The sequence below is a fragment of the Spinacia oleracea genome, chromosome 4 (genome assembly GCF_020520425.1).
Source record: "Spinacia oleracea cultivar Varoflay chromosome 4, BTI_SOV_V1, whole genome shotgun sequence".
NCBI classification, from domain to species: domain Eukaryota; kingdom Viridiplantae; phylum Streptophyta; class Magnoliopsida; order Caryophyllales; family Amaranthaceae; genus Spinacia; species Spinacia oleracea.
Window position 1 is genome coordinate 187,580,955 of NC_079490.1, and position 72,089 is coordinate 187,653,043.

At 34.6% G+C, this 72,089-nt stretch overlaps 4 protein-coding genes across 7 annotated transcripts; all 4 read right to left on the minus strand.

Annotated features, from left to right (window-relative positions):
* Positions 1 to 14,019: 14,019 nt before the first annotated feature.
* On the minus strand, positions 14,020 to 21,582 carry LOC110782612 (protein trichome birefringence-like 41). Its single transcript, XM_021986778.2, has 5 exons — positions 21,112 to 21,582; positions 18,350 to 18,521; positions 15,874 to 16,049; positions 15,205 to 15,363; positions 14,020 to 14,479 (listed from the first exon to the last, which is right to left on the minus strand). The coding sequence occupies exons 1-5, from the start codon at positions 21,366 to 21,368 to the stop codon at positions 14,188 to 14,190; spliced, it is 1,056 nt and encodes a 351-aa protein (XP_021842470.1). The 5' UTR covers positions 21,369 to 21,582; the 3' UTR covers positions 14,020 to 14,187.
* A 9,605-nt stretch (positions 21,583 to 31,187) lies between these two features.
* LOC110782700 (uncharacterized) lies at positions 31,188 to 38,209 on the minus strand. 4 transcript variants are annotated; one of them, XM_021986919.2, is made up of 9 exons: positions 38,029 to 38,209; positions 36,565 to 36,642; positions 33,819 to 34,034; positions 33,590 to 33,727; positions 33,328 to 33,406; positions 32,325 to 32,396; positions 32,151 to 32,226; positions 31,790 to 31,852; positions 31,188 to 31,460 (listed from the first exon to the last, which is right to left on the minus strand). In XM_021986919.2, the coding sequence occupies exons 3-9, from the start codon at positions 34,020 to 34,022 to the stop codon at positions 31,391 to 31,393; spliced, it is 702 nt and encodes a 233-aa protein (XP_021842611.2). In that variant the 5' UTR covers positions 34,023 to 34,034; positions 36,565 to 36,642; positions 38,029 to 38,209; the 3' UTR covers positions 31,188 to 31,390. The 4 variants fall into 4 exon arrangements, with proteins under 4 accessions (XP_021842611.2, XP_021842608.2, XP_021842610.2 ...); XM_021986916.2 differs by having other exon boundaries at positions 33,819 to 34,052; positions 38,029 to 38,208; XM_021986918.2 differs by lacking the exon at positions 36,565 to 36,642.
* Positions 38,210 to 41,658: 3,449 nt separating this feature from the next.
* Positions 41,659 to 56,838, minus strand: LOC110782701 (protein trichome birefringence-like 37). The gene is made up of 5 exons (XM_056843367.1): positions 56,467 to 56,838; positions 54,838 to 55,009; positions 53,073 to 53,251; positions 48,223 to 48,375; positions 41,659 to 42,265 (listed from the first exon to the last, which is right to left on the minus strand). The coding sequence occupies exons 1-5, from the start codon at positions 56,751 to 56,753 to the stop codon at positions 41,938 to 41,940; spliced, it is 1,119 nt and encodes a 372-aa protein (XP_056699345.1). The 5' UTR covers positions 56,754 to 56,838; the 3' UTR covers positions 41,659 to 41,937.
* Positions 56,839 to 61,138: 4,300 nt separating this feature from the next.
* LOC110782702 (protein trichome birefringence-like 41) lies at positions 61,139 to 71,757 on the minus strand. The gene is made up of 5 exons (XM_021986921.2): positions 71,260 to 71,757; positions 63,477 to 63,648; positions 62,943 to 63,118; positions 62,280 to 62,438; positions 61,139 to 61,628 (listed from the first exon to the last, which is right to left on the minus strand). Exons 1-5 carry the CDS (start codon positions 71,601 to 71,603, stop codon positions 61,343 to 61,345), a joined length of 1,137 nt encoding a protein of 378 aa, XP_021842613.1. The 5' UTR covers positions 71,604 to 71,757; the 3' UTR covers positions 61,139 to 61,342.
* Positions 71,758 to 72,089: the final 332 nt, after the last annotated feature.

Below are 72,089 nucleotides of genomic sequence, written 5' to 3' on the forward strand. Positions count from 1 at the left end.
CGTAGGGTCACACAAATAGTACGTAAACGGATCAAGTATTTAATGGCATTAAATACTCCATCTATGGATATTCGGAATCGACGGATCTTGGTTTCAGTGGGAGCTAGATCGTCACAGGCAAGAAATGAATACTCCGGAAACGATGATATTGCCGGAAACGGAAATATGGATCGTATCGGAAATATAAATATTATCCAAGTCGTAGATGTTGCGGGAAACGGAAACATGGTACGTATCGGAAAATATTATCGGAAATAGAAATATTGCCGGAATCGGAAATATTGCCGGAAACGGAAATATTGTCAGAATCGGAAATATTATCGGAATCGGAAAATAATTCCGGAAACGGAAATATTAAATATTTGTTCGAAACGGAAATTAATTCCGGAATCGGAAATATTAAATATTGTTCGTATCGGAAATGAATTCCGGAATCGAGAATTTAATCGGAAGCGTATCGTACGAATTAGCATCGGACGAGGCCTGCCAGACGAAGGCCCAGCACGAAGCCGGGCCATCGCCCAGCAAGCCAAGCGCAACAACCACACGCCAAGCATGCGACCAGGCCCAGCGCAAAAGCCAGGCCCAGCCGAAGCTTGGGCACGCGCGCGGGGCTGCGACGAGTGGGCTGGCGCTGTGCGTGGGCCGCAAGGCCTGCGTGCGGTGCTAGCGTATTACTCGAAGTGTGTTACTCGAATCCTAAAGCGTATAGAATTCGTTTAATGATTAAATTCCTAATCCTAAAAGATAAATTAATTAAATAAGAGTTCCACTAGGATTCTAATTTAATTAATTCGTATCCTAGTAGGATTCCAATTCTCTTTCCATACCCCTATAAATATGTGGCCTGGGTTCACAATTTATAACGAGATTATTCAAGTATTCAAAGTGAGTTTTTGAGAGAAAATTCAGACACATTTCTTACCTAAGAGTGCCGAAAATCTTTAGTACCTTAAGGGCGATTCTAGTTGGTCAATCTTAAGGCGGATCCGGACGTGCTGTGGACTATCTACGGAGGGACGACACTTGGAGTCCTAAAGACTTGTTCTTGTTCGGTTCGGGCGCAGCTAGGGAAGGCACGCAACAAAGAGTATGCATCTAAATTATGCTATATGATTATGTGTAAATAATATGTATTCCTGGCTTAATGGTTGTTTCCGCATGATTTATGAATTGTCATATGTATCATAACCTAACAGTTGTATCACGAGCCCCTTATTATTTTCATAATCTAAATTGCATGAACATGGTTAAATATTACAAATTTGCATGAATTAAAAGGGGTGATTAATTTTCGTAATTGTTAATTAATTGCAAATTGCGTTTATTTAATTATACGTACGCAGTTTTTCGGCAGTTTCTTCGTTACTCATCCAAATCGAGTGATTTTTGTGTCAATTCCGCATGTAAAAGGCATTCTAAAATTTTGAAAAAATTTTTTTTTTTTTCGCCGAACCCAGAATTCTCAAATTCGAAGCCTAACTATGACTTTTCGAAGGTTTTAGTTTTTCGAATGCAAAATTTCGTAAATTTAAGATGTTAAATTAAATATTTGCGATTCTTGTTGATAAATCTTGAATTTTTGATTGACCTACTGTATATGTTTAACAAGTTTGAATGCCTAGCCTTGTTAATTATGCAATCTAATTTGTAATTATGATTAATTTGTTGAAAATTAGAATAATTTAGAATTAATTTGATTTTCATAATTAATTATAATTTAATTAGAAACCTATGATTAAAAACCACCATAAAAATTGTAAATTTATGATAAATTTTAAATTTTTATGACCTAGACTTGAATCCATGATAATCGGAAATCAATTGAATAATAAATTTTCGATTTTTCGCCCTAAAATTATGAAATTAATATTATTTATTAATTTGTCATTAATTTTAAATATAAATTTTTTAAATTTTATGCGATTCGTTCATATAACTTGCACGCACAAAGCAATGGACGCTACGTGTTACCCTTAAAGGGTGTTGTATAGTGCGGGCATGTGACGACGAGCAAGGGAGCTCGTCGCCCATGCGGCACGAATGCAATGAGCAAGGGCATGGTGCACGAGCACAAGGCAGCAGCCCTGCCTTGTGTCGTGGGCTATGAGCAATGGACGAATGGGCATGGGCGAAGGCAAGGCACGGCAGTCGCGTGTGGGCAGCAAACGAGCTGCGCCACAACGCGCACTGCCTCGCGCAAGCGCGCGCAGCCTCGCGCGCAGCGAGCGCAAGCTCGCGTGCCACGAGTGTTGCGCCCAGCGTCGATGCCGCGCGCAGCGAGCGCTGGCTCGCACCAAGCGAGCGCTAGCAAGCGCGCACAGCATGCGCTGGCGAGCGCACGAAGCGAGCGCTGGCCCGCGTGCAGCGAGCGCTAGCGAGCGAACGCAGCGAGCGATGGCTCGCGTGCATCGAGCGCTGGCGCGCGCGCAGCGAGCACATGCTCGCGTGCATCGAGCGCTGGCGCGCGCGCAGCGAGCACCAGCTCGCGCGATGGCTTGCGAAGGGTAGAAGCAGCAGCTATGCGACGCAGCGCATGGGCTGCGCGCACATGGCCAGCGATGGCTGTGTGCGTGTGGCCCATGGGCGTGTGATGCGTGAGGTGTTTGCGTAGCGATTAGATCGTTTTGAAATTTTAATTTGAAATTTTCAGTTTACGTAATTTTAATTAATTTTAAAATTAATAATTTAAATTATTTTCTTGGATTTTAATTTTGAATATTGTAATTATAATAAATTTTATTTATTCTAATTATTTTACTAAAATTAAAATCATGAATTAATTTAAATACGACTGAAATTAAATTAAACTTTTTGGATTCAATTATAAATTTATATGAGCTTTAAATTTTAATTAAATTTGTATGTTTCCGGTTAGACTAGAAATACATTTTTATGTTTAAAATTAGTAAAGCATATGAATTTATTGGTTTAAGTGGGAGCGCTTTTAGTCATAAACTCTTGATTAGGTCTACAAATCCTTAAGGTTAAAACAACTTGATTAGAATTAATAAGGACTGAATAATTGGTAGATTATTGGTGCCCTTGATTAATTGCTGCAAATATTTACGTGATGCATAATGTGTTCTACTAACCAGCTATGTGGGCCATTCATGATAATGAATGGGTGAATGGTATATATTGTATATGTACTGTTTTGCAGGTTATGAAGTGACTAGTATGGCCCAAATAGGATAGAAAATATGGTCTGTGTACCATTAATTTGAATGTAATTGGTCTAAAGTACCAAAGTTGTTTTTCAATTCAAATATGGTCTGCGTACCATCAAATAATTGTAATTAGTTTTAATTATAGCTTATCCTATTTGAAGAAAATGGTGCCTCCCACAGAGATTTTCGAGACGGACTTTGAAGTTGAAGCTTCAAGATGAAGTCGGGCCATACTAGATCACATTTATCTTATGCATGCTTTAAGTTATTTATTGCTTTAAATATGTCTTAATTATGCATGAGATTGTGGCTTGATTATGTTGCATGATTAAGGATTTTAGTTCACTTAAAATCTAACCAACATAGTAAAAGCCTTAAAGTTCCAAACTTAAAAATTGAGTTATAAGGTGCCATGCCAAAATATACACTTGCTTGGATATCCTTTACATCAATCTAGTAATAGTTTTCGCTCAGCGAGGTGTTACTTATTGGTCCTAAAGGGGCAAGGTACACAAATAATTGTGAGTACATGTTAGTTTTGGTGAAACTCAACGATATAAGTAAGGAGTCCTTTTATGTCGTGGAAAAATCGATAGGTTTACCTAATAAGTTCTTAGACGTACCTATCAACCAAGAATAGTTTCTAGACTATTAGCAAAAGGCTTTTGCTTACCTAAGATGTTTTAGGATTAAGTCGACAAACTGTGCTTAGTTCTTCAATGATTTTAGGATCTTGGAATCATTTTATTCACACCTGCCGGAACACATAATTCGAATAAAATGTTAATGACTTGTTTAAATTGCATGATTGCTTTCATTTTCAAGTTATTATTCATGATAAATGTTTAGACTTTGCATGCTTCAGTGTATGTTTTAATTATTGTTTATAATTAAATATCTTGCACTGCAATAAATCCTTTTAGAACGGTAACAGTAAATTTCCTCGATTGGTAGTGAATCCAAGAACGATTCACGGAAATGAGAGAAAGTGAGCAATTTAAAATGTACGTTTCTTATATCGACTTTTATGGTTGTTTTCGAACATCAAAGTTGAATGGCAAACCAATTGGTGCTTGTGAATTCAAAATACACTGTAGTTTTGAGATCATAAAGCATTGAGTTTAAACGCTCAGCTTTACCAATGGTTAACAACCTAAAATCCTTTTTCCATTTAATTCTCGAATGAGTCTAGTTCCTAGACATTCGAATAGATCGATGCTTAGAGAACTTTAGAAGCTTCTGGTAAGATCATCTAGTTGAAACAGAATATTCAACATAAATGGTAAGAACTTTGATAAAATGACATTGGACATGTCTAACAAAGTATAAAAGTCAACACTAGAGAATTCAATTCTTAAGACTATAAGAAAGGGTACAAGAAATAGGAAAACAAAGGAACAAATGAAAGGAATTTATAATTCCGTTTCTACCTATAAGTTTATGTTTAAAGAGAAGTGACCTAGGAATCAAACTTCCTTGGTATCATATACCGCTTGAGGTTCTTACTTCGGTAATAACTCAAATAATGGAAGCTAGGCTACACTAATGGCCTACAAGTGGGAAATGAAGCATGGCAATGCTACATTAGCTGTAGGGTCATCTAGTTTGTTTTAAGTCCTTTCAAGGCTGGAACTAAATGGCTATTTTGTTCCATAATCAGCATACCTAAATTTCTGCTTCAAACACAGAAAGACTCACATTCAGAAGAACAAAAACAATGCTTGTTTGTTTGTTTATTTGAATGAAATGGTCATTTACGGGATGAGTCAATATGCTTGATTAAAACAAACAACTCTTTAAAACTTTACTAGGTTCAAATAAACCCCTTGATTTGAGTTCCACTAATCTTTGGCATTGTTGCTTAGACCATATCAATAAGTTAACATTCAAAAGCTCTATTTTGATGGACTTTTGAAAGTTGATTGATTTCTAGATCATTTTAAGACAGATAGTCTTACTTGTTGAAAGTAACAAAAGATATGAACTATTGTTAGAACGCCTAGACAATAGAGTTCAAAGCTAAAGAAAGATTTTATGACTTTATTATTTCACATGGATTTGAGTGAATATAGGTTTATTTACTCAAATGTGATATAAGTTGAATCTGTTTGGCTAGTTCAAAGATTCAGAAGTATAAAATCCACTTGGCAAGAAATCATAAGAGGTTAGATCATGTTGATGATTACTTGAGACCAAATATGATCATCAATGATTGTGTGTTGTAATTTCACAATCTAGGTCCATAAGATATGGCATATCTTAGTTGGAATAATTGAAGTCAATTGGTACTTGATTCGATTAATGATGAATCATAAAAACTTTTCCTATAATTTCTAAAACAAAATGCTCAACTACCACTAAACTAAACCAAATTCGTCAAAGCTATTGAAAAGTAATTTCAGAATAACTTTTCATAAAATATATCTAGAGAGTTCCTAAACTCAGTGGGAGCTTAGTGTTTGTCATTCGACAAACTAAGGCCCAAGTATAGATATATGTTTCATTGTGATTTATTCAAATGAGACACAAGGGTATTGTTTCTACCACGAATTTTTGAGAACATAATGTTTGTTTGCTCGAAATAATGTCCTTTTGGAGATTCGTTTCCAAAATGACAAGTGGGAGAAAATAGACCTCGAAAGTCTCCGAGGCGAACAACAAACATAAATGGACATTCCGGAGGCTTTTCGAAGTGCTTCAGAAAATCCGAACTTATTCTTTAAGGACTTTAGAAGTGGCTTTAAAGAATAGACATCTCTTAGAAGACTTTACAAGTGCTTCAAGGAGAACAGAATATTCAAAGGACTTTCAAGTGGCTATTGATATTCTATTGTTTGATGTTCTATACCCTAGTAGGCATAGAGTTCAAGTCACTGGAACTATGAGATTCTTCTATTAGATAGTGAAGAAACATGGAGTTCAGGTCATTGAAGCTATGCGATTCTTCCATTAGATAGTGAAGAAACCTACAACTTGCAGTCAAACTATTATCATGTAGATTAATGAGTTTGTGACTTGTAAGAAAGCTATGACGAAACCCAGATTCCCTAAAATGGTTAGAGGCCATATATAGACTCAAATGTTTTAAATGGTTAGAGGCCATAAAACATACTCAATGTTTTGATGACAAATTTGAAATTTTGTTGATTTGCAAGAATAGTTTCACACCTATTGGTTGCAAAGTTTGTTTTAAGGATAAAAACCATCAAACATGAAATTGTGTTCACACACAAAGCTAGATTAGTTGCTAAAGGTTACAAGCAAATTCACGATGTGGATTGTGTTGAAACCTCATGCAAAATCGTAATGCTTAAGTCTATAATTCAAGCAATGATTGCATATTGGTACATATGACAATTGGATGACAAAACGTATTCCTCAATCAAATGTTGGAAGAAAACTATGTACATGGCATGTCATAGGATTTGTGGATCCAAATAAATGCTTGAAAAGAAAAGCTAGTTTATAAAATCTAAGTACAGATTTAAGCAAGCAATTGGGAATTAGAACTATATTTTAGTGAAGCTAATAAGTATTTTAGTTTCATAAAATGTACATGATTCTTATAGATATATAAGAAGTTTAGTGGGAGTACATAAAACTTAATTGGTCCTATGTGTATCACACACATATCTCTCTATTGTGAAATAACATTCAAATGCTAATGACTTAGATTTGAAATTATTCATCAATGATGGACCAAGGCGAAACTTAGTACATACTGGGTATTAAGATCTATTTACAAAGATCTTATATTAATGTTTTAGATTAAGTAATGGCATTTACTAAATCAAACACGAAAGACTCCATTGGAGATATTCGACCCATGTGAATAAATCTAAGTAAAGAATGTTTGAACTATGTATTAGCATTTACTAAGTTAAACATCAAAGGATCTAAGTAAGATTCTTAACCTATATTATATGTCAAATAATTTAGCTGGATTTAGTATCTACTGAAACTAGATGAGCTAAACTTACATGAATAGAATTCAATTGGGAATTATTCTGCAAAAGAATTTATCATGTATGATATAATATGAGGATCTCCAAAAACGTATCGTATGACTTTAGGCATGACGAACATATACCAATCTCTATTGATCTAAGTGAAGATCAACTAGATTGAGATCAAGAATACTTATGGTACTTGAAAAGGTACATAGGAATAGTTCTTGATTCAAGGAAATAAAGATATGCTAAATATTGATGCTACACGCATAAACACTGGCAAAGGATCAAGCAAGACCCTTTGGAGTTAACCATTGATAAGGACGAGCTATAGAGCATCGTGTTTTGAAATGGCAACATGGATTGGAGACCATGAGTTGTTGCGTGGGAAATTAAAATAATAATTTCTATGTTCTAAGATATAGTTGGAGAGTCTTCCACATATCTATGAACTGCTTGGATAGGTAAATCCAAACAAAGCATCACTAGCAACCTATACAGTTGAAGTAAAAGTAATTATTGCCTAAGAAGCAATAAAACAGGGTTGTTTAAAGTTCTTCACTGAACTTGGGTAGATCACCTATCTGCTGGCTTGATGGTTCTTCATTGAAAAATGCGTAGAACCACTCTTGAAGCAAGAAAAACGTCTGCTAACTTGATGGTTCTTCATTGCAAAATGAGTAAAACCACCATCAAAGTAAGAAAGACTAGATCACATAATAAACAAACTCGAAAAGATCTTATCATCATATCTCGAAGAACATTCGATGAAAAGGATATTAAGATTGGCAAAGCATGATAACTAAACCTATGCAACAAGTGAGAAAGCAACACTCACATTGTAGCACTGGAAATCAAGCATAGCTTTGAATTCCATGAAATGTTTTAAAGATGGGTTCGAGGCCCATGGTTGTAAAACATTGGGGTTGAACATTTATCATATATGAAATGAATTTTCATATTCCATTTAATCTTGGTTTAGTATTAAATGATGAGTCCCTTCAATTTGACGATATATTCAAGATAGACTGTCAGGACCAGTCCTGTGACTAAGAAATGTCTATCAAGTGAACTTGAATGTCAAAGGTTGAAAATGGTCCCTAGTCGGAGTTTTCTATAAAATTGGACGCATAGAAAATGTTAGACGACTAGAATGCAAGATGACTAGTAGTTCTGTTTCTTGAACTATGTGGACATGGCAATGTCATAATCATTTGCATAGATACTTACTTTGGGAAGACTAGTATCGGACAAGACCTATGAAACTTTACTGTAAGAGATGAAAATCTGTCATAAGTAAATTTCATTAAAATTATTAGACACTAAATCCTCAATACCTGAGTGATTTGAGATTACTTGTTTGAGAACTGGTTGCTTTGACGTTGACCAACCGTCGCACCGTAAAAGGAGGCTATAAAGGCAACGCTCAGGTAATCACCTATCAAACGAAGTCTAATCTCAAGATCGCAAGATTGGGATTGTCCTCCCATAAATCGGGATGAGATGCTTAAAAGTTGTACAAGGCCACTCGGAGAGCTAGAAACTGTGAAATGCATGGCCGTGCTCGGATGAATCATAGGCTATGATTATCTGTTTATTTGATCAGTTGAACTCTGAAACCGAGGAACACCTCTGGACATAATAAGGGTGACAACTCTTACCTTATGTTCAAGAGCAAGCATCGAGCGACAAAGGAATTAGGAAATGCACACTTGTCCCTAAGGACAAGTGGGAGACTGAAGGAAATAATGCCCTTGGTCCAACATGCATTCAATGTTAAGTCTAATAAATGCGGTTCAGTATTAATTAACAAGTTAATAATTCAGTGAGATCAAGTGAGCTGAATGCCTGGCTAGAGGCCGCTTCAGTTCAAGTGGAATTAATGATATTAATCCACAGCTTACTATTGACTGAACCCGTAGGGTCACACAAATAGTACGTAAACGGATCAAGTATTTAATGGCATTAAATACTCCATCTATGGATATTCGGAATCGACGGATCTTGGTTTCAGTGGGAGCTAGATCGTCACAGGCAAGAAATGAATACTCCGGAAACGATGATATTGCCGGAAACGGAAATATGGATCGTATCGGAAATATAAATATTATCCAAGTCGTAGATGTTGCGGGAAACGGAAACATGGTACGTATCGGAAAATATTATCGGAAATAGAAATATTGCCGGAATCGGAAATATTGCCGGAAACGGAAATATTGTCAGAATCGGAAATATTATCGGAATCGGAAAATAATTCCGGAAACGGAAATATTAAATATTTGTTCGAAACGGAAATTAATTCCGGAATCGGAAATATTAAATATTGTTCGTATCGGAAATGAATTCCGGAATCGAGAATTTAATCGGAAGCGTATCGTACGAATTAGCATCGGACGAGGCCTGCCAGACGAAGGCCCAGCACGAAGCCGGGCCATCGCCCAGCAAGCCAAGCGCAACAACCACACGCCAAGCATGCGACCAGGCCCAGCGCAAAAGCCAGGCCCAGCCGAAGCTTGGGCACGCGCGCGGGGCTGCGACGAGTGGGCTGGCGCTGTGCGTGGGCCGCAAGGCCTGCGTGCGGTGCTAGCGTATTACTCGAAGTGTGTTACTCGAATCCTAAAGCGTATAGAATTCGTTTAATGATTAAATTCCTAATCCTAAAAGATAAATTAATTAAATAAGAGTTCCACTAGGATTCTAATTTAATTAATTCGTATCCTAGTAGGATTCCAATTCTCTTTCCATACCCCTATAAATATGTGGCCTGGGTTCACAATTTATAACGAGATTATTCAAGTATTCAAAGTGAGTTTTTGAGAGAAAATTCAGACACATTTCTTACCTAAGAGTGCCGAAAATCTTTAGTACCTTAAGGGCGATTCTAGTTGGTCAATCTTAAGGCGGATCCGGACGTGCTGTGGACTATCTACGGAGGGACGACACTTGGAGTCCTAAAGACTTGTTCTTGTTCGGTTCGGGCGCAGCTAGGGAAGGCACGCAACAAAGAGTATGCATCTAAATTATGCTATATGATTATGTGTAAATAATATGTATTCCTGGCTTAATGGTTGTTTCCGCATGATTTATGAATTGTCATATGTATCATAACCTAACAGTATATGAATGCAAGACTCAGATGCAAAACACTGTACAGTGTGGAAATTAAAATCCATAATTTGTTGGACTTCAGGTCCATGAGCTCATTTGATCATCATAGTTATGTTTACGTCGAAACATACATAGATTTACGATCCCCTATTCAAAATCCATTATTTCTCGCATATGCATTATATTTCGGTTCCATCATATATATATATATATATACCGGTATCATCAAAATTCTTCAACATATACTTTGCATTCTATTCATCAATGATATCTGAATACTTATTCAATAGGTACCATTCATCTTTTTCATGGGCCATCTATTATAGTTCAGATATCTACCACTTCAAGGGTATTTCATACACTATATATTAGTGTTTTCTTTCTTTTTCAATAATATCATCAACTGCATTGTCTTGCCCTTTCATATAAATAATTCTGTATCTCATCACTATTCTGGAACCGTATATATAATCTACACTTCAGGTGCAGAGATTTAAATAAATATTGGCAAGATCATTATAGTAACATCGAGCACTATGACCATTATACACATTTATGCATCTGAACATGTAACAATTTAACATAATCAAGTCATAGATATTTATGTCCAAACATACTTCGAGGACATACAATTGGCATTTACACTTACTCATATGGGGATCAATATATTATCTTTCAATTTTACCAACTTATTCTAGCTCGTCTCCCTCTAAGTTGGGAAAATATTTTCAATATATTATGGGGCATAAAATCTTTCACCAACTAATAATACACTTTTCAGCGTGTATTTTAATAAATGTTTCATACTTTCGTTCTCTTCTGGAGATTAACATTGATCATGGGGAGTAGATACACTGTGCAGTTGTATTTTTTTTCATATTTTCTCATTTCGTGCTGACATATGATTGCCCCAATCAAGAGATTTACGATATTTAAATCAATCACAAAACACTTGTAAACTTCTTGGTGATCTACAAGTCACTTACTATCATTTTTGGTGAACTTTGGGTCACTTACTATCATGGTGAACTTCATATCACCTATCATTATAAAAGTTTTCAAAGCTATTAATATCTCTTGTATTTATTTTCTCAATCGATTCATTATAACTATTCGATTGAAATACAACTCAACCTCATCATTATGTCTTGCCTTTGAATATATACAACATATGAGGGAATATCAGCACATAAATATTATTTGAGAAAAAATTTCAACTTCTCATGAAGGGTGTTCTTAAACCCGGATGGCCTAAATTATCACATCGTATGTATATAATATCATATAAAAGTTTCATTCAATAACTGCTGGTTATCTTCCCAAAGTGATCACGGTAATTATAAAATACTATAATTTGGACATATTGTGATGTGATATAAGGACACAAACTGGTGTCTCATTTGTAATAGCAAGACAATTTAACAAAATTTATGGAGAGATAGCTTGTACTCTTCTGGAGTATGCGTTATAATTGTGGTACATATCCGTTTCAATAAACATATATTTCTTTTTTCATCTTCAGGATGATATCAATTTCATAAAATATATTAATTCAATTTTTGACCGATTTTCTTTTATTAATCCCACCTACGACAAATTTTTTAATAATCCCACCTTTACTACCCAACGACTTTTATTGGGCTTAAGTGACCGATAACCCGTGAAAAATTCACCGAGATGATGATGAATTGATGATGATGACTGAATATATCTAGAGAGAGTACTGCTACGTAGGGACATATTACCGGCAATAACAGGTTTATGACATGTTAGGCCCAATAAAATTTGTTGGTAATAAAGGTGGGATTATTAAAAAATATGTCGTAGGTGGGCGTAATAAAAGAAAATCTGCCAAAGGTTGGATTAATATTACCAAATTTTCCTTTTAAATAATAAAAAACATATCATATGTTCTTGGTCGCACTCTTTAATTAAACTTAAAAAGTTAATAGTCACCTTGGACTCACTGTGTAACGTATTGTAAGAGTGTAAGGTAGGTGTACCAGGAGTAGTCAAGTCATGTAATCGGGTTCGGTAATTTTTTGTGAGGACCATGTTTGGGTCAGATCCATTCTAGTCAATCTACCCTCTAGATATGATTTATCGAAAATGATAAAGGTCGCATTCAGGTCAAGTTATGTTTGGTTTTGAACCAAGTCGGATTGTTGTGGTTGTCCTTTGGGCTCGTATTGGAAGTAAGTCGACTTAGGTTATGTTCAACTTATCTTGACTTATTTCATACAAAATAAGTTCAGATACGATAAGATCAATCCAAATAAATACGGATCAGTCCAGATACATTCTGAAAATCTGCTAGTTACTCCATCAGTATTTTTTTAGGAGTCATAATTACTACTTCCAACCGCATTATTTTAGGTTTCATAATTAATATTTCTGGCCGTATTTTTTAGGAGTCACAATTTCAATTTTTGTAACTTTTACACCCACCCCCAATTGTTTGTTGTTTTTTACTTTCTTATGAATTCACTTAAATCATAAATAATTCACTTTTTTGTTATCTTTTACACCCCATTTGTTTTTAAAAATATTTCTTTATTGTCAACTACCCACTTGCATCATTATTATATCAAATATAATAATGTTTCCTTAATACTTGTGCCGGTCAACATGTAACTGCTAAAAAAATACGAAGGTATTCCTTAATAAGCCAGTATTGACATTTCACAATTTGTAAATACTAATTTTCCAAAATGTCAATTATAAAATTTATCTATGATGTACCATTCTCTTCACTGTTCTGTTCGCCTTATTTTGTCTGAAACTATTATGATTTGTTTTAGACAAAATAAGTTCATTTAACTTCAGTTAAGTTTAGATAAATGCGGTTAAGATACGTTCATAAAAGATACGTAGTAAGTTGTTTTTCATATATTTTCACACATAAATAAGTTCATTTCAGATCAAATAAGTTTAGATAAGTTTACACCAAATAAGCCGAATAACATATAGCCTTACTTTAAATCACTGTATTTGACATTTTGGAAAAAGAGTACTAACAAATTGACAATGAAGACCATAGTCGATCCACACTCCACCGCAAGTCAAAATTAACGTAATGATTGTATCAACTAAAAAACATTGGTCAGATAAAAATAAGAGGTGATTATTTATGAGCCTGAGTTAGATATATATCAAGCCAATCAATACACAATACTACAATAGTATTTGATGTTGATGTTGATGTTGATGTTGATGTTGATGAAACTTATTGTTTAAATTAAGAACGACATAATAATTTTTCGATGAGAGGAATACAACAAGATTATAAACGGAGTATGATCATAAAACATGGAGACAATATGCTAAATTTAATTTATTCTTTGAACAAGATAATACAATAGTTGTGTAATTCGACGGATAAAATCCATGTAGAATGATAATTTTCAATATTTGTTTACCTAAAAAATCATAAAAAAATACTCCCTCCGAAACTAAATGTTATTCCCATTTGTCATTTTACGCGGTTATTAAGGAAAAAGAAACATTATAAGATTAACTATTATTAATGTAGTTTTATGGGAAATTGTTGCTTTTTTATTCCATTTTCATAAGAAAACAAAATAGTTTTTTTTTTGGTGCGAATGAGCCACAAGGGCAATATAAATTACAAATGGGGGTGGGGGATTCGAACCTGAGACCTATTGTACACAGACCCTCAGTCTTAACCACTAGGCCAAGACATCATTGGTAGAAAACAAAATAGTTGAACCAATAGAATTTAAGGAATAAAAATGTCAACTCATTAATCCATCCAAACTTAAACCAACCAATGAGACTACAAGGTTTTTTATTGATAAACCAATAGAATTACAAAGTTAAAATTACAAAGAAGAGATTAAAAAGGAAATAAAAGAAATGGGAAAATTATTTTGGGACACTAAAAAAGAAAACGGGAATAACATTTAGATTCGGAGGGAGTAGAAACGGCGGACAAAAGACTAGAAAGAAGCATAAAGGAGCAAATTCCAAGTATCAGGGACACCACCAAGGCACCAATGGGTACAATCTCCACCAGTATGCTGTGGATTACTATAATACTGAGGATGTGCATCGGGTCTTAATTGGGACGCTAATGAGATATCCAAAAAGAATGCCGGGTTATTCATTTGGCCCAATATTTTCTTCACTATATTCACTCCTGGGCTTGCTGGTGCTGGGCTTTTTGGCCCAATTATAGGTTGTGTCTCCTTTTTGCAATCTTGTGCTGTTGGTTTCCCAAAATCAACTCCACTGCCATTTCCATGGGAAACAATTATATTTAGGACGTAATTTATGGATTTTAAGAAGAAAATATGTCCTAGTAACTTCTTACTGTATTACATTGGTAATTAACTGACAAATGAAATTTGTAATTTACTCTCTCCGTCCCGGAATATTTGACATGTTTTCCTTATCGGGTCGTCCCTTAATATTTGATCTGTTTCTAAATATGGAAATATTCTAACAATATTATATTATTTCTCACTCCACCCCTATTAACCCACGTACCCCTTACTCCATACAAAAAATAATTAAAAATTCAACCCCTACTCTCCCCCAACCCCACCTCCCACTAATTACATTAAAATAATACCCCACTATCAACTACTACCTATTAAATTAAATAAGTCAATTCAAGTCCCTTAAATTCTGTGCCGGTCAAACCGGATCGAGTATTCCGGGACGAAGGGAGTATACTGGTAAGTAGTGTTACATAACTTGCTTTACTAATATATTTTAGAATGATTGGAAAAATATGAAATCAACGAGTTTGGGGTCCAATTTTTCTCTTATATTGGAGACTTGGAGTATTAAGAAGCAGATGAAAGTATGAAACCATATATTATAAATGCGTTCTATTTACCTCATTCTCACTTGTTTAAGCTTATTTAAACTTGTCTAAAGTTATTAGAACTCATCAAATACTAAATACGAAATAACTTTCAAGGTGATAAATAAGAAAGAGTTCATCTTACTGATAGTGAGACGGTGAGATGCCTTGATAAAAAACTTTGGTTCTGTTATGATCAACCTCAGAGTCGACCCATTTAGCCCAAGTTCCAAGTGCAATCTTGGCTGCCTCAATCCGATTCATATCTTTCATTGTTTCATTTCCCAATTGTATGAAATCCCACCTAAAAAATTCATTCAAATTATTACCAAATTTTAGGTACATAATTAACATAAATAAGGCCATGTTTGGCAAAATTAGCAGTAGCGGGTAGCGGTTAGCGGTTAAGTAGCGGGTATCGGTTAAAGTAGCGAGTAGCGGTGAATAGTAGCGGGTAACCGTTAGCTGTCGAAGTAGCGGTAACTAATATGAGTGTTCGGTAAAAGTAGCGGTTGATATTATAAAAATAAAAGTAAAAGCAAGAATATTATTTAAAACTTTATTATAAATTTGTCAAACGCTACCCGCTACCTTAACCGCTACTAATTTTAACGTTTGACAAAAGCTACCCAACCGCTACCTCAACCGTTAACCGCTACCTAAATCGCTACTTTACCAAACACTTACAAATTTTACAAGTAGCGTCTTGACTAGGTCAAAGCGCTACCCGCTACCTCAAACGCTACCGCCGAATACGCCCTAAGTATTTCGTATCACTTTTGTAAAATAAATAAATAAATAGAGTAGGACATACGGTTGCTGGGGAGGCTTATAAAACCACCAATGCCAACTATCAAAGACAAGTAAGTCGAAATCCTTCCATACATCACCACCTTTAATAGAATCGAGCTTCAAAACTCTGCCTATCTTTTCCACATCTATGTCGACTAGGAATTGATGCCATTGCATATTAATTGTCAGATCATACTCCTATGATTACAACAAAATTAAATATTTAGTAAACTACTCGTCTACATATAAAAATGTTTACTAAATAATGATCAGCGAGTAGCGGTGAATAGTAGCGGGTAACGGTTAGCTGTCAAAGTAGCGGTAACTAATATGAGTGTTCGGTAAAAGTAGTGGTTAATATTATAAAAATAAAACTAAAAGCAAGAATATTATTTAAAACTTTATTATAAATTTGTCAAACGCTACCCGCTACCTTAAACGCTACTAATTTTAACGTTTGACAAAAGCTACCCAACCGCTACCTCAATCGCTAACCGCTACCTAAATCGCTACTTTACCAAACACTTACAAATTTTACAAGTAACGTCTTGACTAGGTCAAAACGCTACCCGCTACCTCAAACGCTACCGCCGAACACGCCCTAAAAACGTTATTAATTAAATTCATGTGTTAACATGCATGTTGCGTTATCAGTTATTCATTGATATTTGAGATTACAAATATAACAGTACGTTACCACTGTATTACGTCTCAATTAATCGAGGAAAAGGATTCCCTCAAGGGCCTCAACATCCTTATTACTCCCTCCGTTTCAAAATGTTTGTTACATACGAAGTATTCTTTTAATAGTGTTTTAAAATGTTTGTTACATAAAGAATCTTTCTATTTATAAACTTGTTACTATTATTATTTTTTGAACCAACTTTTATTTCTAATTGGTCCAACTTTTCAACTCAATAAATCTCATGCAACCAAAAGTCACATTATGACAAGTTAGCAATCCATCCGATTTTTAATTATTGGTACATTTTGATAATAAAACAATCTTATTGGTTGTTTAAATGATTAGTGGATTGAGGTATATTTTTTTAATAAAAGATGAAAGCAAATTTGCACTATATTAAAAGAGAGTAATAAATGTCAGAATTTGGAAAGATGGAATCAGATTTATGATGGTATCTAGAACATTTAAAATTAAAAAAAAAGAATCTTAATTATACGTTAATAAACGTGCCAAAATCCAAACGTAACAAACATTTTGAAACGGAGGAAGTACCACCCATGATTGCATGACCACCACTATGTTCACATCTTGCCTCAACAACCCACCATTACACATGATATCTTTGGCAGCTATACCTCCCTTGTCTCACCTCACCCAACATAAGATAGCATGTAACAACCGACTAGTGTGACTACGTGAACTGGGGACTAATTGCAATCCGTGGACTATGGACCGTGGTGCACGTAGAGCATGGTACACCAAAAGAATATATGTGAATAACAGAATAAGTAAAAGAACATGAGACTACGGTAAAAGAACATGCGATATAATATTTCACTTTGTTGTTATAAAAATAATATATTATTTTACTATTTATTAAAAATCTAAATAAAAAAATTACTCATGTTCTTTTCTCGTAACCAGATGTTCTTTGAATTATATACTAGTATTCTTAAGGTGCACCATGCTCTATGTGCACCATAGTCCACCTTTTAAATTGCGGACTAATTGTCCATAATTAAAAAAAAAAAGACGAAAATATAAGATTGAGTGAACTACTTCTCTGCTGACAAAAGTCTACCGTTGTAGGCCCATATTTTGACATGGGCTCCTATTTTATCCAATAAAGATTTATTTGTATGTGGATTTAACGCTAGTAGTCATCCAAAAATCATCCTTTTAATTAATAACTAGTGTGTAGCCCGGACGATGCCCCGGTTGCTACTTTGAATAATTAAAATTCGAAATTCTTTTTCAACTCAATACTTGACTAAAATACATGTAGATCATAAAAGTGAAAAGATTCATTAAGTTCATCAATTACCCATGTACATTACCTTTATAATGCCAAGTAATTTTCTTAATGTTTTAATTGTTTAATTCATGGTTTTTCTAAAATTTTAATTATTATTTTTATTCCAATATAGTCCATAAGAAATACGAAGTAAGAGGTAACATAGAAATTTAGTTGTTTTAGACTTCATGTTAACATGTATTTATAAATTAACGTGCATTGATAAACAACAATTAGAGGTTGGTTAAGATGGTAATGAGAGTTATTTTCCAAACTTAAGGTCTTGTGTTCGAACCTTATTGTATTGATTTTTAATTAGCAACAACATCCCATAACCTTGGTGAGTGAATGACGTGGCGTAAACAGGAGAGTTCTACGTGTCACATAAACATTTTTCGCAACGCCTTTTAATATATTAGTATAGATATAGATATAGTACCAAACAATTTACTATTTCAAAACAAATAAATGTGCCATAAATGAAATGCTACAAAATAGAGAATGGGGAGGGTAACTTACTGGAAATCGGAAAGAATAGATGGGTTGTTCTTGCGTTAAGGTGTATTTAGCCATTGGGTTGCCCGCGTGAAGCATGCAAGTTAGAGATTGCCATTGATTTAAGCTTAGCGAATCTCCCACAAACAATATTTTCTTTCCTCTAAACCTTCTCAAAAATTCATTTACATCCAATCTGCAACATATAGCACGTGAGATCTTGTTATTATATCTCGATTTCAACTTTTTATATATTTAATTCTACTACCTTTTCAAAGACATAATCCTTAATTAAATGTGCCATCGCAAAAGGCTAATGAGACAAACAGAAAGAAACCGACACACCACAACTATTATTATTATTATTATTATTCTTCTTCTTCTTCTTCTTCTTCTTCTTATTATTATTATTATTATTATTATTATTATTATTATTACTCCGTATTTGTTATTATTATTATTACTATTAATAATAATATATTATTAGTATTATTATAATAAACTGTTTACACAAAGTTGGATGGGAGCCTATCAACTAACTGATCGAGCCCCGAAACCCTTATTCAAGGCAAAGCACAACCGATGAAAAAGAAAAGATTGAATGCATGTTAGCATTGGCCGTGTTGCTCTGAGCAGTCGCGTGACGCTAGACAAAAGCTCCCGGGCATCACTCCCCAGTTCACCAAGGAAAAATCAATAAATTTGTACCCATTATCGTTGCACATACTTCTTCTTCTTCCTGGCAACAACAATAGATACAACAGCCCCACGAACAAAAGCATCAACATCTGCCCCCGTGAAGGGAGAGATACTTGTGACATCCAAGCATACATTTTATCCTTTGTCCCAAGAATAGACAAGAAGGTCTGCAGGTAGGAGATCTTTCCCTTCCCCGGACAGAAATCCTAAAGGCACCTCCTTTTGCACAAAAACACCGATGTACAAATATCACCCAGCACATCCCGGACTAAGTTATGGTAGAAGTTAAGGCAAATATCATTGCCACAGTGCACATTATGATCCCCAAAGCAATCTATGATTTTGGATGAGCAACAACGACAAGTAAAGTCAGCAGGATACATAGGAATCGCAAGGCAATAGCACATAACACACCTGAATTGTCGTGGGTGCATCGTCTGCCCTAACCCCACAATTGGAAGAGTCCTCAAGAAGTCCAAAGAGTGTGTCACTCGGTCGCTAATGAGTATAGAATTTTCTCTAGCACTTGGGTTGTAGTGGCTCAAATCTTCTTCTCTACCATATCCAAGTACATTGTAGCCAACTTTTTCATAAACGGGTTGAGGGGGGGGGGGGGGGGGTGTGCTGGTACAACACGACGGAGATCAAGAAGATCGAAGTGGCGCAAATCCCGAAAGTTGTTCAAAGCTAAATCACATGCAAGACCCAAATCAAAGGCACCACAATGGAGAAGCAATCTATTCTGGAGACCAAGAGACTGCAGACGCGAGACAACAAACGCATATTCGAAAGCATCTTGCGCGGTATAGACCCCGATGTCACCAAATCGAAAAGGCAGAGCGACACAATGACACTGCCAATCACCAAAGGCAGCAACCCCATCCACAATAAACTCCTGAAGAACCTTTCTTAAGACATTTCCAAATGTAAGAGGAGCAAAATCGAGCATATGCGAGGGGACAAGTCCAAAGAGAGAAGTACAATCGACTGACATCCACACAACTTCAAAGAAGGAGGAGCCCCGATTGAGGATCATTAAGGCCAACAACGGCCTCCATCAAACCCACGATTTGGGAGACCTTGTCCTCTATCAAGCGACTGAAGAAGTCAGCATTCAAGCTGACCGGGCTACCAAGAAGCTTGACTCCATCCAAGGGGCGGGCAAATATTAGGTGGGAAAAAAAGCAGGATCATAGCTCCTAGATCTGGAGTCGGCCAAAAAGAGCAAAAGGATCCAAGAGGCAAGGTCTTGAGGGGAAGCAACGGCCTTTATTATTATTATTATTATTATTATATTATTATTATTATTATTATTTTTTTTTTTTATTTATTTTTTTTATTAATATTATTAATATTATTATTATTGTTATTATTATTACTATTACTATTATTACTATTATTGTTATTATTATAATAATTATTTGTTTCCTTTAAAAACTTATACGTTGCCTATATTGCCTTTTTGGGAAGATTCATAATTATTGCACAACTCTTAACTTATGCATGCACCTCAGAGAAACAATAAAAAAAAGTATGATGTTTATTTGTCATTAATTATTTAAGAAAATAAAGTAAGGAATAAAAAGAAAGCATATGAAGCTTTTGTTATGTGTTGTGTATAGTTTACCTACCAACGAATGTGCACCAAACAATAACCTTAACCTCTAACTTTTATTAGATACCAACATTTCAAACAAACCAATTGCTTGTTGGTTCAGTGGTGATTGAGGCTGAACTTGGTAGGAAGAACCCGTGTTCGATCCCCCGCAACAACAATTGGGAGGGGACTGGAACCTAACCACCCAAAACTCGCCCCGAATCCGGATTATCCCTAAGGGAGAACCGGGTGTTAACACAAAAAAAAACATTTCAAACAAGGTTTTAACGAACATAAGTTGATTTGCATATAAAAAAGTTAATATTGCACACTCACTGTGAGAGCACGGTTTATAATACTCCACTCATATATTAATGTGCCAAAATCAATTTCCGGTAATGCATCTTTAACATAATTATTCTAATTATGTGAATTAAAATCTCAATTAACCCCATGAAAAAATAACAAAAATTAAAATTGAGTTACTTACCTGTCAAGATTGCACCCTTTAGGTTGCCATCGATAGCCAAGATAGAATTTATCAGGCCTACCATTCTTCTGGCAATCAAACTGTGTCCTCAAGAATGGACATACAGATGAATCATACAAGGGGTAAGTAGGATCTAATACCCAACTCCCTTCAAATATGTCACAACTGTTATTATTATCTGCCCTCAAGCCTGATAACATTGCAATAAGTAACACAACAACCATGGAAACAAGCCAAAACCCCCTCAAAAACACCATTTTTATTGTTTAAATGATTGATGTCACAACTCGCAAATCGTAACAATAATTTTAATTTGATAGAGTAATAATATAGTTTGCAAAATCTGATATATACCATATATATATATATAGAACAAGTTATGTTAGTTAGGAACTTAAAGATAAGAATCGAAAGGAGTATTATTATTTGATTCGATCTAATACTCTTCCTGTTTGCTTTGATTGTATGGATTTTTTTTGTTGTTTAACATTATGATATCGTTTGATTTGCTTCCTTTCTTGGATGTTAACGTTTGAAAGCAAAGATAATTGATTGAGATATTTTAATTAACGATTGATTGATATCAACATACAATATAAAGTATTAATGCATGGTTGATTAAACGTCCGTTTTTGTATTGCAATCAATATACTCTTATTACTATTGTTAATTTTGAAAATAAAAATAAAAGGGAAATTCTCGATGGTACCATTGAGAATTTCTGTCTATGGTCTTGTTTGGTTAGGAGCTATTAGTTAAGTTGTTAGCTGCTTTGAATAGCAGTTATCTGTTGGCTGTTTTTATTAGTTGGTTTGACTAACTGGTTGAATTAGATGTTTGTGTAAAAGTGTTTGGTAAATTAGTTGTTAGTTGTTAACGGTTTAATATGTGAAATGACCATTAAGGATATTTTGTTGTTGGATACCTTGTTTCATATTAGTTTATTGTGTTAATTATATATATTCTCTTTGTATTCTAAATAAGTAGAATAAAAAATAAAAAAATAAAATTATTTTCCCTTTTAAAAAATCAAAAAATAAAACAATTTTTAAAAATCATTATTCTTAGTTTAAAATTTTAAATACATAAATTATTGATGTGCAAATAGAGAAATGTTAGCAATGATATTACATGTATGATTGCAATATGATTGCAATAGTTTTAAGTACTTCAACATACTAATATAAATTTTATTACAACAAGTAACGAGTAGTAAATGGGGTAAATGAAATATGTAATTCTAAGGTTGTTAGGTGTTGTAATTTTAGGCACTGGCCCTGTTTGACAATTGGCTGTTGGTTGTTGGCTGTAGGCTGTTTTACTTGGCTGGTTTGACTGGCTGTTCAAGTTGGCAGCTTTTGTTGGTTGTTTGACTATGGATTGGTTACAAATATGTTTGGTAAAATCAGTTGTTGGCTGTTGCCTGTAGCTATGTAAAATAACATTTAAGGATATTTAATGTCTTTTATTCATTTTTTATTACATACTTTGTATTATGTACGGAGTAAAATGTAATAACAAATAAATAAAATATAAATTAAAAATAAATTACTTTATGCAATAGTATTAATAGAATATTATTTTAATTAATAATTATAGTAATAATTAATTATTTAATTAATAATTAATCATTATTAATTATTAATTGTTAATTATTAATTGGAGTATTAAATGGTTAATTAGTAAAAAAACAAGGATAAAAGAGTAATTTAGATAGTGAAAAGCCAAAAGCCAACTCCATAAAGCTAGTAACACTAGCTTTAAATTTTTGGGGGAAAAGCTGGCTTTTCAGCAAGCTAAAAAGCCAGTTACCAAACATATTTTTTTGGCTGTTTGATCAAATTAAAAAGCCAACAGCCAAAAGCCAACCAAAAAGCCAGCAAAAAGCCATTGCCAAACAGGGCCAATATTAGGACAAATAGTAATTTTACATTCACTTTCTCAAACCTCTAATTTCAAAAATCTCCTATATTGAGCTTTTTGAGAATTAGCTTTTCCACCCCAAAACTCTCTTCTAAACCTCTGCTAACTAAACACTACCAATTAGTTTTTTGAAAAAAACAAACCTCTAATTCAACTCAAAGCTTTTTCCCCTCAAATCTCTCATAATTAACCAAACACCCTCTATCTATTCTCTGAGTTAATTTCAGTCTATGTGTTGTCGTTGAGTTAATTTCAATGTAAACATTTTACAACAATTGTTTCCAATATAGTACACGAAGTACTCCCTCCCTCTCTGATTGTTTGTCCCGTTTGGAATTTACAAAGATTTACAACCCAAATAGAATCTAAAACTATACCATAAATAAAAGTCTTGTTCTCTTCAACTTATAAAACCTTATTTTCATGTCTTATAAGTTTAGATAAGTTCCTATAAGTTATTACGGAGTATAAGTTAAATAAGGTCCTATAAGCTCTAATAAGGGCCTATAAGTTCCTATAAGGTCTTATAAGTTCCAATAAGGACCTATAAGTTCTAATAAGGTCGTATAAAATCTCTTAAGGTCTTAAATAAAATATGTAATATTATCATTATTTGTTTTGTTATATTAAATAAAACATATTTATGGTATTATATTAAACTAATTTATGATTATTAATTGAAGTTAATAATTATCAGTGATATGTAAGTATTAATTAATATGTTATTATTACTTATTAATATAATTATAAGGAAAAAGGTTAATGAACACTTAAAATGACGTGTACATGCAAATCAATGGACGGTCCATAACAGTATGTATGATCGAAGTCCTTCCCCCAAAGTATTCAAACTTTGGTGGAGCTTGATTTAATTTACTTCCTTGAACGCCCGATCTTTCCTTCAAAAAAATATTACTTTATTTTCCTACACTTGTGAGTTATGAAATACTAGTAGGGAGTATCAAATAGTTGTTTTTCGTCCGTGTTAAAGTTCTATTGTGGAGTATAAAGAGGTTTATTAAATAATTAATCACAAATAATTTTTTACAAACCGGTCAAATTCGTACTTGAATTTTATACATTTTGGATAATTATTATCAATATTCTAAATGGTCAAAAGTTTAGTAATAATATAATAAACTTTAAATAAAGTTTAATAAGGTTTAATGAGGTCCTATAAGGTCTTATAAGATCCTATAAGTTAAATAAAGTCATATAAGGTCCTATAAGTTCTTATAAGTTAAAAATAGGTCCTATAAGTTCAGATAAGTTAAGTTTAGATAAGTTCAGGCCTTATAAGTTGAAGATAACACACCCTAAATATATACTTCCTTCGTTTTTCTAATTAAGTTCTACTCAATTTTCATTTTGAGGTGTTTTCATAAGGTTCACTCTTTTTTACTTTATTTTATTTATGACAATATTTTATTACTCCCTCTGTCCCGTAATACTTGTACCGTTTTCCTTATAAAACCGTCCTGGATTACTTGCACCGTTTCTATAAATGGTAAACTTTTATTAATATTATATCAACTACTCTCTTCATATGTTGTTTTGTGGTCTCATGCACGGATGCACCCCACCCCTTACCCCCTTTAAAAGTTGACACATACAGTATCTATATTAAAAAAATACCCCACTATCAACTATCATCTATTTAATAATAAGTCAATTACTTTGTATTAAAATCTGTGCCAGTCAAACCGGTTCAAATATTTCGAAACAGAGGGAGTAATAGGCATGTAAGTTAAAATGACGCAAGTATTAAGAATGAGTATGAAAGGAAGAATATTTTATTTTGTTTATTACACAAGGAAAATGATTTTGGCACACAAAAAATTGATTTCGGCACACATACTTTAGGAACATAATTCTCAAGCACGTATTTTATTCATGCATAAATAGTTGTGTCTAAACTAAGTGATGTGTCAAAGTCCATTTAGTTGTTTTAATTTCAAGATAAGTTTTGGAGCTGTACATTCATAGATTCATAGATTGATTCTTTATTTCTTTTCCTTTGGAATTGTATCGAGATTCTTATTATCGATCAGTCGCATCACACAATTTTAATTGGTGGCTTGTGCTTGAAGTCACACAGAGGTGGATCATGGATGTTGTGTTCAAGCTAGGTTTACTATATATACATGTTAACTTAGCTTCAAAGGGAAGGAAATATAATAACGCTAACAAAGATGTACAATTTTTTAACATAATAATTTAGCTAGTGACTAATTTTAATCACATTGATGTAATTAGTTTAGGGCCCGTGTAACACATGGTTACTATTAAAATAATTTATTATTTCAATAGTAACTAAATAAAAAAACTTGTGATATTAGAAAATCTGAAAATAAAAAGGATATATGGAAAATATAAATTCAAAGTTGTTTAGAAAAATATTCAAATGAAATAAATTTGCATATTACAATACAAAGTTAATGATTTTTTTTTTGACGGCTATAGCAAACAAAACTAGGAACTAAGGCCCCTTCTCTCTTGCTGAGCAAGATTATGGGCCTTACTTACAACCTCTCTACTAACTTTTATGCATATGAAATAATCTAGCTTGTTTGCTTCTCTTCTTATGTCTGTAATAATCGGGATGATCGTTGTATTTGCACGTTGAGATTGTTGTATAGCTTCCACTGCAGTCTTACAGTCTGTCATTACAATTTCATTCCTTGAAATGCTACCTGCCATTTTTATGTCTTCCAAGATTGCATAACATTTAGCTTGGTGTGCATCTTGTGCGAAGATCCTCTTAGCCCCATTACATATATCAGGTTGTTTTATGTCCTCTGCCCATGCTATTGCTGCTTCCCACTCCCTCTGCTTAGTTTTCTTCTTCCTTTTCCAGGCTGCATCAACAACTATTGAGAAGAAATTTCCAGAACTCCAGTGCCCTCTTTTCCAAAGGGTGATGTACAACGTCAATGATTATAGTTGTGTACTTGTATGTAGATCGATCTACCAAAGTTAACCAAACCTGAATGACTGACCCAAGACTAATTTTAGTAAAAACCCGAGCATAACTGAGTCAGTCAAATGCAACACAGTTCGAATTGAGTACAATTATGATAAATGAACTTCTAATGTAAGTCTATTTACCATTTATTATTTTTTTAATTAACATTCGTACCTACGATGTATTATATCATTAACAATACACAGAAATAAAATCATATTGTAAAGGAAAAATAATATTGATTCAGATTTCCTCAAATAATATATGTACTAACATTTGTGGTAACTAAATTATATTTTTACCTCATTTTTATCTTAGTTTCCTAAAGAAGGTAATGCAATTTTTTTTAAAGTAAAATAAACAAAAAATATTTTGGCAGGAAAAAGCTACACCATAAAGTAACACGTGTCATTCGTGGTGTCTGTTTCAGTATAATGTATAATAGATTGTCATGGTCCGTATGACGTGTGAGCTAGTGACGGAACCAAAAATTTTACTTAGGGGGGCCGATCGTGTAAGAGTAGATATGCTATGTTTACCTCAAAAGTACTTATACATTTCAAAAACTAAAGTACTACGGAGTATTCCTTATCTCAAAACTAATTATACATTTCATCGCACATAATATTTCAAAAACTAGATTCCTTTTCACTTTTTTCTTGAGTTTTACTCTGTACGTACTACATAGACCAAAATTGTAAATACTTTACAGAGTAGCTTTTACTCTTTAGGAGTAGAGATAAAACTTATGAGAATTGATATTACCAAAATAATAATAATTAGGTAAACGTTATATACTTATATAGATAGTTTGATAACAATCCTAGTATTAGCGTTATTGACCACATTTAAAACGAATAATAAAAAGGATAAATGATCAAAAAATGACAGTGCTAGGATTCCTGGGTCTCCTCAAGACAAAGACTATAACCTGCTTTGTAAACAAACTGAGCCACACACACTCATAGTCCCTTTTAGTGCAAAACTACTGAACATGGGCAGACAGGGGTCATGCTCCGAGGAAGTACAAATACATATCAGATATGTATGGGGAAATACATATCAGAACAAAAGACAAAATAGGGAAAAAGACAAAAAAATAATTAAATGGTACTTTTTTAAACACAAATTGTACTTTTTTTACATGAATGGTACTTCCTTTTTTGTCTTTTAGCTATTTGTCTTTTAGTTGATATGTGTGTTCAGATATGCGAAAAAACGAACCCCATACCCCCCTTCTATTTGACAAATGATCGATAGTATATACGGAGTATCATATATGGAGTTCCTATTGATGATAGAATTTACGCGCATCTTTCATTTCCAATGGATTGGTATAACGTTAAAATCAGTAATTAAGTTGATGTTGATCAATGATCCAATTAAAATGGATTAATTTTAGAAAGTAGCTAACTCCGTTCTATATATATCGCGTATGGTTTACTTTTACTCTTTCAATATATTACGTCGACTCTAAATATCTCAAATTGTGTGTAAGTAAAAATTATAAAAAATTGATTTTAGAAAATATACGTCGATATAAATCTAACATAATACCACATGATTACAGTATTTTTTTTACGTATGAATCAAAAAAATGGCAAAAATCTTAGTATAAATAATGTAAAAACCAAATGATGCGACATTTACTGGCGTAAAAAGTAGCTAGGTTGTCCAAATCTTAGTTAGTTGGTGCAATGGAATTAGTCCCTATTAGTTAGTTCTCATCTCAATTCATCAAGATAAAAAGAAAGTAGTTTTCATTAGCAAGTTGTGGATTTAATGATTGACGACGAATTAAAGTTGAGTACGTAGAGTGGTTCTTGCATGAAGTTTTAGCTATCATATATACCACGTATATACTACATAGTACTCTACCACGTTGTTTGGATTATAATTGTAGGATCATATGCTATAGCAGAATTGCAGAAAATATTTTTCTCACATCTAATAGGACCGCATAATATATTATTATAAATCATAATATATAGGAGTTTCTTATGACAAGAGTAAGTCGTAAGAGCATAAGTGAGAGTATTATTAGAAAGAGGGGTTTCTTATGTACAAACGGAACTATCTAAGCCATTTTATAGGCATTACATAACAAGTGTAACGTCTGAATAATAAATATAATTAGACTTAAAGTAGGAAATTAGGGTCGTACTTAAATGGGATGTGTAACCGTTGCTGCCTTCTCAACCGTTGGGAGCAGGTTAGTAAATGTATCGTCTTGCCTTGCTGGTAGCCACGTGTGCTCCATGGTGGCACATTTGGACATTTCACCAAGAGGGTATTTTCCCCCCTAACAGTGAACTTGAATATTGAAGTCACAAAGGATACCTAATCCAGGTCATTGAAAGGTGGACGACCAATGAAGATTAGATTGCAAGTAGATTTGTAGTTCGGTTTCTTGAACTAGGTTGACTTGATGTCAAAATGTTTTGCATAGATACTTATTGGATCTTGTATCATATTGACTATGAGGACACTTTAAGAGATTAAAATCATGTCATAAGCAGTTCTCATTAACGGTGGTTAGAACCATTCCTCGGAACATGAGTAATTATGATTGCTCGTTTGAAGATTAGTTCGCTCTAATGCTCGCAAAACGTCGCACTGTAAAAGGAGGCTATAAAAGCAGTTATTGGGCGTACTATGAATCAAAGTGAGTATTCATAGATTGCAAGAATGGATTGTCCTCCTATCTTTGATAGGATTTGGTGTTGTTGTGTAACAAGTCCTCTTGGAAGTTAGATACTGTGAAAATGCATGGCCGTGCTCAGAATGTTTAAGGCTTAACCTTCTGTAAAAGTTTAACAATTGAACTTAGTAATCCGAGAAACACTTCTGGGCCTAATAAGGATGACTTGGATCTTACCTTATGTTTAGCAAGTAACACTAAGTGACAAAGGAATGTGAATGCACACTTGTGTGAATGATAAGTGGGAGACTGAAGGAAATGTGTCCTTCACCCAAGGTGCATTAGTCTAATACCAAGGTTCAGATTAATTACGAACAATTAATTCAGTGAGATCAAGTGATCGGAACAGCTAGCTGGAGCAATGCTTTCGATCAGTGAGTTCTAATCCATATTAGGCTCACAGCTTACTCTTGACTGAACCTATAAGGTCACACCGATGTCATGTAACAGATCACCGGATTAAATGAATAAGAAATTCATTTAATAGCTTTTCGGGAATTAGTTCGGAAAAACATAAATATACGATATGACGTTAGATCGGAATCGTATATCGTATTGCGAATATTCGTAAGCTAGACGAAACGAATAATCGTATCGTACGACTGTAATTCGTCAAGTACTATACGATAAACTATAGCTATAAGGCGTTGGTCGCGAATACGAGCCGAGACGAGGTTGCCGGCTCGTCGAGCCAAGCGCGCATGCGCGCAAGGCCCAATGAGCCAGCAGCGAAAAGCCAGCCTGCAAGGCATGGCTGAGCGCGTGTGGAGAGCAGCGAAGGCAGCAAGCAAAGCAGCAAGGCCCAAGGCCCATGGCTGTGATGCCCTTGTGCGCGCTGCTCGTGGGCTTGGTGCGTTTGTGGCCGGTAAAGGCCTTGTGCCTTGGCCGGCCATGTTATAACCTTAGGGTTATAACACACCACCATTCACTTATTTTTTTTCCAACCAACTACATTCTAATTCTAAGTACCTTCAGTAAAACCTAATCAAAGAAACCCTAATTCTCTCTTTGCCTCTGTTCATACTGTTCTTCCCTAAAAGCTAAAAACTCTTGAGTGACGTCTAAGCTACGAATCTCAAGACGGATCTGAGCGTGTCGGTGAACCAAGTAGAGGAACGAAAATTGGAGTTCTTTGTGATTTAGTCAAATGAGACAAAAGAGTATTATTTCTACCACGAATTTTGAGAACATAATGTTTGTTTGCTCTAAATGGAGTCCTTTTGGAGATTCATTTCCAAGATGACAAATGGGAAAAAATAGACCTCAAAAGTCTTCGAGTCGAACAACAAACATAAACGGGCATTCAGAGGCTTTTATAAGTTCAATAGAAAATCCGAACACTTATTCTCTAAAGGATTTTAGAAATGGCTTTAAAGAATATATCTGTTAGAAGACTTTACATCAATTTTTTCATCAATTTTTACGAAAGCATTGATGAAAAAATTAGTAATAGGCGGCAAACAAATTGGAAAGTCAAACTGTGCTAGATGATGGAGGTGGCTCGGAGGAGAGAGGGCGGGGTGGTGGTGGAGCTGGCGGCTGGGAGGAGAGAGGGTGGGTGGTGGTGGAGATGGTCGAACTGTGCTAGAGCAATGTTGGAGTCGCTAGGAGGAGAGATGGCGGGTGGTGGTGGAGATGCCTTTGAGGAGGGAGAATGGGAATTTCCCAATTGATTTGTTTGACATGCCATTGTTGGAGGTTGGGTTTGGGGTTGGGAGGGATGGAGTGGTTGGGGAAAGGGAGACGTGACGGTGGAGGTGGGTGAGTGATTGATCAGAGAGAGGAAAGAGAAAGGAGAAAGTTTAGAGGTTTTTATTTTTATTTTTAAATAATACTTAATTGTTTTTTTAGGTGCTTAATTAAGTTAATTAAGGGTTAATTTAAATATTAATTGAGAAAATAGTTGAATAAGGGCAAAAAAGTAAATTCACATTAATAGAGACTTAACAAAATGGACGGAAAATGCTCATTAAGGGCATTTTTTGTTATTATTCCATACCCCAGGGGTATTTGGTGCATTCGGGAAAAAATAGGGGTATTTAGTGCATTAACGCAAACCTCATGGTCATTTCATGAAAAATCCGAAAAAACAAAGAAGAAAGTTGAGAGTAGATAGGAAATTGCACTATTAGGTGAATAATAATAGGAGTTCAAAGCTTTATAAGTGTAGAATTTGTGTACATTTGGTATCGGGTACCTGGTCCCTAAACCGGTCCCATTGGCTACCCGATCCCAGAACTAGTACCAATGGGTACCCGGGTCTTAGGAAACTAGGTCTGGAATCGGAACCAGTTATGACCGCTTCCTAAAATTTGGAACCGGAACCGGACCCGCCGAATCCTTTGCAATTCCGGGTCCGATACCGGGTACCCAATATTTTTGCTCACCCTACTTAGAATATAGTATATCATTCAAAACTGAGAAGTTCAAGATAGGTATTCTGAGGATCTGTAAATAAAACACTACAAAATCACGGAACACAATCCATGGAAACAATCATATAATTGGTATACCGGAATCAGCTCAAGTTATGCCGGGTTGATTATTTTAGCACTAAGGATAAGACTAGTATAAAATATCGTATACAACAGAAATGTGCTTACTATGTGGATGTACAGAAGAAGAAGAAAAAAAAAAAAAGGTGACATTCCCGCTTAATGTTTAGAGGTGGGAAAGCATCACTTGCATACTCACCATTTCTTAGGAAGTTTTGAATATGAATTAACGCCCTTCCCTGGAGCAATTTGAGGCCTTGAGACACTAAAAGCACAAAAAGACATCAGATTGTATATTTAGAAGCATAATACTCCCTCTGTCCCAGAATACTCGCAACGTTTTGATTGTACACGCTTGCCAATGCACAACTTTGACTATTAATATCTTTAATTATGTATTATAAAAACTTATAAAATATTAATATTTTGAAAATATATATTAAGATGAAGCCAACAATATATTATATGCTAACAATTATTTTCATATACTATAAATAAAATAGGGTCAAAGTGAAATATGTGAATAGTGCAAAAAGTCAAACCGTTGCGAGTATTGTGGGACAGAGGGAGTAGACATTTGTAGAATCAACATACTTGTTACTTCGTGGTTGTTGTACAGCTCCTTTCCGTATAGCTGCCCGGTTTTTCATCGCTACACTGTTAGAGCAGCCACAAAGAAAAACAAAAGGTCAAATTCTTTGAAGAAATGTCCAAGTCAATGATTCCTCAACTTATTTGAAGTTGAGCATGCCAAAGACCAGTGAGGATATATAGTAAGCGAATTTGAATAAGTATATTAACAATATGATAAACTGAAATTGTCCAAATACTCTAAAGTCCAAAGTCCAAACCACAAATACAGAATTTTGCCTAAAATTTTGGTAACAGTGTGTAGTATTTAAATAGTTCTGCTCACAAAAAGATTAGAAACGTATTCTATTTTTCAGATAAATACCTGTTAAAATGTTCAGCTTTTGCCTTCTTAAAAATACTGCTCTTCCCATTGGTAAAGGTGCTTGATTCTCCAAATGCTAGATGCAATCATCATATCATATAACGAGAGAGAGTAAACAAAGTAGAATAGAAGAGTCAAATAAATAATTTGAACCTCAAGAAACAGCAAAGATACCTCCACAAAAGGTTCGCCTCTTAGACGAGGGGGGAACCTTTGCACATAACTGGATTTGACGACTTTGCTTTCCTGCAGTGCAAAAAATCAGAAAAATAAAACCTCTGCGGCGGCTTTTGGTTGAGCATATTTTGAAATCAGGTATGGGTTTGGTTCACTGTTTTTTAAAATCTGAAACCCGGGGGACCCACCTCTCATACCCCCTTGGTATCGGTTTCCCTTGCAAATTATGTAGTGCGTGTGTATCTAAACTCCAGTCTACCATAATTCTTGTTCTCCATCACCCGTCCAAGACTACACTACAACAATGTAACCACCATATTTCCACCACCGTAACAGCTACCCTAAAATCAACACCATTATCGTCTAAGTCATTAATACCACCGTAAAAATCACACCACCTAGCCACCAATTTTGCCGAAGCCATCAATGACCACCAACACCACCATAGTAACCCAAATTATACAAATTAGAGTGCTCCAAAATATGGAAAACATACTATGGATAAAAATCCACCTAGATTGTAAATGGTCAATTTTGGCTATATAAGTTCCAGATTTGAACTTCAATAATGGTCAAAATCGATCACCAAAAATCAAATTTGTCGAGGAGGGGAAAGCAGATGTACGGAATGGCGGTAAGGGACGACGGAAAGCAAGAAATTACTGTGGTACAGATAATGCTATATTTCAAAATTTGAGTCTTCCACTTTTAACGTAGACTCTTTTAACGTAGGGAATTTTGAGGAAAGGGGGAAGAAGATCCGGAGAGTTGGTGAGGAGACAGAATATAGTAGTGGTAGGATTCAATTCAAATTTTTTTAACCAAACATGTGGAATAAGGTGTAGGGTTCAAGGTATCGTCCATTCTAAACCCATGGGTTTGATACCGAAACTCATAACTCATACCTTTGGTTGAACAAAACGGGGCCTGAGGTTACACCTCCATATAAGTTATATAGCAGGATGAAGCAAAGCATGACTGGAGTATAGAGGAGACTTACGGGCACTTTCATTCTTGTATGACTGTGTTAGTCGCTCTAATGATTCTTCTACGTTTTCATTGATTTCCTTCAACTTCGCCTGCAACAGAAAAACCTCAGTTAAAACTTTAGAATAAGCAAGTGGCATTCAAGAATTTAAATTAGTTATACATCACACCTTATGCGGTTATGCCTTTTCCAAAAGGGGTAAGATATAAACATCATAACAAGTAATAGAAAGCAAGCATCTGCATGATAAAAGTACATCACAAGTGTTAAATACCTGATACAATTGTCTCCAATTAAATGTCACCTTAAATTTTTTGACCCTCTCCACCACCACTTCAACACTCTTAGCACCAAATTCAGCCTCATAAAATTTCTTCCACAGTTTATCAGTAACTGGACTTAGATCCCGCTCCTGCAACACGTTCAAAACAATATACAATGTAAGACCTAACGGAGAAAAGAAATTTAACACACGAAGGCCAAGAAGAGATGATTCATCTTACAGATGTAGCATTTTCAATATGCATCAATTGCTCCACTGTACAATGGGGTAAAATGTGCTCAAGAAGATGTGAATCTGTTGGACCAACATCACCAATGTACCTAATGTTATCTATTGCAGTCTGAACACATAAATCAACCAGGGATGGAGCTTTTCCTTTCCCCAGTCGGTTTCTGTCAGAGACGTGTATATACCCCGATCTCATGTTTCCAGAGTCCTGCAATACACAAAAAAACTGAGAAACGAACAGTTAGAAAATCCCGAACAGAACAGTGCATCAAACACTCAAACACTGAGACATTAACACTTTTCACCCTTCCCTGCTACCTCTTAGGCCTCGCCTGGATTGGGGTCAGTGGTTTAGGAGAGAATTTTATGGGGGTAATCTTTACCAGGGACCAATTTAGGGTGTAATTTTTCTTTTGAGCTAGGTTTGGCATCTAAAAGGGTGACAATTACCAGAGTACTTTTTGCTTCCCAGTTTCATTTAGTGTCAAATTATTTATCTCACTTCCAGCTTATTACTCCAATTTCTTCCTGGACAGTTGATCTCCATTTGATCTTTACATCCGAAAAAATCATCCAATACTTCTTCTTATCAAATTGAACATGCAAGTAAAATAAGTAATATTTTGATTTTAAAAAATAAGTTGGTGAGACAGATCCAGAATTTTTGGAATTTTAACCAAATTTTTTTTGAATAGTCGAAAATAATTGTTAAAATTGATAATAATACAAATAAAAATTTAAAGGAAAACCTGATATCAAACAATTGAATACTTGGATAATTGAAGTTCATGTCCAGGGATTCATGGAAATAGAGAGAAGAGAATAAATTTTCTTAAATTTGAAATATCAATTCTACGGGATGAAGTGGTAGAATCCAGAAAATAAAATTGAGTGGAGGAGAGAGAAAGAGATATTTCCTAGAATAGGAGAGAGAAGGGAGATTAAGATGAAGGATGAGAAGGGAGTGAAGTTACAGAGGAGAGAGAAAGAGACTGATAGTCTGGGACTATAGATCCGAAGAGAAGAGAAAAAAGTATGGAGGAAAGAGAAAGAAGAAAAGGAGTAGATTTTCATGGGGGAAATGTTACCCAGGGGGGTGGGTGGGAGATTATTACCCTTGTTTTGAGGGGAATAAGTTGCCCATTGAAATTATCACCATTAATCCAAACCTGTCAAAACTTCATAATTTTTCCTACGTTACTTTTTCCCCTCTTGTTCCTTGCAATCCAGGCAGGGCCATATATTCAAAAACATTAATGTTCAGCTACTTATTATGTAATAATACTAGCACCGTAAAAACAGGGGGTAAAAGAATCATCCTTTAGATGAAGTTAGATACACAAGTCTCCCACGAGTGGAACAGAGATGAACGGCCGGTAAAACAGATGTTATCAAACTGGTATTTTCTTTTTCCTTTCAATTCAAAGGGGCTGACGTAGTGAGGGAAGGATAAAAAGGATTGCAGGGAGGAGAGAACCAAGTTAGATAACAAAAAGAAAAGCCTGAACTATAAAAGTGTAGTGCTTCAGCATAGAAGTTTTGAACTTGCAGTGTCTCACCACAATCACATCACCCTTACTATCAACAGCAAAGAAACATCAGCCCTACTAATTAAAAATACATGTATGGGTACATCAAGATACAATTCTCAAACTCCTATACGGTTAAAAGTGGTGTAGTATTAATCATAGACGACATTAACTACATCTTTCATTCATCTTGTCAGATTCTCATGAACAAGAGATAGCACACCGTCACCTTTATCGAATACCAATTATCTATGAATTTGAAACAGCAACACTTTGATGCGCTGGTATTCTTTTATGGTATCCGCTCAAAAACAATTTTGAAACATGAAAATCCAAATCCAGAAGCAAAGTTTTTAACTCTATGCTATAATTTTGAGAGTTGAGACAAAATACTTGTACATTTCAACCACTAATCTGGCCTGCTTCCATCTTTTCTTTAATTGGGGAAAAATTATCAATGACAGAACAAGAGGTCAGCCAATAATTCACTTTGATCTTTTTACTACACACCACAAAGAATGAGAAGCACAATTTGTTTTAATTATTTACTACACAATTATATCAGCATTGTTCTCTTGCTCTCCTCTTTCCTAGTAGTAACTTTTAGAACCCATTTTGGACAATCAGTACCAATACCAAACTAATGAGTACTAGTAAGAGTCAATGGCGTCCATTTTGGACACAAGCCTAATGAGTACCAATACCAAACTAATGAGTATAAATTGAGAGTATTTTGGGGAAAGTGAGAGTATGATAGTTTCTCTAGGGTTAGAGAATGACCTCCTTTACCTTGCCTCATGAGGGGTATATACATAGTGCCTTATTGGGCCTTTGAGGCTTTATGAGTGATATTGGGCTTGAGTGCGTCTTATTAGCTTTTGGGCTAAAATGGTATGCCCATTTTGGCAACCAAACAGTTACCTAACATTTTCCTTCTCCATTCTGATATCACAAATTTTCTTAATCTTTATGCTCAACCCAAATGGTGCAAGTAAAAAAATCTAAACACGGCGTCAGTAACTAGACACAGTAAGCTATATCCACGCCAAAGAATAGAATAAATAACATGCAGGAAAAAGCTTCATACAATTTCAACTAAAGATGCATAAGAACGGAAGGTATTATAGAAGAGAAAATGATAGTATGGGACAAATGCTAAACTAAAGTAATGACATTTTTGCATAGCAAGTAGAAACCATCAAGACATACCAGCTGTTGTACAAAGATATTCAATGGATAAAGTGGCTGTACAAAGATATTCAATGGAAGAAGTGCTGGATCAGACTCCTGTGTATACTAGAATGTCAAAAACATAAACAAAAAAAGAAAGAAAACAGCAAAGACATATAAACCAGTACATGTAAATTGCAGCTTTACCCTTCAATAGCAGAGAAGCTATTTCTGACTAACCCTCAGTCAAATAAAAACCCTTAGCCCGACATATAGTAATTAGCCTATACAGTCATTAAATACAGTATACACAACTAACTCGTTTCTGGATGAAATGGAAAATTACAAATAAGTCTTCAATGAACTGCTGCGATAGTCCTGATAAACAATGAATACTTGTGCTCTACAAATTATCATATATTCAACTACCGATTCAATACTAATCTAGCTACTTTACGGGTAGAATTGCTCACAGAAGACAGCGTCATTTGTGTCACTTTTTCATTTTAGACTTTCTTTTTGGTATCATACTAAGCGTCTTCAGGAGGTTATTGAGATTTGTTTTGTTCTGGAGTGAGGGAAGACAACAGAGATCATTTATGAGGCGGGATAAGGCTTGTAGGCCAATGGAGGACGCCAGTCATTTGTGTCTAAGAACGTTTCTTTGGAGGGTAGATGGTTATTATGATTCTCTCTTAACCTCTATCCCGTTGACACCGAATCAACAGAAGCAAATAGGAATGGTTAGAAGCTATTCCAGGTAAACATGCCTTTTATCTAACTTAAGGATATCAATCTCCCAAGTATTTGTTATTTTCTTTCCCAAAATTGAATACGGATTAAATTTTGGCACAGTGTTACCTAATCCTCCAATCAGCCCACGAACTGCGAACCGAAAAAGCGAATTATAACATCAAAATGGTATAATTTTGGTCTAATTTAGCAAATTAGGTAGCGAATTGTGAACCCGTACCCAATCTCATACTAGCGAACCAGGTAACAGTGTTTTGGCAGGAACCCTGAACAGGATACTTGAATTTCTTCATTTCTCCCTTGTCTTGGGAAAGGGATTTCTAATTAAGAGACAACATGAGAAGTGGTTTTCTTGCATCTTCATGCTGTTCATCTACGGTATCATTTCCTGGCTTACATTGAATGGTATAGAACGAGATCACCATGCTATATTTCAATTAATTCCTTTTCAGTGGACTCCTGGCTTCTTTTTTATTGATGTATTTATTTCATTCAATAATTTTCCTTTATCTAAAACACTAAACAATATAATTCAGAAATTGTGTAAACTAATTAGACATAGAACAACACCAAAAACAAATTAAAGGTAACAAAAACCCAATAGAATACATTTAACAATTTGAAACTATCATTATCAGGCAAAATTCATCATCCGCACGTGAAAATTGGATCTTTAAATACAAATAAAATCAATAGAAAATCCAAAAAAACAATTAAAAAAAAAAATAGATAAGCGAAGAAATTTCATACCGAGAATTGCAGCGCAGAGGAGAGGCTAGAGGTGGTGATACAAGATGCTGGGTTTGTTGGAGAGTTTTAACTGAGGAGGAAGGAGATGCAGAGCAGATGCGATCACGCGACTATGCGATTTGGAGGCGAGCCCGTCTACCAACCAAACCAATCCCTTCGTAGCCCGGTTTACCTATACTCCGTAAGACTCACCTTTTGGTCAAAACATGCTACTCCCTCCGGGTTTTTTAATTTGTTACGTTTGACTTTTGCACGTTTATTAACATATAATATTTTTTTTATTATTATTATTTTAAATATTTTATATTCCATCGTTAATCCTGATTCAATTTTTTGAAAATATGACATTAATTATCTCTTTGAATATAGTGTAAATCAACTTTTATTTTTTATTAAAAAAAAAAAAAAAAACCCAAGTAAACCTCAATCCACTAATCATTACAACAACCAATAAAATTGTTTTATTTATCAAAATGAATCAATAATTGAAAAACACACAGATTGCTAACTTAACTTACTTGGAAAATTGTAAAGAAATTTAATGAGTTGAAAAAATTAGACCAATTAAAATTAAAAGATGGCACAAAAAATGATACTCCCTCCGTTCCTATTTTATGCACCGCGAAAATAAGTTTATAAAAGGAAAGATTCTCCCACGTAACAAATATTGTGAAACACCCTAAAAAGAATATGTAACAAACAAAAAGAAACGGATGGAGTAGTATTTTATGCACGCGATGCCTTGCTCGTAGTTTGGCGCGGCCTCATGGCTGCTACCTTGCTCGCAGGCGCGGCCCATAGTGCTGCCTTTGCTTGTCGAGCGATGGGTCGGCTCGCTTGCCGGCTTGTCGCTCGTCGAGCTTCCGATTCGTTTTCCGATTCCGAAATTCATTTTCGGTTCGAACAAATATTTACATTTCCGTTAATATTTCCGATTCCGGAAACAATTTCCTTTTCCGACAATATTTCGATTCCGGTAATATTTCCGTTTCCGGCAATATTTCCGATTCCAGCAATATTTCTATTTACTATAATATTTTCCGATACGAGCCATGTTTCCTTTTCCGGCAACATCTACGACTTGGATAATATTTATATTTCCGTCACGATCCATATTTCCGTTTCCGGCAATATTATCATTTTTCGGAGTATTCTTTATTCTGCCTTTTGACGATTTCAGCTCCCACTGGATCCGAGATCCGTCGTTTCCGAATGTTCATAAATGGAGTACTTAATGAATAATATATTCACTTAAATACTTGATCCGTTCACGTACTATTTGTGTGACCCTACGGGTTCAGTCAAGAGTAAGTTGTGGATTAATATTATTAATTCCACTGCACTGAAGCGGCCTCTAGCTAGGCATTCAGTTCACTTGATCTCATTGAATTTATTAACTTGTTAATTAATATCGAACCGCATTTATTAGACTTAGCATTAAATGCATACTTGGACCAAGGACTTTATTTCCTTCCGTAATGGTATCAATGTTCTTGATAGATCTCCATTATTTACAGATGTTTTTGAAGGTTGGCACCACCTATTAACTATTTCGTGAATGGCCAACAATACAATATGGGATATTACCTCAATGATGGTATAAACCCAAAATGGGTGGCATTCATTCCCACAATATCCCTCCCCTAAACGAAAAGGATGACCTTTTTTTCCAAATCCTAACACTTATAAAGCTTCATACTTTGATTACTATTCACCCAATATTGCATTTACGTTCATGCCCCTCATTTCCTTCTTTGTTTTATTTTGTCTTATTCTTAACAATAGAGCATTTAAGGTTTCACCCTTCCATTGCTATACAAAATGTATTGTTTTCTTTGGGTATAATTTCCTATATATTGTACCTTTGAACTATCAATTAAAACGCATATAGTTTCTATTTCCTGTTACATGTAAATCCAACATCTAACTTTAACATATCATTTCTAGCATTTACCATAAATTGTAAGTTCCTAGCTTTTAAGTAACATTTTTACAAAAATAATTTTGTATACCTCGGGGGATCGTGCGCGCTAGCGCACGATCCAACAACTAGTTATAAGAAATTTGACGAAAGGATGTGGAACGTGCATTTTACTTCAAGCTCGTTTTGCAATAACTTGTCAACTTGCTCTAGCTCGTAATACATCAATGCTTGAAAAGCTTATGATAGCTTGTGTTATTATACATAACATGGTTGTCGAAGATGAATGAGATACATATTTAAATTATAAGGACCCAAGTGAGTATGACCAAGAGGTGGAACAACCTTCATCCTCGAACAAAATAAATAATGGGGAACAATTTCAATTTCATAATGGTGCTGAGAAGATAGCAAATTTGGATGGTTACATGTCTAATAGAGTTCAAGTTCGTGACGAAGTTATGCATAGAGCCCTCAAGTCAGATCTAGTAGAACATTCGTGGCTCAAATATGGGGGTAATAATGGGGAGGGGGATAATAATAGGGAGTAACGGACTTGATATTGTAACTATAATCATATTTGTCTTTAGTCATTATGCTTAGTTTCTATAAATTATGTTATGTTTATCATATGTATTGTCGTATCCTTAAGATGTATTCTTGTATTATTGTATTCTTATGTTATTATAATGTAATTTCGTTTTAAGCTATATTTTCTTTTTAAACTTTTAATTAAATATTTATCTAATATTGATTAGTGTTTAATTATAAGTCATAATTTATTAAGAACTAGTGTGTGGCTCAGGTGATGCCCCGATTGCTACTTTGAATAATTAAAATTTGAGATCCTTTTTAAGCTTAATATTTGACAAAATACATGTATTCCATAAAAGTGAAAAAATTCATTAAGTTCGTCAACTACACAGGTACACTGCCTCATTTATCATGCCAACTAATTTTTCAATTAGATCATCTTACAATTCGTATAATTTTTTTCCTAATGGAACTAAGTGCTTCAAATTAATAAACACATAATTAGATTATGTAGAGAATTTTTATAGTTGACGCTTATGGGACTTGTGATACTATGTTTAATTCATGATTTTCTTAATACTTTAATTATTATTTTTATTCCAGTATATTCCATAGGGAATAAAAGGTAACGTGAATATTTAGTTGTTTTAGACTTTATGTTAACATGTATTTATAAATTAGTGTGCACAAATAAACAACAATTAGTGAGTGGTTAATATGGTAATAAAAGTTATTTCCAGCCTCAAGGTTTTGTGTCCAAATGTTATTGTATTGATTTTTGGTTGTGAATGACAACACATTAACCATGTTGAGAGAATGACATGGCGTAAACGGGAGAGTTCTACGTGACACATAAACTTTATTAGCAACGCTTTTTAATATATTAGTATAGATAAGGTTTAAGATACTTAATGTATTTATTAATAATCATTTTAAGTTAAGTTAAATGATGCAATAAAAGAGAGAAAATTATGATACGGTAGGCTAAAAGTAAGAGAGATAAAATGGTGACCAAAATAAGTTGGGCAACCATTGAGAATATATGGGCATTGTTGGTCATAGAGTTTGATCATGGTTGACTTGGAAGAGTAGAAAATATTTATTTATTTGATGACCAAAATATTTGGGTCATCCATTGGCTATGCTTTAATAGAGTCCACTTCAGAAGATGAAAGCAATGTTTAACATTTGTATGTAATTTTTTTATTTTTTTTTGTGCGCATGAGCCACAAAGACAATATAAATTACAAACGGGAGTGGGGATTTGAACCTGAAACCTATCGTACACATACCTTGTGTCTGAACCACTAGGCCAAGACATCATTACATTTGTATTAATTAAGATTAAATATTAATTCCATGGACACTTAATACAACCCAAAACGTAGGATATATATAATAGAAGATACCAAAGTTTAACAATAACATATACAAACTAACAATGACTTGAGCAATCATAGTTGGTTGAATAACAACCTTTTCTTAGGTTGAGAAACAAGAAGAGCAGACAAGAGTTCATTCCAAGTATCAGGGACACCAGGAAGACACCAATGGGAGCAATCATTTCCTTGGTTTCCATCCAACCCATAAATTGAAGGATGTCCATCTTTTCTTAGTTGAGACAATGTTGTAATGTCTAGTAACGTAACCTTTGTTGACATGCTACTCAATATTTCTTTTACTACTCCTACCGGTTCCGGTAAGCCTGTCGGATATGTTGATCCTGATATCGGTGTCGTTTCTCCTTTACAATTTCCAGTACTCGTGTTCCACTCTTGAGATCTAGTCAAATGTACAACAATACGAAACAAATTAAACAAGACTCTCGGCCCGTAATAAATGGTGGAAATGAGATTTGACAAGAAAATAACATCATGATGTCCATGGTAATAAAATTTTGCTCAAAATTTGTGTTTTTCTTCATAAGTTTGCATTCCCACCTTTTTTTTTTTTGATACTGTTTACATTCCCACCTAATACCACTCTCCAAATGATAATGAAAATTTATAAAGAAAAAATGATAAACTTAAATGAACCAGTATTTCCATGATAATGGATATTGATTTTCCTTACAAATTTACATATAAATTTATGGTCGACTACCAAAAAGATTGTCAGAGTCTAAGCACCGCCCTATGAAATAAGTGTATTTGCACAAAAAAAAAATAAAAAAAATTGTTACATAACATTACATACGAATAACCTCCGGAAAAAAATAGGAATATCTATAAGGAAAATTTGTAATTATTAATCCAACATTTGCCCGGTTTTCTTTAATTAAGCCTACCTATGCGATATTTCTAAATAATCCAACCTTTATGACTCAACTACTATTATTAAGTCTGGATGACCGGTTACCTGCTACAAAGTCAAGGAATTTTTTTAATTATTAATCCAACCTTCGCCCGATTTTCTTTAATTAAGCCTACCTATGCGATATTTCTAAATAATCCAACCTTTATGACCCAACTACTATTATTAAGCCTGGATGACCGGTTACCTGCTACAAAGTCAACGTTAAAAACATTGACAACCTAAAGTTGGTTTCCCTCCTAAAATATTGGACACGTCATCATCACTTGCCACCTAAACAAGGATTTCATTTTTTTTTTCAAAAACCCTTAACCCTTCTCTTCTTTGTACCGTGTTTCAATTCCTCTCTCCTCCATTACTGCTGCTTCAACCACAATTGTACTGGTTCATGACATTATCAGCAATTTTCTTGTGGAAATAGGTGACTTCATCCACGCGCATTCAAATTTCGTATCCAAAATCGTACAATTGAAGGTGAACTTACGAACCTTAGCGTTTTTGTTCATTTTTTGGTAAATTTTGAATTTTGGGCTTCCTTGATGGTCAGTTCGTAAAAACCCGAGCTGTTGCAATAATATAGTTTTTTTTTTTTATGTTGTGGGATGTTGGTTATTGTGGTCTTGTTGAAAATTTAGAAAGAAAAATAAACCTTGAATTTGAAGAAGATTCAGATCCTACGGGCAATTGCTTTACCCCAGCCATAGCAATTGCTGATTATTTTTGATGAACTTCGAATGGAGAGGTATGAGGATCGACAATGGTGGAGAAGAGGTAGAAGAGAAATAATGGAGAGGAGTGCAAAGATGAAGCAGAAAATCGTAGAGGAGAGAGGAACGAAAATTAAAATAGCAATTAAAGAAAATAAGGGGGGAAAAAAATAAAAATAAAAAATAAAAAATAAAAATTGTTATATGCCACGTAAGGATTAATACCGCCTACAGCAAGTTAGTAACTTGTTAGGCTTAATAATAGTAGTTGGGTCATAAATGTTAGATTATTTAAAAATATCGCATAGGTAGGCTTAATTAAAGAAAATCGAGCAAATATCACAAGGAGCGAAACCACGTTCGCGCGTATTTATATCAAGTGTTTCGGGGTTGAAACGATGGTAGGAGCGTCCTTGATATCTTGAGTTCCGGTCACGTACGGTGCCTGCAAGATGAACTCCGGGCCAAGGGGGGGTCCCCGAGGCGGAGCCTCCGACGCTCAAGTCAGTACAATTGATGTATAAAATGAGGTCTTTAGGGGAGAGAGAGAGTAGGGTGGCTTCTCTAGGGTTAGAGAATGACCCCTTTTACCTTGCCCTTTGAGGGGTATATATAGTGCCTTGTTGGGCCTTTTGAGGCCGTGTTGGTGGTATTGGGCTTGAGTGGGTTTTATTGGCTTTTGGGTTAAAATGGTGGGCCCATTTTAACACCCCAACAAATGCCCCCCAGACCCAATTCTATTTGAAAAATGGGTTGGGTTTTGATTTTGATCACCCTTCGGCTCGGTTTTTACCTTCGGCTCGGATTGTAACATCGATTTGAGTTGTAATCTCGGAGCGATTTTTAACCTCGCTCTTCAAATCCGGAGATCTGTTTAAGAACGTGCTTCTAAAATCGGCTCGGATTGTAACATCGGTTCGAGTTGTAATCTCAGAGCGGTTTTTTACCTCGGCTCGGACTGTAACATCGATTCGAGTTGTAATCTCGGAGCGATTTTTAACCTCGCTCTTCAAATCCGGAGATCTGTTTAAGAACGTGCTTCTAAAATCGGCTCGGATTGTAACATCGGTTCGAGTTGTAATCTCGAAGCGGTTTTGTACCTCGGCTCGGACTGTAACATCGATTCGAGTTGTAATCTCGGAGCGATTTTTAACCTCGCTCTTCAAATCCGGAGATCTGTTTAAGAACGTGCTTCTAAAATCGGCTCGGATTGTAACATCGGTTCGAGTTGTAATCTCGGAGCTACACAATTTTGATCTTCAATATTTTATGTATTTATGTTTGTCAAACATAAATTTATAATTCGTTTTGAACATGATGAACAATTTGAGGTATATGCTCTTACAAAATGACTTATTGTTTAGACAATATCTGTCAAATTAAGTCTCCAAGAATATTTTGCATTTACCAAATTAATCAAGTCAAGTAAATTATATGCTGACAAAATATAAAGTACAAAGCTTAAATAAATAGAAGACTTAGCTTTGAAGTCGGATAAATTTTTCTTTTGCCGAGGATGTAATTTGTAGATGCCAGTAACATTTTTCTCCTCAACTTGCGTGCATTTTGGATAAACACATGTATCACCCACTTGCTGACTTACGTGTTTTTATAAGCCAAAAGAATTTCCAAATTCTTTGGTGCAAGGATTATTGTTGTTGACTACCTTCAGCGTAGAAAATTGTTCAGGTACGATCATGAATGAACTCGTAGGTAGCAGCAGTTTATTATGCTTTGCCGATGCTGGATTGTCAACATTATAAGTCAAGGCTGGGCTGTTGTGTTCGGCATTGAGCTCGGCTCAGGAGCTAAGATGCTCGGTACTGTTCTTCGGCATCGAACTCGGCACTGAGCTTTGGTGCTCTGCCCTTGTTTGCTTTTGCTTACCCAATTTACCTTGGCACCGACTTGCTAATCCAGTACGCTTCGGCACCGACTTGCTGTTATTCTTGCTATGTTGAGCTATGGCTACGAGCTTCGGGAAGCTGCATGCTCGGCACCAAGCTTCGGGTCGACTTCGGGGATACGAAACTCCATGCTTGGGAACCTCCATGCTCGGCACCAAGCTTCGGGGCTTTTCTTTTTGGCCAATAATTTGGAAATTTCTGCATATTTGATCTTTGACCTCCGAGCTTGGTGCTATGGTCAGCTTCGGCCTCAGAACTTGGCAGCAAGCTCGAATGTTTGAGCACCACCTGGTTAGTTGTAGGGCTCTACTTCAGCGTGACCTCATTATGAGCTTTCATTTAGCATTCGAGCTTCAACATTCTATTCAGATGATGAACAAGATTGAAGGTGACTTCAGATGGCTCATCCTCTCCGAATTTTATTATCTTTGAGCTCGCAGGAGAGTATTGCATGTGGTATGGTCTCTTTATTTGACACCATGTTCGGTCCTTGGCTCGGGCATGAGTTACTCTGTTTCTCGGCAATGCTCGGGAGCTGCCATGCTCTTTGGAGATGAGCTCGGCACTGAGCCTTTAGTCAGAACCTTCTGCAAGAACCTTCGGGACTAGGGATCATCATCCTCTTTCGTTCGGGCATTGGGTCTCTTTGGTTTGGACCTTAGGTCGAACCTCGGGAGGTGGCTGTGTTCGGCCCTGAGCTCGAGAGGTTCGGCACTGCTTGGGGTTGCAAACAACTCCTATCAATGAGCCTCAACTGCTGAACTTCATTTAGGCATTTTAACGAACACCTCGTGGGTGTCGGTTAGAGTTGCAATAATGGAATCGCTTTCGTAAGATAGTAGTAGCTGCTTTGCTACGTTACTTGGCATATTATCAATGAGTGAACTTTCAGCAAGCAAAATGCATCTACCAGATAACAGGAATCAACGAGAATGTATCAATGTGTAAGGCTTGACTTTCTTGAAGAAGTTATGCCAATTGACGATCACTCGATAGACTCCCACTTCTTTTCCAGTATGCTCTGCTTCGGGGTGCCTTATCTCGGACCTCGGGGGCATGAGCTCAGACCTCGGAAGGCTTTGGCTCGGGCCACGAGAGATGAGTTTCCACTACCGAAACTTGGGTTTGCAGTAGGCTTTGCTTCGGGAGATCGTCTTTGGCTCCAAAGCTTCTGTTGTATGAGACTTGAATTGATCGGGATGCTTGCCTCGGCAGACTGAACTTTGGTGCTAGCCTCGGCATTGATCTTCGGCACGGAGCCTCGACACTGAGCTTTGGTTATGGGCTTCGAGAGCTTCTCTTCGGCAATCAACCTCGGGAAATGAGCTTCGGGGGAGCTTTTCCTTGCTGAACTCGCGGGTAGCAGCAGAATGTGGGTATGCTTTTGTTGCTTCGGAAGCGAAGCTATGCTCGGCATGTTGTTTGGACCTCGGGAAGCTCTTCGGGAGACTAATCTTCACCTTTTGCTAGTCTTTGAGGTATTTTGTCAAACACCTTGCGGGCGTTAACTGAAGTTGTAGGCATGAAGTTTCCTTTGCAGTAGCTTTCACGACCAAGTTGATCACTATGAATTCAACTAAAAGGTCTGCTAAACAACAGTGTATCAATGACAAACAACATAGATATACTAGTTCTCTACCAAACCAAATTAGTTATGGAATAAGAAAGCATGATGATTTCATAAAATATCACATTAATTTATAAAGAAACTTAGCTTAATTTGAGCTTGCAACTGGGCCATGGAAATGAGATTTGTAATTCACAGGTGTGAAGTGTTTCACTTCTCCGTGGTAGCTTCCATTTTGCCTCCGGCCAACTTCGGGAGGCTAGCTTCGACTACGCTCGTTTATGACCATCAACCTTAGCTTAGCTTTCGGCTTCGGCCTCTGAGCTTTATATCTCATATCCTCCTCTCGTATCTTCGGGAAGTAGTCTAATATACTACTATGAAAGTGCTCCGGCAAGAGTACAGGTAGGAGAGCGGTACTCGCTACCTCGCATTCATTTGACGGAGTATAGCTTTTCATTTCCCCATTTGCTGGAGTAAATTAAATTAGGCCATCAATTTCTTGATTTCCTTATTTCGTACTAGAGCTCCTTCATTAATGATGGTATCTCGAGGAAAAATTATGCCATCATCTTCTTGGATTTTGCCATTTGTTGCTTCTGACTAAGATGTCAGTGTAAGTTTACCAACTTGGTTATCACCCACCTTGATGAGTGATGAGTCCAGGACTGAGATGTCATCAAATATTTGTGACCGAATATTAACCACTTTGTAATATTTGATATTTGTTGGCAAAATGGTAGTTCTTGACCGGCTATTTTGAATTTTTCGGTCACTTTTGTGCTTGAACAGGATAGCCATGGAAGAGTGGATCTTCATGGGTTATTGTACTCTCTCCCCACAGACGGCGCCAAATTGTTTCGGGGTTGAAACGATGGTAGGAGCGTCCTTGATATCTTGAGTTCCGGTCACGTACGGTGCCTGCAAGATGAACTCCGGGCCAAGGGGGGGTCCCCGAGGCGGAGCCTCCGACGCTCAAGTCAGTACAATTGATGTATAAAATGAGGTCTTTAGGGGAGAGAGAGAGTAGGGTGGCTTCTCTAGGGTTAGAGAATGACCCCTTTTACCTTGCCCTTTGAGGGGTATATATAGTGCCTTGTTGGGCCTTTTGAGGCCGTGTTGGTGGTATTGGGCTTGAGTGGGTTTTATTGGCTTTTGGGTTAAAATGGTGGGCCCATTTTAACACCCCAACATCAAGTATTGTAAAATTTATGTAACTGCTAGACAAAATTGTGTAAAACTTACCTGTAGTGAGTTGGGGAGATGCCTTGAAAGAAAACTTGAGAGTTCTTAGCATAGCTGTTAACCCACTTAGACCAAGTTGTCAATCCATATTTATAAGCAGTCAAACGATCCATGTCTTTATATATCTTCTTACCCTTCTGTATGTAATCCCATCTGAGATTATTCAAAAAAAATAAAATTACCATTAATGAAACTAGTTTTTACCCCGTGCTATGCACGAGTTTCATAATTTAAAAATTCGGGTACATCATTTATGTAATATAACGTAAGATACGCAAATTTTAAAATAATAAAATGTTAAATATTTGGAGTATTAAGAGATTAAATTAAGAATGTGAAACAAATAAAATTATTTTTGAAATAAAATGAATATCTAATTAATTAAGGAGGAGATTGAAAAGATGAATATAAATGATGACTTAACAAAAAATAAAATAATATAAAATTGAGAACACGTGGCATCAATTCATGGACACATTGGTTGATATCGACAATCAATTAAGTCCCAAACAATCAAGCTTCAATTTGAAAGTAACCAAAAGCAATATAAAGGAAGTTTTGACTACAAAAGATAGTGTTAAAATTAATTCTATATAGAATCTATCTATCTATATATTATTATACTAAAAGAGACATCAGGAATGACACGTGTCAATTTTTGGTGCGATTTTTTCCCGCAAAAAATCACTTTCTCAAAAAATGTATCTGTTTTATTTTATTTTTATTCTCTACATTTTTTATAAACTATTTATGTATTGAAACAAAATTTAGTTTATAAATTATGGAAATAATAGATAAGAAATAATAATATTTATTCTAAATTGGTACTCCCTCCGTTTCTTTTTGTTGTATCCGTTTCCTTTTTAGTCGTTTCATAATGTTGTATCCACTTAGAATCTTTTCTATTTTTGGACATATATTTTTTCCTAAAATACCCTTACATTTCAATCTAATTACCATAATACCTAAAGATTCTACCCATATTCCCACCTAATTTTCCCCACCCATAATATTTAATCAATTTATTTTCCCAAAAATAATTATTTAATTCATATTACCTTACCATCACTTTCACTCTCTCTCCTCCCTCATATTTTCACTCTCTCTCTCCCTCATGATTTCACGTCCCTCTCTCCCCCCCTCCCTCTTCTGATTTCATTTTCTCTCTCCTCCCTCAATCTCTGATTCTCTTCCCTCAATTTTTTCACTCTCTCTCCTACCTCAATCTCCTCCCTCATTTTTTTCACTCTCTCTCCTCCTGAAACCTCTCCGCCGCAACCACCACCACCACACCTCCGCCGCCTTTGTGCCTCCACCACCATCTCTGGAAAAAAAAACTCTATATTAAAGCTTTAGATGGTGAAATTCGACCATAAAAATTCTAGATCTAGAGTTTTAATGGTCGAATTTGACCTCTAAATCTTCAAAATCTTGGATTCATGGTAAAATTATTGATTTTTATTTTATTTTGTTGATTTTTTAGGTTCGAATTTGGGTTCGAGTTTTGGGTTTTTTGGGTTTGAATTTCTGGGTTTGAATTTCTGGGTTCGCGTTCTTGTTTTTTGGGTTCGAATTCTCGAATTTCTGGGATCGAATTGTTGATTTTTTGTTCGATTTTGATTGGGTTTTTGTTGTTGATTTTCCGGGTTGATTTTTTGAATTTTCTGGGTTGAGTTTTCGAATTTTTCTGGGTTTTTGTTCTTGTTTTTTCGATTTTTTCTGGGTTTTTGTTCTTGAGTTTTTGAATTTTCTGGGTTTTTGATTTTTTGTTGATATTTATGTTCGAATTATTTCTGGGTTTTTGTTCTTGAGTTTTCGAATTTTCTGGGTTTTTGTTCTTGAGTTTTTGATTTTTTGTTGATATTTTTGTTCGAATTTCTGGGTTGAGTTATGTTGATTTTTCTGGGTTGATTTTTCTTGATTTTCTGGGTTGATTTTTTGTTCATATTTTTTTGTTGTTGATTTTTGTTCGAAATTTCTTGATTTTTTTTTGTTTATTTTTGTTCGAAATTTCTGGGTCGATTTTTTGTTCATATTTTAGTTCGAATTTTCCGGTATATAAATCCTTTGAGTAAATCTGATTTGTTTTAGTAATAATAATAAATATCTCCATTGTTTTCTCTCTCCTTCTTTTATTCCAATCACTTACACACAATCATTTCTCTTACACCCAATCATTACACTTATACCCATACAAACCAAGATTCTATTTTTCTTAAAACCCCCCAAGATTCCAAATGGATACAACATTTAGAAATGGAGGGAGTAATATTTTAAGTTAAATCGCTATATTAATAATGGAAATATATCACTCAATATTTTGGTCAAATTACCATATTAGCATTTTAAATATGCATATTAGATGAATAAATTTAAATGAATATATAAAAAAGGTAATAACTATGCAGTAGTTTGGGGGATATTCAGTTAAATATTTTGTGAAAAAATGATCAAAATTTGTGCGTGCACGGGATCTAATCTGGTCTATTACTAGAAATCTAATTTCAGACACATTTTTACAAGAATTTGTATTAAAGTTTTTTAAAAAACTAGTAGCTGGCTGCGCGTGTTGCGCGCAGTGTGGTGGGGAATTTCAAATTTTGCACCGATAGGTTCTAGCACCCTAATTTTTTTTAAAAAAAAAATTGTATTCGGATTGATTTCACATTTTCGGGTATCCGATCCGAAAATTTCGGATAACCCAAACTTTCGGATTGGATTCGGATCACATTTTTCCAATAAGGAAATTTTGGACTAGTTCGGATCCTATATTCGAAAATTGAACACCCTAATACGTAGTATATGTTCTACATTTTATTACCTTAGATAAATTAGGATACAATATTGACATAAGGCTATCCTAATTTCAATGTATTTTTCCTTTAAAAAAAAGGAGTTGACAAGTTGGATACTCGAAACTCGATACTATACACAGTACGTGTTCTACATTTCATTTGAATAAAAATGACATGCAAACGTATATGAGAACTTTTATCTTGTTCCTAATTATATGTATAGTTAGGTGTACTCTGAATCGGTTCTTTTCTTCGGTTGTACTAAATCGTAAATAAACAAAACCGACAAGGTTAGTACAAAAAAAAAAAAGACATTTGGTACATGTACTCATCTCTAAATATACTTCGTACTTAGGAGTAAGATTATTAGATTAAGAAATATGAGTTGAGGGAGTGCCTAAGAAATATGCAGTGAAGTGTTTAGATTAAGGTCTCAATAAAATTATTGCCCTTAACAAAGGTAGTTGATAAATTAGTTACAAAAGAAATTAGGATATAATTAGTTAAAAAGAAGTAAAATGATTTATTGGTATATGTAGTTAGACCTGGCAAATGGGTCGTCTGGATCGGGTTCGGATCGGGTTTGTTCGGATCGGGTAATTTTGGGTCACTTTGACTTCGGATCGGGTTCGGGTATGGTTCGGGTCCATTCGGGTTTCGGGTTTAATTCGGTTTTTTGATGGTCGGATCGGTTCGGATTTGGGTCAAAATTTCGGGTCAATATCGGATCGGGTCATTATCGGTTCGGTTCATTTCAGATCGGATCATATCAGATCGGTTTTTTCCGGTTTAGTTCGGATATTTTCGGGTTAGATCGGACTTTTCTTGTTTAATTTCAAGTTTGGCAATTTCGCTTTAGATTTGGTCATTATTCATAAATATTCAATTATTTTTAATATTATTTATAACAATATCTCTTACGAAGTAATTAAGGGATAAGCGTATACAGTTCGAGATTACTGGTTTACTGTATGGGAATTTTAGTAAACAATAAGGGTTACATTTACCTTTTCACATTGTTACAAGTGATAATTTAGGCGACTCTAGTCTTACTTCTACTAATGTATGGTCTAGACGACGAAACATGAAATATTGACGAATATAACAATATATATTGGTAATTAAAAAAACATTATCATGATTTAGTAACGTAACTAGTATTTGAGACCAAACTCTCGAATTATTTCATAGATAATATGTGGTTAATAATAATAATAATAATAATAATAATAACAACAATAACAATAAAAATAATAATAATAATAATAATAATAATAATAATAATAATAATAATAAAAGTTAGAAAACTTGTGTTATTTAGTTTGAACTATTGATAAATTTGAGTTTTTCTTCGGTTCGGATCGGTTTCGGATATTCGGGTCGGATCGGTTTCGGTTTGATTCAAAATTTCCAGTTATTTTCGGTTCGGGTTACTTCGGTTTCGGATGAAACTCGGTCGGGTTAATTCGGTTCGGGCCGATTCAGTTATCAGATCATTTCGGGTTAAAATCAATTTCGGATCGGTTTCAGTTTCGGTTCGGATAAATTTGGGTTTCGGGTTGATTTTGGGTCGTCATTTCGGGTCAAAATCGGGTAATGGATCGGGTCATTCGGATCGGATCATTCGGATCGGGTCAATTTTGCCAGGTCTATATGTAGTTACTATTCATAAGAAAGTAATTGATGTCCCACTTTTTAAAGTGTAGATACTCCCTCCGTCCCTTAATACTCGCACCGCTTTTCTTTTCGGGTCGTCCCTTAATACTTGCACCGCTTCTATAAATGGAAATTTTTATCAATATTATATTATTTCTCACACTTACCTACTACCCCACTTACACTCCTATTCTTTACAAAAAGTTATTTAAAAATTCACATCCTCCACTCACCACACCCCACCTCTTACACATTTACCACTAACAATATTAAAAAAATACCCCACTATCAACTAACACCATTAAATAAATAAGTCAATTCAAATATCTTAAACTCCGCACCGATCAAACCGGTGCGAGTATTAAGGGACGGAGAGAGTATGTATATAGTATTACGTACCCTTGACTGGTGCTTCCTTTATGGACCCACCAATGCCAACTGTTGAAGATGATAACGTCCATCCCTTTCCAAGCATTTCCATTTTTGATAGAATCAAGCTTTAGCACCCTCCCTATCTTTTCACTTACTACATCAACAAAATATGGGGTTCTATACATCATCACGGAAATGTTGTACTCCTATATGAAAAATACAAATTAAATTAACAACTAATTATATATAATTTATTAAGCACGTACGTACTAACTCATTTTAAAATAATCTTTACACTTTTCGTTAAAATTTTATTTTATAATATATTCTTTACTTTTTGCTTTATTCTATTTTTGGACGACCATGAAAATTTAATAACTTACCATTTTGACCTTACAAAATTTATAAATTTTTCACTTAATTTTTCTTACTTTATTCATTTTTCTCTTACACCCACCCACCTTTTGAATTACACATTTCTCTTACTATACACATATTTTATTATATTCAACCAAATTTTCATTTTTATCTTAATATTTGTACAAATAGTAATTGTGAAAATATTTATGAAACGGAGGTAGTACAATGCCCTTAGCATTTATTTTAACAAAGTAAGTAAACGGAATGGAATCAAGAATGGGATATAAGGGGAATGAGAATGAAACCCTTTGATTTAAAAAGTTGTTTGGGATGTTTTTTTTTATCATTTTCTATTCATCTTCCCCCTCAATGACTCTCTTGCTCCCTCCTTTCGCCGCCCACCCGACCGCCGCTCTCCTTCCGCCGCCCACCCAACCACCTTTCTTGTTCCCTCCGTCGCCATGCCTCCCCCCGTCGCCCTCCTTCCGTCGCCCTCCCTCTACCTTTTATTTTCTCACAATTATATGGATGCATTTGATGTTTAAATGTTCTAATTCGACTATGAAATCCTCAGATCTGAAGATTCCATAGCCGAATTTGACCATTTCAAGACATGATTTGCACAAAAAAAGGTAATTATTATTCTAATTCTTGTTTTTTCTTCAAATGTTTAGGGTTGGGGTGGATTTCGGGGGTGGTGGTGGTGGGTCTGGGGGTGGTGGTGACGGGTCAGAGGGTGGTTTTCGGGTGGTGGGGGCGGGTCAGAGGGTGGTGGAGGGTTGTTTCGGGTGATGGGGGTACGTTAGGGGGGTGGTTTCGGGTTGTGGGGGTGGGTCAGAGGGGTGGTTTCGGGTGGTGGGAGTGGGTCAGAGGGTGGTTTTGAGTGGTGGGGGTGAGTTAGGGGGGTGGTTTCGGGTGGTGGGAGTGGGTCAGAGGGTGGTTTTGAGTGGTGGGGGTGAGTTAGGGGGGTGGTTTTGGGGGGTGGGGGTGGGGGTGGGTCAGACGGTGGTCTTGGGTGGTGGGGGGGGGGGGTGGGTCATGGGGTGGTTTTCGGGTGGTGGGGGTGGTTTCGGGTGGTGGTGGTGCAAGTGGCTATGTGGTGGTTCAGGTGACCTTTGGGTGTTATAAGGTAGTCAAGGTTAGTTGAATGGTGGTCAACGTTTTTTTAGAAGTGTAGGGGAATGGGAATGGAAAAGTCTAGGTGGGGGGGGGGGTGGGGAATCAGGGTATAAGGTTTTTGGGTAACCCAAAAATGAAATTGGGTAAAGAAAATGGTGAAACATGTCAAACAAACAATAACAAAGGGAATGATATCAGTCCATTCCCTTTCCCTTTCCTAAAAACCCCCAACCGAACGCCCCCTAATATGATATAATAGGTTGAGACAATAAGATGACTAGTTTGGAGCGAGAAAAGAATATAGAGTACGTACCATTATTGTAAATATAGAGAGGCCGTGCTTGACTGTGAACTTGTGAGTAGAATGTGGCAGGGCAGTTTGCAACATGCATGTTAATGACTGCCATTGATCAAGGCTTAAGGAATCTCCCACGAACATTATCTTCTTACCCGTGAACCTTGTCACAAAATCTTGACCATCGAATCTAAACATATATCACATAAAAATTAACGATCAAATTAATCACAATTGACCGAATTATCAAAATAACAACCCATTTACGCATTTTATTAAAAAATTTAAACAAGCTAGCTTAGGACTTGCGCGCCGAGCTTTTGTTTAAAATTGGCGTGATATATTTTTTTTGAAAGCCAAGCTAATGCATTAATTAAGGGATATTGGAAGAAATCTCGGCAGCATAGTACGTGATTTTCACACACGTACTTGTTACCAACAAATGAGACTACTTAGCAATGTGATGAACAAAAAAATAACCATCTCATTTGTATAATGATTGTTGATTATTAATGTTTTGTACTCAATTTGGAAGTAAAGGTAAAGAAGTGAAATACGATTTTAACAACTTTTTGGAATTAAGAAAAAGGATTAAAATTACTTTCGTTCAATAATATGTGTTACTATAGACAAAAGATACACACATTCTAAAAAGTATATATACATAATGTATATTCATTCACATGCCAAGTTCCTTTCAAAAATTAAAGTAAAATAAAAATCACATGAAAAGAAATTAAAAAAAAAATTCCTACAAAAATTCTGCGGAGTACAAATGTTTCAAAATAAAAATATATACTTCTCTTTAATCAATTTCTTATATTTATTCTATTTTTGTGGTTCTACTGCGAGGAGTTCCCACCGCCTTTGGCGAGGTAATCTCCCGTGGGAGTTTGTATGGGTACTTCGATGGGCAGCATCCTTCCCAATTGAGATTTTTTCCATTCCCAAGGCTCGAACCCGAGACCTTGGTTAAAGAGCAAGAGGCTCTTAATCACTCATGCCAACCTCAATTGGTTATATTTATTCTATTTAATACTACGTATGGAGTAATATCTCAATTATGTTAAGAATCTCTATTTTATAATTCTCATTCCCTTATCTGCCAAATTATTATCCTTACCTGCCACGTCGTAAAAGACAATAATATTTTTATGTTATGAAACGAAGGTAGGTTATGCATAATACTGCACCCGTTCTAAAATGATGATATTTACACTTTTTAGTTTCAATTTATTTTATAATATTCTTCTCTGCTTTATATAATTTTGGACATAGAAATTTCCTACCTAGCTTACTCCACTTACTTCATAATATTATAATTTTTCCCTCATTTTTTTTAAACTTATATTCACTCACCTTTTTACACATATCTCTTATTTTATCTTTATTTTATTATATTCACCCACCTTTTATACACCTTCTCCCTTTTTGTCTTAATATTAATTGTGTAACTAGTAACTGTAAAGATCATAAAAAAACCAGAGGTAATATAAGTTATTTTTTCCTGTACAAGCTTACATACGATTACATATATATAGTCATAGTCGAATATAACGCAATTCATGGACGCGCCACCTATGGTGTCACCCTAGGTTTACATACACTCGGGTATACAATAAAAGGTCGGGTTTAAATTAAACATACCTTGGCAAATCGCAATCGCTAGGCTTCCACTTATATTTGAGGTAATGTTGATCGGGGCGTCCGTTGCTTAAGCAATCAAATTCTTTGATGAGTGATGAACAAGTAGATGAGTTATAATATGGATTATAAGCATCATCATACACCCAACTACCTTGAAAAACATTACAATAACTTGTTGATTTATTCAATTTTGGAACCTCCAATGTTGTTGAATCCTCCACATTATAAGCTACACATTGTTGCAAAAGTAAACAAGAAAAAGCTAATAAAGCAAATTTGCACTCCATTAACTAAAGTTTGATAGAAAGAGAGAATGTGTTTGCATTGGATGGGTGACATAAACATGCCATGGGTAGAAGGCAACTGAGCTTTTATAACGTGGTACGCTAGCTCGATTTCTATGTGTATCCTCATCATTAGCTGTGGGCTATGTATATGGTTCATGATATACTCCCTCCGTCTCGGAATACTTGACCTGTTTTTCTTATCGGGCCGTCTCTTAATACTTGACCTGTTTCTAAAAAAGGAAATATTCTAACAATATTATATTATTTTTCACTCCATCCCTATTAACCCGACCACCTACCCCCTACAAAAAATAATTAAAAATTCAACCCCTACTCTCCCCAACCCCACCTCTTAAACCCACCTCCCACTAACTACATTAAAATAATACCCCACTATCAAATACTACCTATTAAATTAAATAAGTCAATTCAAGTCTCTTAAACTATGTGCCGGTCAAACTGGGTCGAGTATTCCGGGACGGAGAGAGTATATGCTTGGGCGTATATACCAAGCTAAGCATGGCCTAAGGAATAGTAGTTCGACAACTTTTTAATTTCAAAGCTGAGGTTCAATTTCACTAGGAATACTTTGCAAGAGGGGATTCTGAAAACACGTACTTTTTACATGAAGACTCTGTTCTTTTTAGCTTTATTTGGTTGAATTGAATTGAACTCAACTAAATGAAGTTGAAATGAACTAAATTAAATGGAACTAAAATAAAGTCTAAAAAATAGGCCGAAGAATACAAACAATTTTAAAGATATATAATTGTTATATATAGCTAGCTTGCTTGTTCTTTAACCATACGCTAATTAAAAATGATTGAAGGTTACAATGAAAGCAAACATGTCTGTCAATCCTGTACTTTACTTTCTTTTTCATAAAAATTGGATGTATGTGTATAATACTTTTTGTTGTTTATTTTTGGATGATAATTGTCCGGATTCATATTTTCTATGTTTGGTGAAATGATTGTCATGGAGCTCCAACCAGTCAATCCCCTTGATTGGCAAGTAAACATATCAAGGGGTATTTTCGTAAATAAATTATCAAAATATACAATCTACATATTTAAGTGTATAATATCTTTTTATATTAAAATTATTTTCTTTTATTTTTAATTTTTTAAAATATCAAATATGTTGTACATTGCAATTTCTAGATTGTATATTTGCTTATTGTAATTACGAAAATGCCACTTAATATGTCAATCAAGGAGATTGTTTTGAAATTTCTCGATTGTCATGCATCTTCGAATTTAGTTTTGCATTATCTAGCTTAACCTTTAAATTACGATATCAAAGGCTACGGCTATTTGTTCCAGATGGAGAGTAGTGTACATTGTAACACGAAATCGGGCACGTAACGTAATTGAATTTGGTGCTATGTTTAAGCGTAAGAATAATAGTCTAATTAACACAAACACAAAACCACAAATTAAAGTTCAAACTTGTTCAAACATATCATATATTCCTTCCATTCTACATGAGACAAAATCATGCATGGCAGCAGCAGCAGCAGCTAAGCTAGCAGCATGCATCACAATTCACAATTCTGGGATATTATAGTCAATGCCATATATATATACGGAGTTCATGAATGAGAATATCAGAGTTTAAGCGCTATTTGTCATGGCATCAGAGCCAGCAGTCTTAGCCCATTGTTTGTCCCAAAAAAAAGGGAGGGCCCACCGATGTTGAAATATTCGCAATATGGAGAAGAGTCGAAGATTTGTTTGGAGCAAGTAGCCCAACAGTGAGTGCCCCAAGTAGGGGCTTAACCTCAAGTTAAGAGGGTCCAGTAGGGACATTGTGTGACCTATCCAGACAACAACCTTAAAGGTGCCTCACATGTGAGGGGGAATGTTAGGAGTATAATCCACATATAAGTACCCCTCGTCTCTTAATACTCGCACCGCTTTCCTTTTCGGGTCGTTCCTTAATACTTGCATCGCTTCTATAAATAGAAATTTTTATCAATATTATATTATTTATCACACTTACCTACTACCCCACCTACACCCTTATTCCTTACAAAAAGTTATTTAAAATTCACATCCTCAACTCACTACTCCCCACCTCTTACACATTTCCCACTAGCAATATTAAAAAATATTCCACTATCAACTAACACCATTAAATTAATAAGTCAATTTAAATGTCTTAAACTCCGCACCGATCAAACCGGTGCGAGTATTAAGGGACGGAGGGAGTATTGGACTACTTATCCCACATTGGAGAAATAGAGAAAGATTGACTGACATATAAGGTTGGTGGGCTACTCCACCTATCACCAATTGGTTTTCGGATGGAACCTCGTCAAACTTATATGTCGTCAATCTCTTCTCATATACGAGCTTGTGTATAGCCCGATGAATTTATCATGGTATCAGAGCAAGATTAAACCCTAATTATTATTTTTCTGCACAATTTGAGAATAGCGCCGTGAGATTAATTGAGTCAAGAACAACGTGAGTTTTTTGTCTTCTCTACCCTTCGTCCATATGTCAGTCAGGTTCTTCATCATGGGCAAGGATGGAGATGATGGGTCCAAGGTAGAGGTTGATCTCGATCATGCTTTTGAAGCAAGATGAGACATTTCCATAATGTCACCCTTATGTTCCCTTGACCTTTATACTTTATGGAAATTAAGTTCAACAATGTTGTACTTATTTTCACCTTATCGTTTTTAACAAAACGTTTCTCAATTTGTTCAAGGAACTCTTTGGCAGTGACCTCATAAGACACGGAACCCCTAAATGATTCTGGAATTTCCCGCTTCATGATCATTAGACACATACGATTAGAACGATCAGCGGTGTGGTAATCAAATATTAACAATAATATCTTGTCAAATGTTAAGCGTGACTTTGATTAGTAATCAAATATTAATATCCTGTCAAATGTTAAATCTTTTTTTGGACCGACTTTACATTCACGTGGAAAATTTTATAACTGTTACATATTTATTATATTACCATAAGTATGTTTAAATTCCGGCCAAATAATAATATTCCTTTGGGGCAACCATTATCCGCATGGAAATCAAACACACAAAACCTGCTTAATATTGAAATTAACTAATCTACACAAAAGAGATTATTTTGGCAACTTATTATTTCAATTAATCAATTCAAACTTAATATAAAATTGTCAAGAATTAAATCTGATTATTAAACCTTAGTTCATAATTATACATGCTTTGATTTACATGCAAATTCAAACTTTATACGGAGTATACGATTTTGCAATAACCATGTACGCAATAGATAGCCTAAAGCAACATAATCAAATCATGATTATAAAGTCATTGTAGATAATTGATCAATCGAATCATATTGTACAAACCAAAAAAATTAAAAATAACAAATAAAAACCTCGCGGCACTTGAAAATAATTCAAGCATAAACTTGACATGAGCACATAAAACCCAGCAAAATTTGATCGCGACTACAAAGGAATTAAAGAGGCAAAATGAAGACCCATAATACTAAATTACTAATCCCACTTCATCCCACCCAAAAAGACCGACAGAACCCAATATCGAAACAGAGGAAATATTTTCGGATATCAGATATGTGCTTGTAAATACATATCATAGTTAAAGACAAAATAGGAAAAAGGACAAAAAAGAAATTAAATGGTACTTTTTTAATAAAAAATGGTACTTCTTTTTGCAGAATGGTACTTTTTTTTTACAAAATAGTACTTCTTTTTTGCAAAATGGTACTTCCTATTTTGTCTTTTAGCTGATATGTGTGTTGCCACACATATCTGATATGCGAAAAAACAACCTCTACCGAAACAACCTCATACCAACAAATCGCATACCAAAAAAACAAAAATCATGTGATACAAAATAAAAATAACGAAACCCTAATAAACCAACTAATATGATATAAAGGAGACTCATGATACCTCAATTAATCCAAACTAAATACTTCACACTAGATTAATCGGTAGAACATAATTGCGGAAGCGTACCTTTCTCCATTGGATTGATGAGTAGTGGGTTTTGGATCTTCTAATTCTATATGGTCTCCCTTGATATTCTATTGATGATGGGATATCAGAGAGACTGAAAAACCATATGAATCGGGGATCATAATCTAACCCTAACACCTATATATGGTCTTCCATATCTCCTATTAAGCCCATCATAAAATAAGAGATAAAGAATTGAATCTCTACACATATTAGCCTATACCAGTAAGATACGCAATATGCTTAAAAATAAAAATCGATCACTTTTATAGGCTAATTTTAAGATAGTTTTTATACACATGGGTCATGCGTGTAGGCCCATATAATTTCATTATTAAAAAAAAAAAAAACATAATTTAAGTAGAAAAAACATGTATAGGTGTAACAAATGAAAAGCAAAGTGAAAATGAAGTTAAATTTATTGCTTGGACAGAGTGATATCCATACAAGAGTATTGCCTAGAATACATATGTAGCTATCAAATGGTTTTATATATATCCTGAATTTAAAAACCAATAAATAAGGAATACAAATGTGTAAATTCGTGTATGAATCAAATGGATAATGACCTAATAAGAAGAATTGTGTATAATGAGTTAAATTTGTTAAAGAATGTAGTTGTAAAGAATTTGGTTCCAAACATCAGGAACACCAGGCAAACACCAATGACTGCAATCCATTGAAAACAGTCCATATATTGATGGGTGTCCATCTTTTCTTAACAAAGAAAGCTGAGTAACATCAAGCAATGTGACCGGTGTCTTTATTTTGCTTAAAGCTCTCTTCACCACTGTCACTGCTTCCGGCATTGGTCCCGGGTAGTTGTACCCTATCACTGGTTGTGTCTGCCTTAAACAGTTTATTGCCCCTGGCTCATTCCAGTCACTTCCACTGGTTTTCACAAACATCCATTTTCAATGTTTAATAAGCATGCATGTGTCCTCAAACAAAACAATTACCATAACTATGATATGAGAATGTATCATGTAATTTCATTGAGGATAACGCAGTTATCCTATATAATAGAATATCGAATATAGTAGAGTTAGGCACTGTTCTGTTTGACTTATTTTGACTTATTTCAGACAAAATAAGTTCAGTTAAGTTCAGATAATATAAGTTCAGCAAAAATAAGTTTTTTCAGACATTTTCACACACAAATAAGTTTATTTCAGACAAAATAAGTTTTTTTCAGATAAAATAAGTTCAGATAATATAAGTTCAGTCAAAATAAGTCCAATAGAACGGAGCCTTATGTTATAACTAGGCTATATTATATAAAATAGAAGTGTATATTAATTAGGAAACCTATGAATTAGGAAAATATAATGTTGTATGTTGTGTTATACGTGGGCATACGCCTTTATTTATAATACAAACTAGATCTCCTACTCTTCATAGGTTTCCTGATTCATATAGACTTCTATTTTATATCATATAGCCTAATTATAACATAACTCTACTATATTCGATATTCTATCATATAGGATAACTGCGTTATCCTCAATAAATTTGGATGGTATTTTAGACATATTTGCTTACTTGTAATGAGAGGGTGAAATCCCTTGGAAGAAGACTTTAGTTTTTGAAGGATCAATGTTGGTGTCTAGCCAATGACCCCATGTACCTAGTGCTTTCTCAAAGGCAACCATGCGATTCATGTCTTTGAGTGTTACGTTTCCTATTCGGATAAAGTCCCATCTGCACAACCCAAACATCATTCACATAACAAAATCTATACCTAGTATTTAAAAAAGAAAACCATAGACCATTAGATAACACGTGTCACCCATCTTTCATAGTTTATTAGATGACACATGTCAGCTCATCTTTCATCCATAATTTTTTTTCCAATTTTTTTATTTTGTTATATGAAATATTTTACACTTTCAACACATCTTCCCTTCATCTTCCTCATTTAACATCAATTCACCATTTAGTTTATATATTCATTCAACCTTTTCCACTTCATCTCCCTCTTTAACACTCAATACTAATTCACAATCTAATTTATACATTTTTCAGTTTTAAATATAACTCACATATAAATCATATATTCCCACTAATTAAAATCACAAACCCACAATAAAACTAACACTTTAAAATAATAATTTAATAACCACTAATATGTCCGTTCTTTAAACGGGCTCAAAAGCTAGTTTACTTAATAAAATATCGCAAGGAGTTAGAAGTGGAGGGACTAACGGTTGTGTGGGTCCACGGCGACCCCACCAATGCCAAGTATTGAAGACGAGCATGTCCATGCCTCTCCATAATCTGCCTCCAGTAATAGAATCCAACTCTAGAATTCTGCCAACCCTTCTCCTCAAAACATCTACTAAATACACACTTCTGTCTATCATCACTTTCACTCCATAATCCTGTATAATATTTCAGATTATAGACATTATTTATATCTATGTATGGAAAAGAAAATGTCATCTACTTCCTCCGTCTTTTAATACTCGCAACGTTTGTTAGTTTCACGCATGCCAATGCACAGCTTTGATCATTTATATCTTAAATTCTCTTTATGCAAAAATTATAAAAAGTTGATATTTTTAAAATACACATTGAGACGAATCTAACAAGATCCCACATGACTATGTTTTATCTTATATAAAAAGCATTAAGAATAGTCAAAGTAGATTATATGAATAGTGACAAAAGTCCAAACGTTGCGAGTATTAAAAGACGGAGGAAATATATTTTAAAGAAGAAATGATTAAGTAGTGTTACCGTGAAAGTGAATGTGGATATCATATCTTGTCGCGTTAGATTATATCTAGCGTTAGGTACACCCGAGACCAATAGGCATGCAAGAGATTGCCATTGATTTAGACTTAGTGAATCTCCCACGAACATTATGCTCTTCCCTCTAAATCTTTCTAAGAATCGTCGAGCGTTGAATCTGCACAAATAAGACAACAAACTTAGCACAAAAATTCAAATTATATCATTATATACGAAAAAATATAATCAACCAAGATCTTGTTTGATTCGTGTCATTGAAACATGAAGAACTTTTGAGAATGAATACAATAATAAAAAAAAAATGGCGCCTTGCCTTATATACCAAAATTGTTTCCTATTATCTAGTTACTCGTCTTTACAAAAAAAAAAAAAAACACTTTTTTTAAGGTAAAATGAAACGTCGTACTGGGTCGGAACCTCGCATGGGTCGAACCACCAAGGTTAACAGGCTAGACATTTTGAGAGTGTGGGAGGATAGTAAGGAAACCCTTCCTCAAAGTGCCGTTAGCGGGGATTGAACTCCCAGTTTTTAATTAGAAGGTAAAATCTTTTACACTTGGCCAAGGTATTATTTAGTAAAAACGTTTATTTATGATAACTGATTTTGACATATCAGTTAGTTAATTTTAGCACATGAAGTACTATACTTACGTGCCAAAATCAAGTGAGAAATGTGATAAAATAGTTCTGGATGACAATAGAAAAACAAGGGTAAATACAAAACGAAAATGATAAAGATCGCAACATGCGACCTTTAAGCCGTGTCACAATGATGACATGACATGTTTATGTGTCATGATTTAAATTGGAAACTAAAATATTTAATTTATATATCCTACTTTAAATGTTTCAAAAAAAGCTAGGAAAATCTTAAGATTCTAATTTATTTCCTTATTTATATCGACTACCTTATTTACATATTTTCATAGTAAAAATATTGCATTGATAGTAAAAATATTATTATGACTCATAGCCTACGTGTCGCCTATATGTACCAATTAAACTGCGACACGTAAGATTGCGACAACTAAATATTGTCGCAACTTACGACCTTTATCGTTAGAAAATGGTTCTGGATGACAATAGAAAAACAAGGGTAAATAAATACTCCCTCCGTCCCGGAATACTTGACCTGTTTTCCTTATCGGGCCGTCCCTTAATACATGACCTGTTTCTAAAAATGGAAATATTCTAACAATATTATATTATTTCTCACTCCACCCCTATTAACCCACCTACCCCCTACTCCATACAAAAATAATTAAAAATTCAACCCCTACTCTCCCCCAACCCCACCTCTTAACCCACCTCCCACTAACTACATTAAAATAATACCCCACTATCAACTACTACCTATTAAATTAAATAAGTCAATTCAAGTCCCTTAAACTCTGTGCCGGTCAAAACAGGTCGAGTATTCCGGAACGGATGAAGTACAAAAAAGTAGAAAGAGAGGGCAATGAAATGGGAGACATGAAACAAGACATTTGTCACGGTTCAAAAACAGAGCCCGTGAAAATGTTGCGCACCTCAAGATTGGGGCGTCGGTGCATATGTTATTCTATTTCTACCCCATATGGTCCAGAATCTGTGTCCTTCCTAAATCCTAATCAATACTTGTACAAGTATACTTCCTCCGTCTTTTAATACTCGCAACGTTTGGACTTTTGCCACTATTTATATAATCTATTTTGACTATTCGTAGTGTTTTTTGTATACGATAAAACATAGTCATGTGGGATCTTGTTAGATTCGTCTCAATGTGTATTTTCAAAATATCAACTTTTTATAATTTTTGCATAAAGAGAATTTAAGATATAAATGATCAAAGTTGTGCATTGGCATGCGTGAAACTAACAAACATTGCGAGTATTAAAATACGGAGGAAGTATAATATATTGGTACAATCCCCAATGTACCGGTTAACGTCAAACAACGTGTGAAGCATTTTAATTTGCCAACCTTATTAAGCTTACCATCTGTCGGTGCATTTGTTTTTCTACTGTCCAATCTTATAGCTGTAACACTTTACTAATAATATAATAATACACCCATACTATTTGTGGTGCGGCTGTGCGACATACCACACTCCACATTTCCTTTTCAATCCAGCCTTGTTTTTTCGGATATCAGATATGTGTGGTGAAATACATATCAGCTAAAAGACAAAAATAAAGTACCATTCATGTTAAAAAAAATACTCTTTCCGTTCCAGAATAGTCGTTACACTTACCTTTGCACAAAGTTTTAGGTGATAAGTGGTTGTTGGTTATCAATTGTTATTTTATTGAAAAAGTAGATGTGATAGGAGTTAGTGGGGTATTTTTTTTTAATTGAATGTGAGAGAGTGTGGGGACAAAAAAAAAGTTAGTGGGAAGAGAGAGACAATATAATAATTATGGGGTAATTCCTAATTTAGAAGTGTAACAACTAATCAGGGACGGACGAAAAAGGAAAGTGTAACAACTAATCTGGGACAGAGGGAGTACAATTATGTAAAAAAAAAAAAAAAAAAGGTACCATTCAATTTTTTTTGTCTTTTTTCCTATTTTGTCTTTTGCTATGATATGCATGTGCAAGCACATATCAGATATCCGAAAATACTTCACCTTCCAATGTAACTCCGCATTTTCTTCAATAAACATAAATCTTCATTTTAGATGTTTTTTAGAACTGAACTGCTCCGTTACAAATAAGAAAATTAATAAAGAATGTTAACGAACATCTATAAAGGTCAATCTTGTCCTGTAAAAGTGCGTCATTGAGAATTATTTTGTACGATGTATACTACGTACATAACTTAGTTTTCTCAATGAATGGGTATACTTTTTTTGGTGCATAAAATTAAACAAGGATGTAACATTTTGCATTCTTTACCTTATCTTCAATTCCATTCTTTCCATTACCACCATCCTAAGAACGTCCAAGAAACTAAAAAGATCATTCTGTAAGAGGCAGTGAATCAATGATAGTAACGAGTTTATATGTTACTTCGTATTTGTAAAGAATGTTGTATGTTACTGTCAATCGCAATGACCGTATTTACTTTACTTAAAAACATACTTCCTCCGTCTTTTAATACTCGCAACGTTTGGACTTTTTTCACTGTTCATATAATCTACTTTGACTATATAAGATAAAACATAGTCATGTGCGATCTTGTTAGATTTGTCTCAATGTGTATTTTCAAAATATCAACTTTTTATAATTTTTGCATAAAGAGAATTTAAGATATAAACGATTAAAGTTGTGCATCGACATGCGTGAAACTAACAAACGTTGTGAGTATTAAAAGACGGAGGAAGTATGTTTTTTCATAAATTTTAAGTTTTAAATAAAGAACAAGAGATGATCGGGACTAAGAGAAACAACCTATGTCCATGGATAAAATTACACATACACTCACATAGTCACATAATTATCGTCACATATCACCACCTACTAAAAGCGTCAAAAAAAATTATAGGAAATACTCAATTAAATATTATTCAATTATAGGTATAGGTATATACTTAAAATGTTCATTCATTTTGGCAAGAACACATAACAAACTAATAAAGTCTTTTGAATCTTTTGCTTACCTCATAGCCACATCAATTATGTGGAGCAAAAATGATAACCCCTTTAATTTTTTAAAATGGGATGAATATAGTTAGGAGGAAAACCAAATTAATAATCAAAGAACTAAGAAGATAAGCTAAACCACTCAATTTTGGATAGGAAAGTAATGACAAATAAGTGTCCAAGTAAATGGGATGATACAAAAATGTATACAACAACAACAAATCCAGCACCATCACTAAATATTGATGTTCATAACCACCAAAAACAACATTAATGTTTGTTTGGATAAATTAAACTACGTAGCGGATACTATGGCTAAATGCCAAGGAAACAAATTTAGATATGCTACTACCAAAACAAAAATTAGATATGCTCAAGGAGTGGGAATCCATATTTTGGGCGCACGCACTATTGATTTTGGCAAACCTCCTTATTATTGAGTATAACATAAATAGTGTGACAAACTGGCAAAGTTATTTCTCCAAGATTCCTAGTACTTGTTTTACCCGCAACTTTTACCTATACTTAGGGAAGGTTTTCTAAACGGTCAAGGGATTGTGACCAAATTGGACACAAGTCACCCAGTTTTTTTACACTAAGAAAATTAAAAAAACAATCAATACTTAGGTCAATATAATTTGCCAAACAACAATCTCATAAGTATTTCTTCAAAAAACTTGACTATCTCATAGGATATAATTCTATTGAGTAATTTGAATGACATATTTACCAACTCTAATGTAACTCATAGATCTCACAATTGAATGATTGATAAGTTTACGAGAAGGGTCCTTCTAGCTGGCTTTTATTTGTAAAACCATAATGGCTTATTGAATAAATTGCCAGTCGTTTTCTCATTTGAATTTACCAACACAACATTGCTTGTACTATTAACTGTCTAGAGGTGCGCCCACCCCAATGGCCCAATCCCAATTTCTTCACACATTCATTAATCAATAATCACCCCTTTTCTTGTTATTGCTCTTCAAATATCTTTTAAGAGTATCATTTTATCAAAGGTAAAGATATTCCCCATACGTTACCAATTGCTTGTTGGTTCAGTGGTGATTGGGGCTGAACTTGGTTCAGTGGTGATTGGGGCTGAACAACAATTGGGAGGGGACTGGAACCTAACCACCCAGATTCGCCCCGAATCCGAATTAGCCCTAATGGTGAACCGGATGCTAACACCAAAAAAGATATCCCCCATATGTTAAGCGTTGATTGATATAATTAATGTTTAAATGTTCGGCAAGACTAGCTGCATCGGATAACGGTTAGCGGTTAATTAGCAGGTAGCGATTATAGTAGCGGCGAAGAGGACAGGGTAGTGGATAACGGTTAACTGTTAAAGTAGCGGGTAACTAATATGAGTGTTCGATAAAAGTAGCAGTTGGGTATTGTAAAATATTATTAAAATAAAGTAGAATTTTGTTTAAAACTTTACTATAAATTTGTCAAACGCTACTAATTTTAACGTTTGACAAAAGATACCCAACTGCTACCTCTATCGCTAACTGATACATGCTACCTTGCCAAGCACTTGTAAATTTTACAAGCATCGTCTCAAATAGGTCAAAACGTTACCCCCTACCTCAAACACTACTGTCGAACACGCCACATTGCACACACATTTAATCTATACTAATATATTAAAAAGCGTTGTGAAGAATGTCTATGTGCCCCATAGTACTCTCCCTTTTAGGTAACATCATCGACTCACCAAGTGTTATGTCATGTCATGTCATGGACAACCAAAAATCAATATAATGATATTCGAACACGAAACTTCGATTATGATGATAACTCTCATTACCTTTTAATCAATCACAAATTGTATTTTATTTCTTCACATTAATTTATAAATAAATGTTAACGTGAAATTTAAAACAACTAAAGTTTTATGTGACATTTTATTTTCTATGGACTATTTTTGATAATAAAAAAATAATAATAATTATAGCAGACAACCATGAAAAAACATGATGTCGTAAGTTTCATAAGCATCAACTATAGAAACGCCTTGCATAACTTTATATATGTAATTTGGTGTTTATTAATTTGAAACACTTACTTCTACTAGAAAACATATTATTCAAATTGTAAGATGATCTAATTGAAAAATTACTTATTGACATGATAAATAACGTAGTTTGTCTTTTTAGTTGACGAATTTAATTGATGTTTTCACTTTATGAATACATGTATTTTTGTTAAATATTGAGATTAAGAAAATTTTAAAATTTTAACTATTCAATATAGCACCGTCTAGGCACAAACTAGTTAATTTTTTATACCAAGTACGGAATATATCATTTTGTTCGATCACTTTCAATTTAAATTAAAAAAACAATTTCCCTTTTGTACGTTTATTCTAAAAATAAATTATTAGCAAGAGGTAAGCTGTAAAGTTTTACTGCTTTTATGAATAGGCGCAACCGACAAAAAGCCCGTGTATTATTCACTCAATCGCCGCACTCTAATTTGCCAAAGTGTTCAATTTAATTAAAAAAATAAAGAAATATTCCTCAAAACTGATGCGTAATTTACCCCCAAGAATACATGAGTAAGATAAAACCACGACATAGATTTGCCTTTTATTAACTCCAACGCCAATCTTATTGGCATACGTGTTATAAGACCGCACACTTAAAACCCACTTTCCCCAATTATCTCCTCCGTCATTAATGGTTTGTTGGTTCAGTGGTGATTGAGGCTGAATTTGATAGGGAGTACCCGTGTTCGATCTCCCACTACAACAATTGGGAGGGGACTGAAACCTATCCACCCAGAACTCGCCCCGAATCCGGATTAGCCTTAAGAGTGAACCGGGTGCTAACACCAAAAAAAAAAAAAAAAAACTAACTTTCATTATTTAGTACCATAAGTGATTTTGCTTCGTGCAAAATGTCAATGCTTTCATCCTTCCTTTCTCTCGTTTAACCAATCCTTAGGAAAATTATTTATGTATTGGTATGATATATAGACCCGACTACTTTTTTTTTACAAGTAAATGAATTCAAGTGGACTACGTAAAATCACATTTTTGACTAATTACAATGACTCCGAGCAAATTAATTAGAGAAGAAAGAGAACCAAAAAACCTACCCTCAAACCTCATTAGTGACGGATGTTTTATATGGCTTTGGTGGGTCTGCTCTCCTGTGCGGAAATTTTCGTAATTTAAAATTTGTGTATAATTGTATAATTTAATGTTATATTCCTTAATTCTTCTATTGACCCCCTCGTAAAAAAGTTTTAGATCCGCCCATGTACCTCATACTGCTCATTCTCAGTTCCTAGTAAACTTTGTCAATAACTCAATACACATGACTCCACATTATACTAATAAAGTTGATGTTACCCTCACCAACTTTATATTCCAATAAAGTAAGTCCTCTAAAAAGCTAGTTAGTTGTTGATTAGCTAGCTAGATAAAGAAAGAATTTAGACATCTAGCAAAGTTAACCTTTTTTTAATCAACGGAACAAAGTAAAACCTCAACCTAACCTTGCTATTCCAAGAAGGTTTACATTATTAACTAGAGTAAAAACAAATCTGAATACCATTTGTTAAAACTAACAAATTAAAGGTCTGTTCTTTTCACTCAATTTTCACTAAACTGTATTTTAAAGATTAAAACTAATTCGACTCCAACTACCAATAACATGTTGAAAACAAAAACAGCATATAACATGGAAAGCGTCAATTACATCAAGGCTCTGTTCTGTTCACCTTATTTCCACTTATTTCAGGAAAAATAAGTTCAGATAAGTTCAGTTAAGTTCAGATAAGATAAGTTCAGGAAAAATAAGGTTGGTCAAGTATAATTTATAACTAAAATAAGTTTTACTTCCTCCATTTTTTTATAATCGCACCATCTTAGGTTTTGACACTATTCACATATTCTTATATAGTTATTTTTTGTGATTTATATGTAAAGAAAAATATATTCATGTGGGATCTTGTTAGATTCGTCTCGAGATATACTTTCAAATTATCAAATTTTTATAATTTTTTCAATTGTATAATGAGAGATATTAATGGTTAAAATAGTGCATTGGTAAGCGTGAAATCTAAGATGGTGCAATTATAAAAATATGGAGGAAGTAATAAGTTCAGATAAGTTCAGATAAGATAAGTTCAGGAAAAATAAGTGTAAATCAGGTGAATAGAACGCAACCTAAAAGAAAGTAGTCCGTACCTGGCTAAATTGCAAGAAAATGGCTTCCAACCATAATGGAGATAAAGTAGATCTCTTCGACCATTTTTGAGACAATTGAATTCCTTCTGAATAAAAGGACAAGCAGAGAAGTTGTAAAGAGGGAATGAGAAATCAGCAACCCATCTTCCTTTGAAGTAATCACAACCATTTTTGTTGCTAATGATACTATTACTTCTACTAATCTTGCTTTTGCTTTTGCTTTTGCTTTTGCTTTTACCTCTACTCCTACTTCTAATAACTGCATTTGCTCCTCCTCCTCCTTCTGCTACTAATATTCCTATTATTAATACCACTGAGATTATGCATTTTGAACATAATCCCATCTCTTTCTCTCTCACAGACACACTTCTTAGAGAGAGAAAGAGTTTTTTTTTAAATAAATATAAATCTCTGTTTTTGCTCTGGTTGTATTGCAGTCTCTTGTGTTTTATTTGCAGGGGGTGCACATTTTTATTTATAGTGCTTTGCTTCTCTTTTTATTTTTATTTTATTTCGGTGAAAATGGGGTGGTTTTTTTTCTTATAAAGTGTGTGTGTTTTATACTCTTGTTAAAGTTGGTTTATTGAGTGTTGGATGTTCACTATTGACAAACGGGTGAATGGGTGATTACTTGCACAAGGCAAACAAATATATGGCATTTTTGTTTCAACTCATTTTGACTTGTTTTAGCAGAAAAAAAAATACATTAAATAAATCCGGTTTAATAAATACTAGATTTTAGCCCGTGCCATGCACGAATTCTAATAAATTGTTAAGCTAAAATAAAACTTTTATATATACCAACTGCTATATTTATATATTAGATTAGA

Bases quoted from the DNA above. Each gene is read 5' to 3' on its own strand.
- LOC110782701 (XM_056843367.1), bottom strand. From the start codon at position 56,753: ATGGAGTGCAAATTTGCTTTATTAGCTTTTTCTTGTTTACTTTTGCAA. The intron at 55,010-56,466 runs GTATGTTTAATT...ATATATGTTTAG, and splicing joins AGCGATTGCGATTTGCCAAG to ATTCGATGGTCAAGATTTTG. The intron at 53,252-54,837 runs GTACGTACTCTA...TTTTTCATATAG, and splicing joins TCTCTATATTTACAATAATG to GAGTACAACATTTCCGTGAT.
- LOC110782612 (XM_021986778.2), bottom strand. From the start codon at position 21,368: ATGGTGTTTTTGAGGGGGTTTTGGCTTGTTTCCATGGTTGTTGTGTTA. The intron at 16,050-18,349 runs GTAAGTTACCCT...TTGTAATCATAG, and splicing joins TCTATTCTTTCCGATTTCCA to GAGTATGATCTGACAATTAA. The intron at 15,364-15,873 runs GTATGTCCTACT...TGAATTTTTTAG, and splicing joins TATAAGCCTCCCCAGCAACC to GTGGGATTTCATACAATTGG.
- LOC110782700 (XM_021986918.2), bottom strand. From the start codon at position 34,022: ATGAGATCGGGGTATATACACGTCTCTGACAGAAACCGACTGGGGAAA. The intron at 31,853-32,150 runs GTATTTATCTGA...CTGCTCTAACAG, and splicing joins AAAGCTGAACATTTTAACAG to TGTAGCGATGAAAAACCGGG. The intron at 31,461-31,789 runs GTATGTTGATTC...TTGTGCTTTTAG, and splicing joins CAACAACCACGAAGTAACAA to TGTCTCAAGGCCTCAAATTG.
- LOC110782702 (XM_021986921.2), bottom strand. From the start codon at position 71,603: ATGGGATTATGTTCAAAATGCATAATCTCAGTGGTATTAATAATAGGA. The intron at 63,649-71,259 runs GTACGGACTACT...TTATTTGTGCAG, and splicing joins TTTTCTTGCAATTTAGCCAG to ATTCAACGCTCGACGATTCT. The intron at 61,629-62,279 runs GTAAGCAAATAT...TGTGAAAACCAG, and splicing joins ATTTCACCCTCTCATTACAA to TGGAAGTGACTGGAATGAGC.